A 72,089-nucleotide genomic window follows, 5' to 3' on the forward strand; every position below is an offset into this window, starting at 1 on the left:
TATAGGGACAAATACTCCATACTCCCGTAAAAAGTTATGGAAGTTTTATATAATATCCTTGTTTGCGGGAGCCTATATTTCCTTTATCTATCTAATAAAGTCCTCCCTTATACATTCCTATAGCGCGGTATCGTTGTATTTACTATCTTTATAGTATACTATACGGTATAATAAGAATCCGTTTAGGTCTTATAGTTTAGCGTTTATAAGATTAATGTCTCTATTCTATATCTTTAGGTTAATATCTTTCTTGTACTTCTTTGGGTAGGTTAACGCTATAATAACTAAATCTGCGAAGGTATACGGAGGGTGTTAAGGTAGTTGTCGAAGCGGAACTGCTGATTTATTTATATGTTCTCGTAAGGTGCCGTTAATTAATAGGTAGGTAATTGAGGTAGTTTAACGCGTTTTGGACGTTAACTTAGGACTATAGGTTTAATAATACTTCTAACCTAAAGTACTTAACCAAATCTTTGTAAACGTGGTTATTCTGCGTAATAGACGCAACTTAGTATCTCCTAGTACTTAGTAACACTTCTATTACTAGTTTTCCGCAAGTCTAAGGTAGCACAGTATCGCCGGGATCTATTCCATATAAGCGCATATGGCACCCCTATATAAGACTATCTCTTCTATTTAAAAACCTAGCTGCTCTATAGTTAACTGTGTATTTAACCACTAATTAGTGTTGGTCATATAGGGTGACTTACCAATAATAACTACTCGAGTAGGTTATAGTAATGTTGGTTAATAAAGCTTTTTAATTGGAATGAGGAAGGGCAAGGAGCTTAAAGCTCCTCGCCACGCTAGTGCCGCGGCGACACGTGATGGCAACTTGCCATCACGTGACGGCAGTTTGCCGTACGTGACGGCAAATTGCCTCATTCCCGACAGTAAGTAAGGTTATATGATATATTATATATTAAACGAGAGGAACGAGAGGAACTTATATACCTTACGTATAATACGTATATTATATATAAGAAGGATTTTATAGGAGTACAGTTATATATTTAAGGACCCTTAGTCCCTACCTAGATAGTTCCTTCCTTGTAGTAATTCTTAGAATATAATTAGAGTTAATCTGTTAGGCAACCACTCTACTAGTTATTATTACGTTATTAACTTCCTGCATTACCTACACACCTAGCCTATTAATAAACCCACCGTAGTTCCTGCTATAAGGTTCCGTTATAATTCTAAGAATTGCTAGTATTAAGGGTAATAACTTTATAATATAGAAAAGTATAGATTCTATATAGTGGCCGATTGTTATTTTTGCTATAAAGTAATAGGTAATAAAGCTAGATAGGAGTCCGTTAGCAAGACGGAGTGGTTTTAGAACTAGGAGTCTTTTTATTATAATATTGTGCCTTTTTATAAACAAGTCTTTATCTATAAACGCTGGTGCTATACTACTACTATTAATAAGGCTTATTGTTTTAATAAAAACTTCTAGGAGTAGGTTACATAGTGAGAAAAAGTAGGTCTAAATAAGGATAGTATTTCTATTATTGTTTGCTGTTCTAAGGTTAAGTAGCAGCTGGCTTAAAATAAAGTTTAACTAATCTAGTAGTATAGATCTAATCCTTTTATCCTCCTCCCCGTATAGTTTTAACCCTTAAAGGCGACTTAGTCTAAGGGTTGGCCTTTTAATAACTGGATTATGGGGCTTGGCTAATAGCTATAGTCTTAGCTAGTATATCCTAACGTGTTAGTCTCTAACAGTGTATATATGCTAGGGGGTACTTCTCTAATAATATGGCCGGTCTTACGATTAGTAGTAGTATAGAGCACTTATCCGTAGTTTGTGTACGGGACTATTGGCTAGGGCTATATTGGGGAGGGAAATTATAGGGGTAGGTTTCTGTGTCTAAACCCATGTCCTTATCCGCGGTTACCGCCTTAATTACTATCCCCTCTGCTAAAGAATCCGCTGCGGCTAGAAGGGGGTTAGCGTAGTAGCATTAGAAGGGAATTTAGGTTCTTTTAGGGGCTATAAGCACCTTTTTAGTAGCTAGGTTAGCTATACGCTATATAGAGTCTGTTATCTATACAATGTCTTTAAACGTTATTAGGGAGATTACTACTACCGCCGCCAAACTTAACGGCGTCTAGGTTTATTAGGTCATTCTACAGTAATATAGGTTAATAACCGTCAGCAAAACTGGGCTTAGCGGTATTTAGCTTAGTATAGTAGGTATAGTTCTATAGGTTATAGGCGAATATATCTATCTGCTTACTTTAGCCTTTATAGTTATTATTACCAATTTTATAACTAAGGGTAAGGGCTAGGTCCTTTATTTTAAAGGAAATATTCTTTTTAAGCAAATCCACTTTTTGTTCCTTAGTCTTATTTACTTTAATTATTAACTTATTAAGCTCTGCTTTTTAGGACTAGTAATTACGCTTACCCTAGCTTAAGGTATCTAACTTATTTTTAGCCGCTTAGGTTATATCTATGGTCTTATAGTATCTTCTTATATATATAAACATAGACTTTCGGTTAGAAAAGGTTTATTTACTTAGGTTATTTAGGTATATGCGTAGCATATTAAGGCCATATTTAATATAGTTATAAGCCTTATTCATTAGCATATCTAATATATAGAGGACTTCGTCTATTAGGGGTTTAAAGTACTTTATATCTCTCCAAAAAACGCCCTAGATCTTTATTTCCTATATTTTAAATTTTTTTTACTTTTTAGTTGGTGGTCCCTTGCTATTAAACAGGGCTAAATCTTTTACTTTACGCTTTTTTTTTTAGGGCTTAGTTAGAGGAAGGTAGCTAGTAGCGGTATTCTTATCGGTAATAGTTTAGGTAAGTATAGTAATCTAAAAGCTTAGGTTTTATATAGTCTTAGTATATATTAAAGCTTGCTGTTTATATTGTTTTATATATAGTTTAAGTGTCTTAAGGGAGTTAATTCTATGCTAAGCTTCTTTAAGTTAGAACTTTATAGTTTAGCCTTTATCGTAGACGGTCTAGAGGCCGCTCTTAACGCTAGTTAAGAAGGTTGTATACGTAGAGAGATACTAGAAGGTTCTTGCCGTATTAAGGTCCTTAGGATATTTAGGACTATTCCTAATCGCCTAGGCAATGTTAGTGTGGGAGGTATTAAAGAAGTAAGCGAGCGCTTCGCGGGTGTTTGTTAATAAGGTATTATCTATATTATAGTCGCCCATTCTAAGGGATCTGGGCAAGGTAATTAAAATCTATAAGGCTAACTGTAATACTAAGATTGTTAAATTTATTTAGGACAATACTAAGGTTATCTAGGACTATAGTATAATGTTATTAGTTGCGCCAGGTCGCGATTGCACTAGAAAAATGGAGATAGTGGGCTGGAAAAAGAAAAATAAAGATTATAATGGGGCGTAAGAGGAGATACCACAAACTGTTATAGTGCTATAATAAAGTAGACTAAATAACTACGTTATAGTATAAAGAGGAGAAGAGGCGAAAAGGGGTATTATATATAAATAGTAGGGTCGGCCGCCAAGGCGCTAGTGGTGGGCTAGCTAATAGTAAGAAATAGTATAAAATAGGTCAGTGCCGTAATAAGTATTAAAGTCTCTATAGACAATATCTTACCCTTATAGGTTAGACAATACGGCATAGCTTAATGTAGATATATATAGGTGGAGGGCAATGGAGCTAGATTAGACTATACTAGCTAGGTAGCGGCTACTTACTATTATAAGAAGAATCTAGGGCCGTAGGGATTAATAGAGCAGTTATTATCTACTAAGTAAGTATAGTTATATAATCCGGTAGAGTAATAGGCTTATAAGTTAATGCTGGTCTATATAAGCGCTACTAGGTCCTATAGGTTAATTCTTTAGGCGGTAACCTAGGTAGCTAAAAATTAAAAAGTACTTTTTCCTAGGTCTTTATAAGTTGCGTTATATATAGGAAGATAAAGGTAATTAAGTCAATTTTACTAAGCTTGGCGGATGTATTTTTATTTAAAATAGTATATAGCCATATTGTTACAGGCTAGGAGAGGTAATTGGAATAAGTAAGGCGAGTACGTAAATATATTTAGACTAGTGCTATATATATATCTCGCTGTTCCTATAGCTTAGCTTTTTTTTTTTACGGACTTATATTCTAATTTTCACTAGTTAAACCCTCTACTTTAAACTTGGCGGCAATATATATAAGCACTTTAATCCTGCAATTCTAACCGATATGGCTAGTGGTTTAGCACCTTTAGCTACTTAAAAGAGACGGCGTATACTAACCTAGGCGAAGAAAGGTATATTGTTATAACTCTTGTTATACCGTAACTGCTTTAACTTTTAAAATATAAATAAATCGAGGTAGCATTAATAAAGCCACCACGTTATAACAAAGTTCGCGTATTACATTAGTAGTTAAGAACTTGCTATAATAAAGACGTAAAAGCCTACGCCTTTAAGGTGCTAATCCTATCCAGAGAATGCCCGACTCTGTTTAGTAGGTAAAGACGCCAAAGCGACCTTAAGAAAAAGATAAAGTTTTACCCTCCTGCGCTTTACCTAAGCCTATTTTAAAACGAGTATAAATATCCGTAGCTTTAGTTAGTAAACTAGTTAGGTGGAAGATAATTAGTAAGGCTTAGGTTAAGTACTAGAGGGAGAATAGAACCTAGCCAATAAAAGAATAAGAGAAAACAATAGATTGTTTTCGAGACATTATCCATTATGCGCTCGTAAGAAAGAGATCTTTAGCTTCCCTTCGCCGCAAGCGCTTGGACGCTAGCTTCGCGGAAACGATCCTAACGCTAATAGCGAGCGACCAAAAACCATAAGGAGAGAAAAGTGCTTTATATAAATATCCACGGTATAAAGGCTACCTCTAGGAACGGGGCAGCTTTATAGACAATTACGAAGAAGGCATTACCGCTAAAAGTAAAAAGCTATACTAAAGGCTCCTAAAAGCGCCGCAGTTACTACCTAAAATATACACGTTTCTTAAATAATAAAATATTTGAGAAGACTTGCAAGAGACTTAGGGGCGAGAATGAGGCTAAGGTAATCCGCGACATTGCGTTGCTTATTGTCCCTTTAGCTAAGATACTAGTGGATAACGGGGTAAAACACCTGGAAATTCTTAGAGAAACTACCAACGTGGGCTAGATTAACGCTATCCCTTTCTATAGACCGTGTCCGCAGCCTAACTTTGGTCTTAGATTTAAAAGAGAAGTATTTAGCTGGGAATAGCTATAAAAGCTACAGCCTTTTATCGGCAATAATCTTAAGGACTGCTCTTATATTACGGCCACGTATAATATATACCTTCTATTCTTTACTAGCGAAGTAAAATATGGAGTATTAGCACTTAATATCGCTAATTAGCAGAATGCTTATAGTTAAACTATTATATTACGTGGTTTAATAGAGCTTTTTTAGCTTATAGGTTAAGAGAACGAGCTTTATTAAGAAATTAATAGCTTTTTAATCTCTTATAGTGATGAGTATGTAAGAGTCTAGGGACATTACGCTGTTATTAATGGGAGAGACTTTATGTTCTACCGGTATTTAATTACTAAGTTTAATATTTTAAAGATAGAATAGGGAGATAATCGATAGACGGTATACACTTTTGTCCGAAATGTCTACGATTTATAGCCTTTTAAGCACTTCTTAAGGATTTATTCCGTTATTAATATACTCCCTACTAACTTAAATTTTAAAGTCTTTAAATAATCCGAACTTTAATCTCTAGATTAGGGACTAGTATTTATACATTTAGGACTTTCCTAGCGACTTAAAGTTTATAGCTTAGCCGATAAATAAGTAATACTAAATAGCTAGTAAATCACTCTAGATATAACGATTTAGGCTAAGTCGAATATTACTAAGAGAAAGAAGAAGTAATAAGTTGTATCTCACCATTATTATAGAGCTTGGTATTCTCTCTCACGATAGGTCCATTAGGCCACGCGATATAAAGTAGCGTTAAGTCCTTTATTCTCACTCCAATCCGCAGTAACTACCCAGCATAGCTATATAATAGGTGACGAGCTTCCAAAGCTTAAGACGACGTGCCATTTTCGGACACAGGTGGCGGTGCTGCTGGATCTGCATTCCTTCTATCCATTTCTCCGGATTTGCTGTGATTTTCTAATACAATCGACCAAGACAAAGAAGAAGTGGGACCGTTAAACTCGACGTAGCTGTTACTGTGAGAGTCGATCTGCCTGCAGGCATTGCTACTCGCGTTAGCGAATTTTAAGATATACTTAGGGTTTATAGAGTTGAATAAGTTCTTTATAACCGATATATATTATAAATTGCATTTAGTTTTAAATATATACGTCCTCTAGTGCCCGCCTCTGCCATTCCTACTAAGCATATCTTTAGATTGCTAAGGCTTATTTATTTTAGCAGCCTAGAAGGCGCCGTCTCAGAAGCCTAGCTATAAGGCCACTCCCTCTAGTGCCTATACTGCCTAGTAGAATCTATAAAAACGATCCTATGTGTCTACTAAACCTACTTCTGCTTAATATATTCTTGGCGCAAATAATATTTTATTGCTTAGTAGATCTTCGGCTAAGAAGATCCTACATCGGGAAAATATTGTCCCTTGTAAATGACCTCAGCTGCTAGAAGTTGGCGTCATTGGCGGGCCATTAAGGGCATTGACTAACTCGATAAACCAGCCTATGTCGAGTTTATTTAATACGCAAACTGCGCGTAGCCTACGCGCAACCTGCGCATTTAGTAACCACAATTATATTTAAAGCCATTTACCTCTTTTATACTAATGGTATATTTTAGATAAATAAAGGCTACTTTAAAGCTATTTATAAGGCTAGCAAAAAAATTATATTATTTTAGATAATTTAATGTAATATAGCGATGGTTCTCTTCTATCTATTTACCTATTAACTTACCTACCTGCCTGCCTACCTATTTGCCTGCCTACCTGCCTACCTGCCTACCTGCCTACCTACCTGTCTGTCTGCCTACCTACCTACTTACCTACCTGTGTCAGTGTCTGATTTAATTTAGGGGAGGCCCGATTGATCAATTGATTGAATCGTTCGTAGTATTCGCTGGCTGGTTGTTCGAACGGTCGTCGTCTGGTTCTGGCAGCGGTCGTCTGGTTCTGGCGACGGTCGTCTAGTTCTGGCGACGGTCATCTGGTTCTGGCGACGGTCGTCTAGTTCTGGCGACGGTCATCTGGTTCTGGCGACGGTCTCTGGTTCTGGCGACGGTCCTCTCCTACCTGCCTACCTACCTACCTACCTGCCTGCCTGCCTGCCTGCCTGCCTGCCTATATCAGTATCTAATTCAATTCGGGGGAGGGGTCGGCCCGATTGAAGGCTCTAATTGATTCAGATCGTTCTCTGTGGCCGTTCGCTAGCTGTACATTCGAACGGTGGTCGTCTAAGGTGCCTCCCTAGGAGGCCTTGATTCGATTCGGTAATGGGCCGATGTCGAATTCGATTGATCAATTGAATCGTTCGTAGTATTCGCTGGCTAGTTATTCGAAAGGTCGTCGTCTAGTTCTGGTAACGGTTATCTAGCTCTAGGACGGTCATCTGGTTCTGGCGACGGTCGTCTAGTTCTGGCGACGGTTATCTAGTTCTGGCGACGGTCCTCTGCTAGCTGCCCCGATGCTATTAGATAGTGCATGTATAGCTATTCATTGATAAAATGGGTTGATTGATTGATGTTCTTGTCTGGGGCCCCTAGGGCTTTGAGCTGCGAAGAGATTTTACAGTGCACGTGACCTGTGTACGTGACCCGTGCCTTTTTTTTTATTTTTATTTTATATCCATTGTATTATACTACATACAATACTGCGCATGCAGCCTTGGGCTATGGCGCTATAGTTCTATATACATAAATCCTTTCTAGGCAGCTTAATATATACTAGTAGCTATGTCCTAGTAGTTTATAAACCCCTAAATTAGGAGTTTATAGTTTCCTAGTAAAATACTAAGATACTACAACTACTAGGGAATAAGAAAATGGTAAGAAAAACTATAAGAAATCCTAACCCCTGTCCCTGTCCTTTTGCAATTTATTTCTATCCTTTTGCTCTCTAATATCATTTTAAGAGCCTAGTAGGAGTTGCCTCCTTCTAGAATCCTATCTATTTTTATTCTTCTATAAAATCTTCTTTACGTACTAGTTTAGCAGCTTTAAGAGTCTCGCAGTCTTTACTATTAGCAAAGTATTTTTCTTTACAATTAATGCAAAGAGGGGTGGTATGCTAGCAAGGCTTGCCTATTATTATATAGGTAGAACAGGAATGGTCTTTAGATAAATATACAGCCGCACAGTATCTACAGGCCCTAGTAGAGCACCTGTCTCCTATATGGCCAAATTTTTGGCAGCTCGTACACTACGTAGTAGGAGAGACTTTAAGGTATTTTACTACCTTAGTAGCTATACCTGCAATTAATATCTCTTTTTGCTTAAAGATTTCTTGTCTTTTTTCTTCGTTTTCTATAGTAAAAACTATAGAGCCGAATCTGGTCTGTAGATCGTGTCTTTTTACACTAGATGAGATCNATCTAGGTAGTCCTTATATCCTTATAGGATTAAAGGTCTCAATTTCTTCTTTTAGAAGCTTAGAGCCTCCTTCTTCTAGGAAAGGTAGGGTAGGAACCCCATGGGCTATAATTTAAACCCATGGTTCTAGTTTTTATTCTCTTTAAAAAGTAAAGCAATTATACTAGATTTCCTTATATTTAACTAGGAAATCCGCATTATACTCTTCCGTAGTTATAAGAAGAATATTTTATTTTCCTTTAGTTCTAGCTATAGATGCTAAAACAGGTTTTTCTACTTNCAGTTTTAATNNAAATAGTTAATTNACTTTATTTCGTATAGAGAAGGTATNTANAGGTTNGTCCTTTTNGTCTGTAATAAGGACTAGCTTCCTTTCTTATAGCTNCTTTTTCTTACTTCTAGTAGAAGTAGAAGGGGTAGGAGATGGTNTTNGTAAGGAGGGCAGGGGGGACNAGNAANGGAGGTTCTTCTTTAGTCTCTCTGCGTAGGTTTCCTTAGTAGNAGCTACNTCCTTACGGAGAGCTCTTACTTCTTCAACTAATCCTTATAGGATATCTTTTGCCTTTTCTTTTCCTTTTATAAAGGGATTTTCTCCTGCTAAAATACTCCGTATATAGTCCTCTAGCTATTTAACTTNTTCTTTTTCTTCTTCTTTTTCTTCTTCTTCTAGCCCTTTATAGGCCTGTATTAGGCTTTCTAGGGCCTTTTNTAGGTGTTNTTTAGGAGAAAGGGGAGGGAAAGATATACTAGGTATNCCAGCCGTAAAAGTNATTAATTTTGTTGTCTTTTTTGCAGGTTTTTGGTTTTCTTTTTCAGTAGAAGACTAAGGATGTCCTCTTTTTTCTCCTGTCCCAAATAGGCCAGGAGAAGGAGAAGGGGCAGAAAAAGTGAATGTAGTCGTAGACTCATTATCACTTATTTCTATAGGAGGTTTTTTTTTATGCCTATTAGACTTTGGCATCTTATAGGGGGGTTTCCTAGTTTTTTTTTCTACCCTTATACCTTTCTCCTTACTAATCCTACTAGAAGATTTCTGGGGAGATTAGGCTAAAAGGGAGTAGAAAGACTAGCCCCTATTGGTATTGGTATTGGTNGTAGTAGTAGTGGTTTTNGTGTTCCTGTCCGTGCCTCGCTTATAAGCTAGGACNACCCCTAGAGAAAATTTTCTGTTGGGATAAGGGGGTAAAATGACAAATAAATCCACCTCTAGCTCGCTAGGCGGTAGGAATTAGGTCTTGAAAGTTGGAAAATCAATTGTCTTTGATGGTAAGATGGGTATGCGTAAGTTTTAGAGTATGGCGCTACCTTTTGGTAAGGTTGCATGTGCGGTGAAGGTTGACCCGTGCCTTAGAGAATACAGATTATCTAACAGATGCAGAGCTTCGCGCAGAGCCTCGTGCAGAGCCTCTGTACGTAGAGCTTCGAGCTTCGTGCAGAGCCTCTGTACGCAGAGCTTCGTGCAGAGCTTCGTGCAGAGCTTCGTGTAGAGCCTCATGCAGAGCCTCTAAGTGATAAGACTATATTAGACTATATAAGATTATATAAAATTGTTTTAATATATATTATAAGCTAGCATACTATAGGCTAAGAAAATAGTAAAAATTTATTTACGTAATTAGTATATAACTTTACCTTAATTATATGTTAAGAAATATATAGTTAGCTTTTAAAGTTGTTAAGTTAGCCAATTGCATATTAAGAAATATATAGTTAGCTCTAAAAGTTGTTAAGTTAGTTAACTGCGTATTATTTAAATTTTAAATGTGTTAAGTTGGTCAATTGCATGTCAATTACGCGAAACGCGCTTAATAAAGTTAATTTGAAACCCTGCCTGCGAATATTTTCCCGATGTATTTTACTTATAGGTCTTAGCGGCGGTAGATAAGTTACAGTTAATTAGGACGGTAAGACGCATAAACTCCTAGCACCCACGTTTTACAAACGCGCGTTATTATATAATAATTAGACTAAGTCTATATTAGGGAAGTCTTAGAGTAGCTCTAAGCATCCTATAGGTAGTAACGTGGGTGTAAACAAAGGGATATAGGACTTATATAATCCATAACTTAGTCAGTCGGAACACGTATACTAGTTAGCGTATTACGCTAATAGTTAAGATGCATTTTCTTATCTCTCCGGAGAGTTGGGTATAGATAATTATATATAGCGCTAAGTTTTTTATAAGGCGGATGCTCTTAATTAGGCCGTGCTATATCGCTGTAGATATATCCATTTAGGTTTACCTACAGCAGCGTTAGCGGCCATTAAATTAGTAATAAGTGGTGATACGTCTCCCGACTAAGCGGACGGCCGCCCCGCTTAAGATATAGAAACCTTCCCCTATTAAACTAGTTTTAGTAGGCCTATGGAAACGACCCTATAATTAACCGGCTGCGCTTACGTTATTAAAGAGTGGTAGGGTTATTAAAAAATTGCAAATTAGACTTATAGGGACAATTTCAGTCACTAGCGCATCTTATAAGTTACCTTATCCTATAGTTATTAAAAAGTTTACCCTAATTTGTCTTGCCTGTGCTTTAAGCTAATATATACTAAGATATTGCTATTCTAACGTCTCACTATAACGACTGGAACTGCTATATATACGATTTATAATATAGAAATTGCTACACACGTTCTAACATTCTTATAAACTATCCTATATTCTTCGCGTTTACTAGTCAGCCTATAAGTCGATCTTTAGTGCTATTATAAGCAACGAGGATAAAAGAGCACTTAGTTTAGCCCTTAGCGACAAGCCGACTATAAAGCAACTCTTAAGTTCTAGAAAGGCTGCTTAGGATAAGAGGCGTGAAAATTAGGAGCTAAAAGAAGCTAAGGAGAAGGCTAAGGCTAAGCGAAAGGCTAAGGCTAAGACGGCACAAGAGAAAACCGGTTAAAGGGTTTTAAAATAATTACGGCTTTTTAGTGGACCCCGCCTATCTTAATTACTAGAAGCCCTAAAAATAGTAAGATAAATACTTTAATACCAAGTTGCTCTAATAGAGTAAGCGTAGTAAAAGCGTAGCTAAGCTAGCGGACTATGCCGATATTATAAACTATTAATAGATGCTCTACGGATGTATATTACCTCCTTTACTAATAGCAGTATTATCCCATTTCCTCGGCAGCAGTATTATCCCATTTCCTCAGCAGCAGTATTATCCTTATTACTAGTAGTGTCGTCCTCCATCTTAAGCCTATTAAATTCAGCCATAAATTATTCGCGGAGTGTTCCGGACGCTTTAAGTACAATGTTACGACTACTAGGAGAGGAGTCGGAAGAAGCTAGTTGGTTAATTTAGGCACGGTCTAGAATAGAACCAGTAGAACTATGTGACGAGGAATAGTAACCAAGGTCACATGACATGCTACGTATTAAACGAGAGGAACGAGAGGAACTCACGTACCTTATATATAAGACGTATATTACGTACAAGAAGGATTTTATAGGAGTACGGTTGTATATTTAAGGACCTTTAGTCCCTACCTAGATAGTTCCTTCCTTGTAGTAATTCTCAGAATATAATTAGAGTTAATCTATTAGGCAACTACTCCACCAGTTATTATTACGTTGTCGACTATTATCCTTTATATTTCCTATACACCTAGCCCATTAACGAACCCATCATAGTTCCTACTACAAGGTTCCGTTACACAATTACTACCTAGTTATAGTATTAAATATAGAAGTTAAACAACATACTACTAAAAGCAGCCACTACAACATCATCGACGGCAGCAACTACGTTAAGGTTAGGGGGTAACACTAGTATGGCGGACACTAACTCGCAACAACCTGTAACGGTAAGATAATTATAAAAAATAATTAACTAGTTAATAGAGAACAATACGGCACTTAAATAAAGGATCAACGGGATAGGCGTAGTAAAGGTTAAGTTACCATTAATCAAAAGATTTTTAGGAGAGAGATTAAAGCTTAAAGGATTCCTTACACAAATACACTTTAAAGTTACGCAAGAGGGAGCAAAGCTAGTAATATCTATGGATCAAGTAGCGTATACAGGGCTATTCTTAACAGGAAGAGCACTTAAATAGTTTAAGTTTTACCTTATAGAGATATAAGCAAACGGAATAACAACTATAAACTAGAAGGTACGGTTTATATTTTTAAGCTAAAACGGATTTATAAAACGACTTACACAAATATTTAAAGACCTAGAGGCAATAACTACGGTAGAAAGAAAACTCTAAAACATTATATAGCGAACCTTAGCAATTAAGTACATAACATAGTTTCAAACATTGGCAATATAAGTTAAGTAGAATAATAGGGCGCTTATGGCACAGTATAAGCAGGGACTTAAGGCTAAAGTCTAGGACGTAATTATTCTAATAAAAGATGCGGATACCCTAAGGGAACTAATAGATTAAGCGATAAAGATCGATAATAGGATCTACTAAAGGGAACAGGCTAAGAAGGGCCAAGATAGAGTTCCACAGTTATATAAGATATAGAGTATACAATAACTAAAGCCAAGTTAAAAACCATAGTATGGCGCAAAGCTAATAAACCTAAGCGGTACTAAAGAAGCCCATAAGAGATAGAGTAAGAAACTATAAAAACCCAGAGGTTAAGGATCTAGTAATTACAGAATTAAAGAGTAAAGGCTAAACCAAGAATCTTAGCAGCAGAAGACATTTAGGCGGACTCTATAGCAAAATTAATGGTTTAGAGATAGAGCTTATATAAATTGTGGAAAATAGGGTTACTTTATAAGGGATTATAAAGATAGTTAGAGTTACTATATAATAAAGGGAACCAGACTAATAGTAGTATATGATATATATATATATAGAGGGACAATAGTATACTGCGAGGAACAAAAGAGTGTTTAATTAAAAGTTTTGCGTTTTATTATAACAACGCATGCCGAATTTATAAAGACGCTAAGTATGGTGTAAGCTATTGGCTATAAGAGCTAGAGTTAAGAGGACTTAAAGGAATTAAAGAGTTAAACAAAGAATAAGATCGACTTTATAAGCTAGATTAAGATGTCACAGCAACGTACGGATAAAGATTAGCAATAATGACAATGAAGTCGGAGTACTTATTAATTAATAGCGACAAGGACAAGCAAGGTTTAGTAACAGGTATTATAACACCGTTGAATACGGCATCCATCGCTTTATAAGACGGAAGGAGTAATATCTAAAGACAATTAAGCAAGCAGATAACTGCTAGTGCTAGCTTACTACTTAATAAAGGCAAAATGCCAAAGGCTTAAGATTCTTAGAACGAGATACAAGACGACCAAGATTCTTAAGATGAAATAAGGCATGCTTAAGGACCCACAACGGACAAAAACCGTTAGGAAAGAGCAATAGCTCAGTTCAGCAATATATAAATAAGCTTAGGACGAAGTTTCCTAAGGGTATAAAACTCTTAAGACGAGATAAGTAAGATCTAGGACTCTTAAGACAAGATAAGGATACTAGTAAAGCCTAGTTAGACTAAGGCTAAAGCTAAGCTTAAGAAAGAAGCAAGCTCAGGATTAAAGAATCTAAGGGGTTAAGAATTCGGAGCATAAATAAGGACACCCATAAAAGAGAAGCAAAAAGGCTTACTAGTAGAACATGGCGTTTAAACTAAAGATTAAAAAGTCAATATAGCGATTAAGAAGCGAGAAGACTTTAAGGATCTAGTTATAAGACGTAAATAATAAGAAACCATAGATAAGTTCAGAACAAGAATCCTCGCATAGCAAGAAAAGAAACTAGACACAAGATCTAGCACACTAGGTCGTATAAGGGACAGAGCACCTATACGAAGAATCACTAATAGGCCTAGAGTAGGTATACTAAGAGCTAAGTGGCTTACCAAACTAGAACAAGAAGAGGATTTAGGGATTTCTACTAGGTTCGAAGAATAATATACTAAAGGCTATTATAATATAGTAATAAAAAGACACTTCCTTACAAATAAGCTGTATATACTTAAGCAGCTATACTAAAAGTGGTATAGACAACGATATAATGATAAGTAGGAAGATTTCTACATATAGTTAGACGAAAAAGTTATCTAAGACCACCCGATTATAGAGAAGGCTATAACTTATATTAAGGGAGCCTTAATTATAATATTAAAGGATCTAAAGAAGTAATTAGAGGATTAAAGAAGTAAGAAGCGTATCTTAGTACCTATAAATAAAGTCATAACGCTTAGATCAATATAAGAAAGGTTTAAACTTAAGGACGAGGATAAGCCAAGAGTTGACCTAAAACATTAGGCATATTACACACTATCGTAAATAGTATACGTAGATAATGCGTATAATATACATAGAACACTAAAGGATAAAAATTAGAAGTATCTAATAAGGATATATTAGATGACAGATAAGGTAAAATATTAAAACGCTAAGTATATGCATAGTTAGCACCTAGTAGAAGTTCAAGAATAAAGGGACTTAATACTTTAACCAGGAAGATTTCTTACGGAAGAATGCCTAGATAGATGATAGTAGTGGGAATGCCTAGAGAATACCTATCTATAGTATATTGAAGATAAGAAACGAACTAAGTATTAGCCTAAGTTGGACCAAGTATAAACAGGATCTAGTAGCCAACAGTTGGGAAAAGTGGAGGCCTATGGGACCAAAGGGAGCTAGTAGTAGAGCCTTAGACCCTTAAAGGAATTTAAGGACAATACCTAAATTTATAAGTTAAATAGCAAGATTAACAGTTTAAGGCACTAATAGATAGTAGAGTAATACGAAACTATATCTTACTAACAGCAGTTAAAAGGATGGGGCTACCATATAGGCAAAAAGAGCACCCCTACCTATTAGTAACAATTTTAGGAGATCTAATAGCCTATAGAGGAAGTATTATCAATCTCAAAACAGGACCTATTTAGTTAACTATTAAAGGAAGATAAATTAAGATGTCTTTTAATATATTACTATTAGGGAATAATAAGGCAGTATTAGGAATGCCTTAGTTATAGGAATACAACCTAAAGATCAATTAGATTATAGGTCAGGTTAATATTAGGAATACTTAACGCTATAAGATACGATAATAAGCTAAGTTGGTATAGTACTAAGCAGGAGCGACTTATAAAGAAACGGAAAAAGGGCTAAGCTATATACTAAAGAGATACTATAAGTATAGCAAGAAACTATAGTCACCTAAAAGTAAAAAGCTATTAAAGTATATAGTATAGGACTATAAAATAGAATTGGAACTAGGAATAAGTCTAAGGTTCTTTCCAATCTATAAGCTTACTAAAGAAGAAGGTAGAGTATTAAAAGAGTTTATCTAAAAAAACCTACGAAAGGGATATATTAGACCATTACAGTTATTAGCGGGTTATCCAGTACTGTTTATACCAAAAAAGAATAGCAAATTAAGGCTATATATTAACTATAGATAGTTAAATAGTATTACCAGGAAGAATAGGTATCCTTTACCCTTAATTAGCGAAATCTAAGATAGGATAGGCAATGCGCAAATCTTTACAAAAATAGATCTAAGATAGGCGTACTATTAGATTAGAATTAAGGAAGGCAACGAATAAAAGGCAGCCTTTAGGTTAAAGGAAGGACTATATAAACTATTGGTTATGCAATTCGGGCTTATAAACGCACTAGCAATGTTCTAAAAGCGTATTAATAATGTGTTAAGAGAACACTTAGATAAATTTATTATAGTATACCTTAATAACATTATTATCTACTTAATGACTAAAAAAGAATACGGGAGATATGTTAAGTGGGTCTTAAAGAGACTATAGAAAGAACAGATGCTAGTAGCAATCAAGAAATATAAGTTTTTTTATAAGGAAAACCGATTTTATTAGATTTATTATTAAACTAGGCCAACTTAGTATAGACCTAAAGAAGATTAAGGCTATAGTAAATTAGCAAGAACCAGAAAAATATAACGCAGTTAAGGTCATTTCTAGGGTTCTGTAATTACTGTAGAAGGTTTATAGCTTAATAGTTAAAGGACATCAAGCCACTTACAAGATTAATAAAGAAAGAAGAACTATAGGCATAGGAAGAGGAACAGCGGAAACTCTTTAAGAAGATTAAAGAGTTGTTTACCTAGGGGCTAGTTCTTAAAATCTATTAACTAGGACTAGAGACGGGTGTAGAAATAGATATATTAGACTTTACACTAGGAGCATGTTTTATACAAAAGCATCTAAATAGATGGCATCTAGTAGCATATTATAGTCGGAAGATAACACCACTAGAGTTAAACTATAACATCTATAACAAAGAGTTACTAGGTATAGTTATAGCATTAAAGGAATAGAGAGCATTCTTGTAAGGTATAGAGAAACTATTTATAATTAAAATGGATTATAAGAACCTAACAGGATTCCTAATAATAAAGGAACTTAACTAAAGGTAGGTTAAATGGGCAGAGATGCTTATAGAATACTATTTCGAGATTTAGCATACTAAGGGTATAGAGAATGCACGAGCAGATGCTTTAAGCAGAAAGGCTAAACTATAAGACGATAAAAGGCTATTAGGGGCTTTATTGCAAAGGGATATAGATAGATTAATTAGGTATAATCATCTAAAGATTATAGCAATATAAGAAAAAGAGATCTATGAGTTACTAGAGAGTGATTGAACATAAAAGATTCTAGACGTATAGGTAGAGGATCTAGACTTAGAGTAATACGAAAATCGAAAAGCGATATACGTACCAAGATCTATTGCAAGAGAGTTTGTTAAGACATTTTATAAAGGACTAACTTAAGAATACAACGAAGCTATAAGCTTAGTGTTAAGACTTTAAGAAGAGTATATTATTAATAAAATTTGGGAACTAGCTAGGTAAGTTATAAAGAAATACCTAGATTACTAAAGAAATAAACCGACAAGGCATAAGCTATATAGAGAGCTATAACCTATTAAAATACTAAAGAGACTATAGGAGGTTATATTATAGGACTTTATTATTAAGTTACTAAAGTTAAAAAACCCTATTACTAAACAAGATTATAACGTGATCTTAGTAATAGTAGACAAGCTTATAAAGTAGGGATACTTCATAGCATATTTAAAAAAAATATTAGCGGAAGATGTCGCTAAAATCTATATTAAAGAAGTATTTATAAGATATAAAGCACTAAGTAAAATTATATCAGATAGAGATCTAAGATTCGTAGCAGTATTTTAGAAAGTATTCTTAGCAGAGTAAGGAGTTTAAGTAGCAACTTCTACTGTATATCATCCGCAGACAGATGGCTAAATAGAAAGATTAAACTAGACACTAGAATAGTATCTAAGGCATTATGTTAATTACGCATAGAACAATTGGGTATCGCTATTACCAGTTATATAATTTGTATATAATATAACACCACAAAAAAGAATGGGTATATTACTATTTAAGGCGAATTACGGGTATAAACCAAGAACATCGTTATCGCTATATTAAGTAAAGAAAACGAGTAGTAGAGCTAAGTAAAGAATGGAGACTTTAATAAATCTTTATGCGAACCTTACGGAAACAGCTAAAGTAGTATAGTAAAGAATAAAAAAATACTATAATGCTAAGAGATCTAAGGGACTAGATCTTAAGGAGGGAGATAAAGTATAGCTACTATATAAAAATTTTAAGAGTTAACGACCAAGTAAGAAGTTAGACTATATTAGACTAGGACCTTTTAAAATTATATAAAGGATTTTACCGGTTACGTTTAAGTTAAACCTACCAGCTAAAATGAAGATCTACCCTATATAGCACATCACGATGCTAGAGCTAGCATATAGGAATATTAAGCCACTAAACTATAAAGCAGACACGTATAGAGAATAGGAAGAAGACAAATAGTAAGTTTTAAAGATTATTAGTTACGAGGACATTAATAATAAAACATAGTATAAGGTTAAGTAGATAGGCTACACTAAGACTACCTAGGAGCTACTAGAAAATTTAAAAAATGCTATAAAAAAGGTATAGGAGTATCGGAAGAAAATAGGTTAGGCAATATTAATAAGGAAGGAGTATTAAAGAATAAGTCACCTAAGGGGGACCTAGGAAGAGCGACTGCCGAACTACTTAGAGTTATTCCCTTTACTATAGGAGGAGAGCCGATTCTCTTATTACCTAGTTCCTAAAGACCTTATTTTATAAGTTTCTACTCCTTAAAATAAACCTTCTTACGAACCTTCTTAAGGCGAAGTAATTAAGCAGACGCCGTGATATAAGTATCTAAAGCCTTCTGTTCCGCATTATAAGAACGTTTTAATTTAGCAAGGGCTTAACACAGTTTACTATCTAGCCGCGCAGCAGCAGATTAAATATAAGACCTTAAGACAAATTAATTAGGGAACTAGACAACTATTAAGAGTAATAGGTCGCGTATATTTAGCATTAGAGGTAGAATAAACGTTATAAGACGAACGAATATTTGCCTTAGTGCACTCTAAGTAAGAGGACGGTTGTTGCGAAGAAGGACTCGCCAACGCTATATAAACCAACCCCTCTTTTATACAACGAGAATATAGAGACAGCATAATCTTACTAAGAGATAATATCGCAGTAACAGTGCGGGCACGACGTTGGGCGTATAAAGAAGAAATTGCTTTAGGTATAATAAGTAACAATATTAACCAAATTAATTAGACGGATATTATACCTCTAGTAAATAACTTAGAGATATTTCGAATCTTTAAGGACGAAGATAAAAAGGAGGAAGATAGTGTTACGGACGCTTTAAGTACAATATTACGACTACTAGGAGAGGAGTTAAAAGAAGCTAGTTAGTTAATTTAGGCACGGTCTAGGATGGAACCAGTGGAACTATATAATGAGAAATAGTAACTAAGGTTACATAATATACTACGTATTAAACGAGAGAAACAAAAGGAACTTACGTACCTTATGTATAAGACGTACGTCATGTATAAGAAGGATTTTATAGGAGTACGGTTGTATATTTAAGGACCTTCAGTCCCTACCTAGATAGTTCCTTCCTTGTAGTGATTCTTAGAATACAATTAGAGTTAATCTGTTAGGCAACCACTCCACTAGTTGTTATTACGTTGTCGACTATTGTCCTTTGCATTTCCTACATACTTAGCCTATTAACGAACCCATCGTAGTTCCTACTACAAGGTTCCGTTACACGGAGTCGACTGGAATACGCTTCCTTATCCTTAAGTTTTGTAGTAATAAACTCAGCCCTTTTAGGGCTTTAGTACGCCGACACCGTCTGGTTAAATTTAGGGCTAGAATCTTTAATAGGGGCAAATATCCTCTAAATATGTAACATATAGAGACTATATAGCCCGTTTAGACAATCTAACGTAGAGAAGTACTAGAAATTTCCGATTTCCTAATCTTTATATATAATTTAGGTGTATAGAATATCGTCCTTTCTAAATAACCGCTCTTCCCTTTTAAAGGCTGCTATAAACTCTATATATACGCTTCTAAAAGCTTTAAGTTCTTCTCTAATAAGTCTATTTATTAATGTCCCGGTTAACTAATATGGTAGATATTATATCTCTATTAGTAGAATATATGCCCACTTAAGATCAATTATCGCTGTAATGTGCTAGTCGCTATTGACGAAAATATTACTTTAATGGAGGTCGGTAAGTATTAAAATAAATGGTTTATAGTAAAGATTATAATTAATAAAGTACCGAAGGAGTACTCGCATCATTATTAGAGCTAAGAGCTGCTACTAACCGTCTACCGTATTGTGTATGGAATTTGGCATATACTATATACGGTTATTATAATATGCAAGGAAATCCGACAAGTATGCGTCAGTAATAGTATATATTAGGTTCCTTAGGATATTTATTAGGATGCCGCAGTTCTCTAGCTACTATAGCGTATATATTAGAGGGCGGTTTATAAGGCTTTGAATACTATAATTGTCAATTATTAGAGACCTAATGCGTAGAAAATGTACCTAAGCTAATGAAAGTATAATTTAAAACAGGCCCGTAAAGAGGTTAGCCCTTTAATCCCAGTCATGACGTAGCGAGTCCCAACAGTTAGAGAGCATTTTACCCTCTTTAACGCAGTCCACAATTAGATATCTAGCGTCTATAGAAAGGGGTAATTATCGGCTAATATATTAGGACGGAGCAGGATATCTAAGTAGCCGCAGTGCTGTGCGTCGAAGGAACTATACGATTTATGCAAATAGGGGGGCGTTTTTAGGCGCGGTAAACTAAATAAAGTAAATTATATTAGCTTGCTTTATAGAGGCAGGAATAATACATTTTAGCTAAATATATATACACTCTAACCTTTAGGAAAGCCAAACCCTCTTAGATATAGTATTAGAATATTAGGACAGTTGTTTTTAATCTAGATATAGGTAGCGACTTTATAGCGGAGCTTTTCCTCTATATTACTAGGATACTACGACTCTCTAACCTTATACGGTAGAGGGAATCTAATAAATACCTTCTTAACGCGGAATCTGGCCGTATTGTTAATATAGATAGGTATATAGGTATTAAAGCTGCCGTAAACCCATTCTCGGAAATCTTTTACGGCTTTATAGGTCTCTTAAAAAACTCCTAGGTGGAAAGAGACAAGTTCCTTAATATCTTAACGATACTCTAAAAGGTAGAGGTAAAAGTTTAGTCGCTTTTATGGGTATAATAGCTTATAAAGGACATCGTCGTCTTCTATAAGTGCCTCCTCTAGCGTAATGCGCCTCTTAAGAAGGGGGAGCGAATAGGTCATTTCTAGGGATATATCGTCGATGGGAGACTAGAGGTAGGAAGATGGAGACTAAGACGCGGTTTGAGCGGATGGACGGTCGTAGTAACGCGAGAAGCTAACTAGCACGGATGCATATCTTTATGCTTAAGGCGAAGAGCTTAGCAAACCTAGCTCTGCTAAGATTAATGCCTAAGGTATATACTCCCTAGTATAAGCCTACTAGACCCTAATGCTGTCCCTTATATCCTACCTACAACCCATTCTTTAAACTCGCCTCTTTTACGTTATATACAGCGCCGCTGGGGGTAAGTATTAGTCCGTAATAGACATCCGGAAGTAATCTAAGAAGATAATCTTCCTATTAGAAACCAAATCAAAGTTATAAGCGACGCGTTTAATGCTAGCGGCCTTACCTACCTAGAGCCCTATAATGGGTTTGGACCTATAAAAGAAGGTAAGGAGTAATAATTCTTATATCGCCCTAAACAAGGTTTATAATTTAGCTATAGTTGTTAATGGTATAAGTATTACCTCCCTATTCCTGTATTACTGGCTAGTGTCTCTTAAGAGGATTTTACTTAAATAGTCCTTACCTTACTTATATTAGTAATACTAGTCGCTTTTATAGCTTGCTTAATTTTTGCTCTTACTTGCTTATATCTATCGTCTTCTAGATTATCAAACTTATAGATATTGAGATAATTTGCTTATATAGGCAAGATTTCCCTAACTCTAGGGTAGGAAGTATCTTCCTCTTTAACTATCTACTAACTACCTCCGTTAGTACTAAGCATTAGTTAGGCTTGCGATTCTATATATACTACTTTATATATTATCTTTTTCTTAAAGAAGAAAACAACCGTAATCTTGGCCGAAGTCTAATTCCGCTTACAGATAACGTTTAAAAAACCGAGTCGAAGATCCTTAAGCTCCTTTAAATCCAGTTTAAAATTCTTTAAGGTGTTCTGGTCAGTCTTCTAAACGAGGCTATAGATCCGTTTAACGACCTTCCCCCACCTAGCAATTTTGGAGCCGTAGAATGGCGTGCCAAGAAATATCATTCCCTTAACTATTTGCGCGATCGAATTAATGCTGTCCCCCTTCGCGGCTCTATCGCCGCTATAGACAACTTTAGCGAGAACGAGACCGCCTAGGCTATAGCTTACTATAATAATCGGACAATCAGTCTGTAAGAAAACAGTTAACCTTAGCCGCACTTATAAGTCTACACAGAATGGCTTATAGTATTTGTCTGTTTGCGCTCATTGTTAAGAAGGCTATATAGCCGTTATATATTGTCCGCAAGGCTGCCTTAAGTAACCTCCGCGGTATTAGAATGTATAACCCCGGAGTTATAGCCGTAGCTTAGTATGTAACTCTTTGGGATATCTTTTAATAGCAGTTCTTTTAGCCAAATCACCCCGTCTTTTGTTTAAGTCGACTCTCTCCCTCCCTAAAGGCCGTAGACGAAGACGATGCTATTAGAGTTAACCCGTAACGATAGTATGTACCTGCTATTATAACACTTACTCTACTTCTACCTTTTCTCCGTTATGCCACTTAACTAAACTATATTGCGCCATAGCTAGTTATTCTAGGGTGCTGGGATAATTAAGCTTGCTAAGGCGAAAGCTATATATATATCGCGGCAGAATGGCCGCAATTATATACCTATACTTAGCTCGTAATAGTGGGCGCTCTAGTTATAAGAATCTATTATAAATAGAATTAATTACCTCGGCGCTAGTCACTCCATTATTAACTACTTAGAAATCTATAGCTTGCCTGCCTTACCGGAAGCGATTTACCCAAATAATATAAGCTAGATCTAGCCCCTGCAATTACGTCCCCTTTCGGTTTAGCCTTGTTTAGATAAAGGTTTAATTCGATCCAGCTTCCGCGCTTCTTACTATTCCCAAATCCGTAACGTAGATTAGTGCACTTGGGCCTTGGCAAGGCAGCTTAACCCTATATATATCCTTACCCTTTACCACAATAGCGAGGAAAGGACTGTATCAAACTTGCGTAACAGTCTCTGCGAGAGAAACAGCCTATAATGGCTTGTATTGACAATTAGGCCCCTGTTAACAACTTAGCTGGGAGAAATATTAATATTGGTACGTTGCTTATATATTACACAACCTATACGCCCCTAATATAAGGCTAGCAAACTAGTATAACTATTATGGCGATAAACCTGATTCCCTGCTACAACTAGCTACCGCTCCTTAAGCGGCATTTAATGCTCGCGGAAAGGAGGAGGCCCCTTAGTGCCTTCCTAATACTCGAGTTTAAGTCCTCTAGCAAATACGAACGTGGGCAGATAGAGATAACGGGCGATACATCTTTTGGCTGAGCGGATGGGCAGGGACTAGGAAGTCGACTATAACGTGCACGATAGCCCGCGAATACTACGATAAAGGATGCTTTGTGGCCAGCTTTTTCTTCTCAAGAGGTGGCGGCGACGTGAGACATGCGAGAAAGTTCGTTGGTACTATTGCTTCACAGCTAGCCCAACGACACGCCGTATTTAAATCTTTACTTATCGAGGCTATATTAACGGACGACGGTATTACTAGCAGGACCCTAAAAGACCAATAGAACGCGCTTATTTTATAACCACTCCGCAAACTAGACGCCGACTTATTTCAGGCCCCTTTACTTATCGTAGTCGATGCGCTGGATGAGTGCGAGAAGGGAAGCGATGTAAGATAAGTCCTTCACCTGCTAAGTGAACTTTAGTGCTTAAAGGGACTCTAATACTAGGTGTTTATAACGAGCAGGCCTAATATACCCGTCCGGTATGGATTTTCACTTGTTTTTAACTAGGATTATTAGGATTTCGTACTTTACAACATATTAAGGTCTATTATTAATAATAATATATTTATATACCTCTAGTATACCCTTACAGATATTTAATAAAAACACTCCCTTAAAGAGGGATGGCCGGGGGAGGAAGCTATTAGATATTTGGTTTATAAGGCCGCGGGCTTATTTATCTAGGCAGCTACCACGTCTTAGTTTATTGACGATGGCGGCAACCATCTCGCTTTAGATTGGTTATTAGATATCCTTAAGGAGGATAGCTCTAATATCCAACCTAAAGAAGAGTTAAATAAAATCTATATTATAGTTCTTAATAATTCTATTAGCGCCTATCTAAAGCAGCGTAAAAAAACCAAGGCTTATAATATGTTAAGGGAAGCTCTTAGGTCTATTATTATACTCTCTTTACCTTTTCCCGCCCGCTTCCTAACCCAAATATTAAGGAAGCCTAAAAATAACGTTGGCGCTATACTAGGAGGACTTTACTTAATCTTAAATATCCTAAAGGATTTAACCCAACTAGTCCAACTCTACCATCTCTTATTGCGCGATTTCCTCCTCAGCCTAAAGAGATGCTAGAATGCAAATTTCTGAGCCGATAAAAGGAATGTATATAAGGTATTAGCAAATTACTATATTTAGCTTATATCCTAAAAGCTTAATAAAAAAGACTTATATAACTTAAGGGATCCTAGCGTAAAGATAGCCGAGGTTCTGTTAGATAAAATTTAGCACTGTCTTTTACCAGAGCTTTAGTATACCTATAAATACTAGGTTAATTATTTTTAGCGAAGTAAAGCCTAGGTAGATAAGAGCTGTATATATCGCTTCTTATAAGAGTACTATGTTTAGTACCTCTAATAATATAGTAGGTACCTAAATAACGGAGCCCTGATCTATACGTCCTTTCTAAGTCATTAGCTTTACTAGTTTGGAGCTCTTAGCTTAGTTTAGGGGGTAATTGTTTTCCGGCGGCTTTAGCTAAGTTATTAATACGTCCGTCACTAGCTTCCCTGTCTTAAAGCTCTTAGCTTAGTTTAGGGAACGATTTTATTCTAGCAGCTTTAGCTAAGTAGTTAAAATTTCTAACACGATACCTTGGTCTATACGTCCTTTCTATATTATTAGCTTCCCTTGCTTAGAGCTTTTAGGTTAGGCTAATGGATTACTAAGTTCTAGCATGTTTAGCTAAGTAGGTAATGTTTTAATAATAGTGGTCTAGTATATGTTTTTATACAGCAACACTTACTTTACTGGTTTAAAGTACTAAGTTTAGCTAGGAAATTATCCGAAGGAGTTCGTGCGATCTAGTTATTAGGGGATATAGTAGATGTAAGGTGCCTAAGGCAGCTTAAGAACGGCCGCTAATTGTGCTACCTAGGCTAGGAAAAGTCTAGAGCTTTACGCCTATATCTATAACGCTAAGCGATTCCTCTTATATAACCGATTAATTATTAAGGAAGCACCCCTTTAAACATATTACTGTGCACTAGCATTTGCACCGTAGAAGAGCTAAGTTCGTATACAGTTCGAGAGAGAAATGGCCAATTGGATTAAGACATGTCCGCAAATAGTAGAGTGGAGTGCGCTAGTACAGACGCTCGAGGGCCATACCAGCTCGGTCAGGGCGGTCGTCTTCTCGCCGGACAGCAAGCTGGTCGCATCGGCCTCGCGCGACGGCACGGTACGGTTGTGGGATGCAGCGACAGGCGCCGCGGCTCAGACGCTCAAGGGCCATACCAACTGGGTCAATGCGGTCGTCTTCTCGCCGGACGGCAAACTAGTCGCATCGACCTCGCGCGACCGCACGGTACGGTTGTGGGATGCAGCGACAGGCGCCGCGGTTCAGACGCTCAAGGGCCATACCGCCTGGGTCAATGCGGTCGTCTTCTCGCCGGACGGCAAGCTGGTCGCATCGGCCTCAAACGACGGCACGGTACGGTTGTGGGATGCAGCGATAGGCGCAGCGACACGTATCTTCGAGAATATGTTCACCTCTACCTTGGCATTCTCTAATGACGGTCTGTGTCTTGTCACTGACTATGGGTTCAGTCGAATCGATGCTAATTTAAAGATGACTCAACAGAGTTACAAACCCCTTCTTTTTGTTAAGGACAATTGGATTACGTCTGAAAAAACAAGGCTCCTCTGGCTCCCCCTAGAGTATCGACCATCTTGTTTAGCCTTTCAGGAGAATCTCGTTGTGTTAGCCTTTACTTCCGGTTCTGTGCAAGTCATTGAATTTCCTATGCCCTGAGTAATACTTGCTTCTTACCTACAAGTAATTACTACTATTTTATTCTATATTTCTATTTTAATCTCTATTTCGTGAGGGGTCTAGGGGAAAGCCTCGATATATAGCTAGTTAATTTGCCACTAGGGAAGCTTCTATATATACTGTATATTTGTCAGAGCTAGGCACGAGGCACATATACAAAAGATATGCATGAGGATGAGTCAACTAGTTGAAGAGAATCCTAGGTGCCGAGTGCAAAGGATCCAAGGAAGAGCCTCTCTATATACTGTGTACGCTGGAAGGCAGCAGTAGCTATGGCGTAAGAAGCTAGAGCGAAAGCAGATGGTTACCTAGCAGGCAGCAAGTAGGCTTATGGTGTCGACCTGGTCGTCACAATATTAGTAATACCCTCCCCTCTAACTACCGAACGGCTTGCTAGCGCGCGTCAGTGCGTTTCAATACAAATTGACGCTTTTCTATACAAATTCCATTAGTGTAGTGGCTCGCGCTAGCAATCCGTTTATAGGAGGGGTGTGTAGTTTATAGTCTACTATAGGTCTGCTACAAGTATTATAACGTGAGACCTTGGACGAACACCTCGATCACGCTAGCAGGGAGGACGGCCGGCCCGCTCAGGCCACACCCTTATAAGAGCTTGCCACTGCAGCAGGTATTCATAAAGATGGTTGTTAATTAGTCGTTCCTTCAAAGTTGAGGTTGAAGTTGAGGTCGGATGTAAATTTATGCCGAGCCATGCCTTGTAAGGCCCCGTGTTGCGTGCCCACCGCTTGGGCCACCGGTAGATAATTTCGCCGATGGACGTGATACGTCGGAGAAGTCCCGGCTTGGCACCGCCCTGCGTGTCTTTGTCCTTCCGTCGTCCAACTTCTACTTTCTCTTAATCCTCAAAGCCTCCCTACTCCACTCTCGAACCTTACCTGAAGTAGTCCTTATTCATCTTCATGGATCAATACCGCTCATTCTACAGCCATCGTTTACATCGTTCCTCTAAGCGCGTCGCCCGTCGTCGCCATGACAGATGCATCGCGATCACCGATAATCAAAGCAAAGCCCATTGCACACGGGCTGGATGCGTTTCGCGAGTCGGCTCGGTTACTCTCCCAGGAGCTTAATACTTCCAGTTCCACCACAGTGCTGGATCGAATAGACAATGAAGGTCAGGGTGTCGGACCTACCATGATGCTTTTCTAATAAATACAGGCTTTTGGGATCACGCTCTTGATCTTATATCGGCACTGCAGATCCTTCCTGCCTCTCGTCTGCTGCCATCCAGCAGCGGCGGAAAGAACCTCTTTAGCGATCTTTCCCGACTCAACCTAGCCATCAACGCCGGGGATTTCGACGTAAACGACGCGTCATACCCCTCCTCCGTACAGTTCTCAATGACGAGTCGGGCGCCGTAATCTGGGAGAATGTCTATGGTCTACTTGCAGAATCGACCCTCACGACCAGTGCGACACCATCGATACCTCCCCCGTCGGGTCCTTCACATACCGGGTCCTCTCAGCAGACGCCTTGGACGTTCAATACGGGCAGCTTCGCAGACACATCTGACCTCAGAAGGAACGTGGACCCTATACTCAAGGATGAAGTGGAGGATAATCTCAAGATCGACCACCCGGACGTTTTTGATACGTTCTTTGGGCAGATTCCGAGGCTTCATGAGATGACGTCGGCAGTATTGCAGAGCTGCAAAGAGGCAGAACCGCCGCTCTTTCAAGAAGATGTTGGTTGGGTGGAGTGGCCAGAGAGATGCGAGGAGATAGCGGTACTGCAATTCCTGCGCCGTCATGTCGACCAATTTCTGCGATCTGCGGATAATCACAGCTTCCGTCCTTCGAAGCGTCGTCGCTGCATCACCACCCCGAACAAGCCCATTCCTGGGTCGATTAGCAAGCGAAAGCTGGACGTCTGTCTGGCCTATAATTCAAGCAACGAGCTGGAGGAGAGCAACGGGCAATGCTATAACTGGTCCCACGTCCTCATCCCAGGCGAGCTGAAGAGCAATCCGCGAGAGGACAACCACAGCAGTACCTGGCTCGATCTTATAAGATATGCTCGGGAGATATTCAGCGCACAAGACACACGGCGGTTCATTCTGGGCTTTACCCTATGCGGTTCGATCATGCGGTTATGGGAATTCGACAGGCTTGGGGTGGTTGGGTCTACGCTATTTGACATTAATAAGGAGGGCGAGAGGTTTGTCTCGGTAATCTTAGGATGCTTATGGATGTCAGAGGAAGAGCTGGGTTTCGATTCTAGTGTAGTAGGGGATGCCAGGAGGTACACCAGTATTCGGCGGGATGGCCAGATTGAGCGACTTAGTCTGGAAGATCGCATTAAACGGCAACGTTCGGTCGCTGGCCGAGCAACCNCATGCTGGAAAGGTTTTGCTGAAGATATACCTAATCAGCAGCTTGTGATCAAGGACTCGTGGGAGTATGAGGAGCGGCCTGAAGAAGGCCTTCTGCTGAAGGAGGCGACAGAAGCTGGTGTCAAGAATGTGGCGCGGTATTACCACCATGAGACCGTACGCATAGGTGGGAAGGTGGACGATGTCCTGGGCAATGTGCGGAAGGGACTAAGTGACACCACCGGCCGGAATCCATTACGACGAGCAGCACATACTGAGCCTGTCATGAGCGCAATAACCTCGAATGCTTTAGGTGCAGGAAGAGGGAGGAGCAGGAGCAGCAGTCGAACCATGACGCGGAAGAGATCTTTAAGCAGTGTTCAGGCATTGATGCCGCCTCCCAAACGGTCATGTTTAGACTCTCCGGTCAAGCGAGATATACACCGACGAAGAAACCGCGTTCACCGTCGACTTATCGTGAAGGATGTTGGGAAGAGTATTTACGAAGCGAGTTCTCCACGCGGCATATTAACGGGATTGCTTGGCGGCATAAAAGGTGAGTGCCATACGAAGCTTTCTGGGCCCTAGCTGATTTCTTAGGGCACGAGTCGCTACTGGATGCGAATATCCTCCACCGAGATATATCTATCGGGAATGTCATGCTGAACATAGCAGAGGACGACGGGTTTTTGATCGATCTCGACCTCGCCATTAAGATTGGGCGCGAAAACGCTTCTGGAGCACCGAGTAAAACCAGCACTAAAGTATTTATGGCAATCGGTGCCCTTTACGGTGAAGACCACAACTTTATGCACAATTTGGAGTTGTTCTTTTGGGTGTTATTTTGGGCTTGTGTTTATTGCACTGGTCTAGATAGGCACCGTCGTGTGTTGAAGTTTTAGACGGGGAATTTCGAAAGCACCGAAACCCTTGCGAAGATTAAGAAAGGCTCTGTGGATGAAGAGGATAAGTTTACAAAGGAAGTAGATGAGAACGTCACGACTTACTGCGCACCATTAATCCCCTGCATAAAAGAGCTGCGGAAAGTGGTTTTCCAAGAGGGAAAGCGATGGCTGAGGGAGGATCGACAGCTCTATCCTCGCATGAAGTCTACTCTTTAGCAGGCAAGTGATGGTTTAGATACCCTAGAATAATAGCATTTGATTAGGTTGAGTTGCTCGTCTTCCATCCTAACATCGCAGTGAGCTATTGGTCATTCGGATCAGCAGTACAATACGAATACACTTTCCTTACTTCGGAGTTGTTACCTGCCGAGTGTTGGTTGTGCCTGGCTGGGCCCATTTTTAGTTCCCGCAGTGGGCCTGTTCCGGGCACCTGGTCTGATCTGCTGTGCTCGAAGCGTCTTGGCGCGCGCTAGCCTGGTGGTGGCAACAACCATCACAACCCCATCCTTTATGATTTAGAAAAATTCAACGCCTCTCGCACAAGAGTGTAGCCGGAGCGGGTCGGCCACCCTCCCTGCTAGCGTCACCACGATGTTCGTCCACTTCTGACGAGGCCTAGACGTGGCAAATCCTGATAGGTAGTTCTATCACTAGCCATCTTATCACTGACTGAGACGATTCTCGAAGCTTCGACGTGGCAGATTATCTAAGACTATATATATGCTTATCCCCAGACCTCTCTATGAAGCAGACATAATGGAAATATATAGTATGGGATTATTCATCAATTCCCCCTTTTTAGATGCCCTTAAGTCTCTAAGATTTGTGGGGTTCAAAGATGTATATCCACACCTTTCCAGATCCAACACCAATGCCAATCGTCTTCCCCGACGCAGCTGAGCATAACGGCCGATACTCTGAGGGTAGCCACACCACGTTCTCTAAATCATATGTTATCCAAGCTCCATCCGGACTCAAAGGGGCGCGTTTATATCGAGAATTTTGAGGCTCCGCAACAGTAGTCGTAATATTTGAAACTGGGGATGCACTAATAGCAATAGCGCCAATTTCAGTGTGCAGATATGAGCCAGTGGTGTCAAATGATATGTTGGAAAGTACCTTGCCAATGTGGAGCGTCTGGAGGCACTCGCCACTGCTTGCATCCCAGATCTTGACCGTCCCGTCGAACGACGCCGACGCGAGCCGGGCCGAGTCGTGGGAGAAGGCCACCGAGTTGACCGAATTGCGATGGCCGTAGAGTGTCTGCAGGCACTCAGCACTGCTCACATCCCAGATCTTGACCGTCGCGTCGGCTGACGCCGATGCGAGCCGTGCCGAGTTGTAGGAGAAGGTGGCCGACTTGATCGAACCGCTATGGTCGTTGAGCGTCTGCAGGCACTCGCCACTGCTTGCATCCCAGATCTTGACCGTCCTGTCGTCCGACGCCGATGCAAGCCGTGCCGAGTCGTGGGAGAAGACGACCGAATTGACCGAACCGCTATGGCCGTTGAGTGTCTCCAGACACTCGCCACTGCTTACATCCCAGATCTTGACCGTCCTGTCGGACGACGCCGATGCAAGCCGTGTCGAGTCATGGGAGAAGGCGACCGACTTAACCCAATAGCTATGGCCGTTGAGCGTCTGCAGGCACTCGCCACTACTTGCATCCCAGATCTTGACCGTCCTATCGGACGACGCCGATGCAAGCCGTATTGAGTCGTGGGAGAAGGCGACCGACTTAACCCAATAGCTATGGCCATTGAGTGTCTGCAGGCACTCAGCACTGCTCACATCCCAGATCTTGACCGTCCCGTCGTCCAACGCCGATGCGAGCCGTGCCGAGTTATAGGAGAAGGCGATAGACTTAACCGAACCGCTATGGCCGTTAAGCGTCTGCAGGCACTCGCCACTGCTTGCATCCCAGATCTTAACCGTCTCGTCGTATGACGCCGACGCGAGCCGTGCCGAGTCGTGGGAGAAGGCCACTAAGTTGACCGAACCGCTATGGCCGTTGAGTGTCTCCAGGCACTCGCCACTACTTGCATCCCAGATCTTAACCGTCCCGTCGTCCGACGCCGATGCGAGCCATGCCAAGTCGTGAGAGAAGGCCACCGAGTTGACCGAACTGCTATGGCCCTCAAGCGTCTGCAGGCACTCGCCACTACTTACATCCCAGATCTTGGCCGTCTCGTCGTATAACGCCAATGCAAGCCGTGCCGAGTCGTAGGAGAAGGCCACCGAGTAGACCGAATCGCGATGGCCGTTGAGCGTCTGTAGGCACTCGCCACTGCTCGCATCCTAGATCTTAACCGTTCTGTCGAACAACGCCAATGCAAGCCGTGCCGAGTCGTAGGAGAAGACGACCGAGTTAACCGAACCGCTATAGCCCTCAAGCGTCTGTAGGCAGGCACTCCATTTATCTTCCATAGCCGGCTTTACCGTGATCCGCTTCGGCTCTTCCTCCTTAAAAAGACCCCTTATTAGGCTGCGAGTTGGACTAAATATAAGTGCGGACGCATATGCCTAAAGAGGACTGCTCTCTATTGCCTACTTGTAATATATAATAAATCGACACACATCTTAAACTAGTTTAATTAACGAGGATGCATCTGCTCTTCCCTAGGTTATATTAGCATGTATTTTACATAGATGCTATCGCTAGTCCAAGGATTACCTGGATTAAAACCTCAAGTTTCGCCATTGCGACTACCCCTTCCGATATGCTCTTGCACAGGCTCAGAGCCTCCAGCCAGTAGAGGTACTTCTTTCTTATAAAGCTGTCGACTGCGCCCCCATTCTGTAGGTCGACCTTATAATATGCAGAAGAGTTAGGACTCCAGTCATAGAGGTAATTAATCTAGTACGTATACGAGTAACGTGACGCTGGTAATAGGTCTAGGTCCGGCTGTTTAACTCGCTTAGTAGGATATCCTAACGTATATAAGCTGTATATATCTCGTCGTAGCGTCCTGGACAAGACTTAGAGAGATCTCCAGAAGATTATATAGTGGGCCTCTTCCCTTCCCAATAGAAAGATTTTATTAGATGCTTTTGCGAATAGAAAGTCCTTTGCGGATTAATGCATAAAGTAGATAGTGCCTTCTTAAATAGTGAAGAACGAGCTATAAAGGCTAATAATCTCCCGTATCGAACCTAGATTATTGGCTATGTCCTCGAGGACCTCAACAAGAGAAGCTAGCTCTTTTAGCGTGATAGGTTGGTATACTACCGCGATTAACGCTAGTATCTGCTTGTAGAGATCAGCATTATCAGAATTATATTTGCTGCATTATTCGCTTGTAAAGAGAGTTAAGTCTAGGTGGAGACGCGTTTAGCTTTACGAGGGCCTTTCATCGTGGGATTTCCTTAAGGTTTTGACAGACCAAAGCTACCTAGAGAAAAGTGTCATTCGCATTTAAGAATAGATGACGTAACACGGCGTCCCTCGTTTTATCGTTATACTTCTTTCTTTACGCTAGCTAAAGCACTTTATACCAGATAAAGATACTAATAGCGGTAGAAACAGACTCCGCGTTAAGCTCGAGGTATAGCCTTACCTTATATTCTACCCTCTCTAGGCACTCCTTAATGTTAGGCCAGTTGCGGCTAGAGACGACCTACTTAATACGAGAAGATATAGACGACTTTTGGGTAATAAAGTCTAACAGTTTTGGTAAGTCTACTACATATTCGTTGAGCGCATCAATGATTAAGAACGTGCTGTTTAAGCTTAGGTCTTGCAGAATATTTGTGAAAATCTCGGACAAGGCAATCTAGGCATTTGTATCCTTAAAGAGCGCTTTGCCTACGTAATCGTGCTTCTTCCGAATATGCGAGATGAGTAATGGTTGCTGATTGATGAGCAAGTACACTAGGCCTCATAGCACGGCCGTGGCGTTGTTGATTCGCGAGTCCGTGGCCTAGCAGAAGAAGTAGGAGAGAAGAGCAGTTTTAGCAATCGACTTATTAAGCTCATTAATAATGCCGTAGAGCAGCATCGTCTTACCCTTGCTGGGATCGCCCTTAATCTATAGCAGTCGGCTCTGTTTGCTAGCACGCTATTATTAAAAGTCGGAGTTTTCGAGGATTTAACGATATGAGTCCTCCAGTAGTCCACCCTTAGTTTCCTCAATACGCTTCTTGTTATCCTAGGGATCGGTAAGGCGCAAGTCTTAGATGCATTTTTTCAGCTTATCTATCTCCTTCTAAAGCCGTTTAAACGCGCTCTTCGGCCCCTTACTATAGTTAAGGGGTATATTAACGTCGAAAATGCCTAGTAATGCGTATGCTTTATCTTCTGCGAGTTTGGTTTGGCGGCGTTCCATCTACAAGAATCGCTTATTGTCGCTAAACTAAGATAAAAGGGCTCCTTGGAGCGCTAAATCAGGAATCCCCATAATTTCATGGATTTGTTGCTTTAGCAATCTTTTATCACCAAATCTCTTCCATTTTTAAGAGAAGAATTTGACTAAACTTGGAGCTAAAAGCTCTTGGAGCGTCTAACCCCGAGTAAACCACTTGCTTCTCCGGAAATCTAGTTCCCACTACTGCGGATTAAACTCACCGTTAGGGTTAGAAGGGCTAGAGACATCCGATAAATAGATATAGCATTAAGTTATATTGCGGTACTAACGAAATATAGAGCTAATAGCCCGCGAGAGTTCGGCGTAGTTTACCTTATTAATACAACAGGTGTCAATCTAAAAGTATTACAAATTATCTTGTCTGGCTTGTTTTCTACAGAACCGGATCTTCTTATAGCTAGGCTTATCCTCGCTAGTGCTATTTGTTAGGTCTTTAAAGGTGACCTCCTTAGTGTCCGCTCCCTATGTGTGCGAAAGGATTATATAGGGAGGGATTATATCGTCGCCTACGAACTCCTTCGTAAGGCTAAATTCGCCAGAGTTGCTGGGCAGCAAAAGACGTATTGATTTACGGGGTGTTCTAACGAGTGTATGTAGTAGGAATAGAGCCGGGGAGGCTTAAAAGCGGTAGCCTAGGCGAAGAGATAAGCACTTGCTTGTCTGTTAAATATTAGTCCTAGCTATTAAGGTTAGCGAGTATACAGGAAGATAGGACGCTGGGTTATACTAAAGAATTATATCCGATAGTAAGATAGTATAAGAGTGAGTTGTGCCTAGCATAGCCTTAGTTTTAAGGGAGTTTAAATAAGCCTAGCTTGGGGCAGGGTTGATTGTATAGCTAAAGTGTGGCGCGGTAAGGCTAAGATGTAGGGGTTAAACTGTAGCGGAAGGCGAATTTGTAGACTAAATAACTTAAGCTTATAAATTGAGAAGTGGACGAATATCTTGGTGACGCTAGTAGGGAGGGTGGCTGACCCGCTCCGGCCACACCCTTGTGAGGTGGCGAATTTTGTAAGAGGTAAATTGGTTAACTAGAGGTATAGTAAAGGTTAAGTTAGGTTGTAAGGCTACGGGGCTAAGGCCGGCCCGCTTACTAAGACTTTATACAGCTATAGGTGTTGCAGCTACTAAGTAATATAGAGTATATAGTATATAGCAATAATTATATAGCTGTTTTGCACTAGCTAGGACTAGTAATCGTTTTAGTTAGAGGTACTAATTAGGGTGGTAACCCTATATAAATTTGCGTGCGATAGTAGATATAAGGCTAGTAATAAACCCTAAGTATTATAGTAAGGTTTTAAGGCTTAGAAAATACCGTTATAAGTATTATAGAGTAGTAAGAGCTTAATAGTAGTGCTATAGGGAAGGAATGCTGTTTTGCTAGAGAATAAGGCTCTCTATAAATCTGGCGCGAAGGCGATAATATATAACGTAATTTTTAGATTAAAGGGGTTCTAGATATTTAGGAATAGCCATAGTATATAACTTATAGAGAGTTATTGTAAATATTAACGTGTGCACAGATTTTGAGTTGTTTGAAGTTAAAGTAATATCCCTTTCTATATTGCCGGATACCTGCCGTGCCTAAATGCTGCTAATGGTTTCCAACCTAATAAAGCTAATAATAAGCTAGAAGTATAGATATTCTCGGGATATTAAATTTAAGTCGTAAATTATATAATATTCTTAATATTCTCTAGGAATAGCTTCTGCTTACCGTGTAATACTAAGATTTACTTTAAGCGATAGCTAAAACTGTTACTTAGACAGCCTCTAAAAGACTAGAAAGTTTGTATATTCTATAAAAAAACTGCTAAACTGCTATATTATATATAAAGAGTCTATCTTAAGTAAGTTAATCGGATCTTTGAAGCAAGTGTGCTTTTATAGTGAGTTATTGCTTATTATCTAGGGTTGATGAAATGCGGCTCAATCTCGCTAATCGCCGAAATTAGCCTAGCTGTAACTTAACCCTTTAGCGTTACGGGTCTTGGGCGTAGCCTTGCCCTATAGCGCGGCTAAGCTAGGCTTGCGCTTAAATAGCTGTTTACTGTAATCTAATATAAGTAAACTATCTAGTCTGTTAAGGTATACCTTTGTAGTCTAAAGCACCTTATAAAAGCATTCTTTGCGCTTCCTGTCCGACTAATGTAATTAACACGCTATAATTAAAACTTCTTTGTATCCTATCTACTTTAGAGCCTATATACTTGTTATAATACGCCTTCTAAGACGTAAGCTGGATAGTGACGACTTTAAACTGGTTACCTTTTATACTAATAACATTTCTCTATACGCTATACTCTTTTATACCTAGACTAATAATTAAGAAGTTATATATAATGAGCTAGTGGCTAGTACTAGGAAGAATAAGACTGGCTATGTTAAAATCTGCTTTTGTAGTAAAAGAGCTGCATATAATGGCCTTAAATACTTTTGGGTAGATATATGTTGTATTAATAAGGCCACTTATAAGGAGCTTGCTAGGGCTATTACTTCTATATTTTGTTGGTATTAGTATATAGCAAGATGCTACGTGTTTCTCTCTAATATAGAGTTGCTATATAATGCTCCGGATCTTTAGGCTTATTATATTACTTAGAAGGATGCCTTTTAAAGAAGTTGGTGGTTTACCTAAGGCTAGATACTATAGGAGCTTATTGCCCTATATACCGTTAAATTCTTCTTTAAAGAAGGCAAAGCACTAGGTAATAGGATATCGCTAAAGCTTAATGTTTACGAGGTTACCTAGATTCTAGTCTAGGTATTAAGAGGATTATACCTCTCTAAGTTTAGTGTGGACGAGCGGCTAAGCTAGGTAGCGACATATAAGATAACGATTAGAGAAGACAAGGCCTACTATTTATTGGGTATACTTAGGGTGTTTATACCACTAATATAGGGAGAAGGGGAAAACTATGCACTTTTACGGATGCGAGAGGAGGTAAAGAATGTATAGGAAAAGCGGAGAATAGAGAATTTACGTGACTTACTAGGTGCGTTTTAACTTTAGTAAGGTAGCATTCCTCTATTAGATTTATATGTTTTTAACAATATATAGCTTTCTTATCTTTACCTTTTATAAGTTTAAAAGATTAGGTATTAAAAGAAGATAAAAAAGAATAAGGATAAGAAGAAGGAGGATAAGGAGTGGGAGGAGAGCCTTATTTAAAGAAGTTAAGATCTCTAGACCTCTCGCGACTATTAACTTATAAAAGATTTTAATTATTAATCTTAGCTAAGCTGGTGCTTAATATTTTGATAAAGGAAATTAAACTTATCTTTAAAAGGCTCTAGGAGACCCAATATATTGAAATTACGGAAGTTATAGCTACTAACTGTAAAGTAGCTGTATTTGAATTTTATAGTGCGCATGCGCTCTACCGCACTAAGTTTAGTATAAAAGATAAGCTAAACGATCTAAAATTATTCTAGCTATTAGATGGAAAATTTCTATAAAAGCCAAATAACCTAGATCTAAGATTATAGATTTGTAAGATTTAGTATTTACTTTTAGGCTAACTAATAAATAATCCTAATGGCGTTTCTATAGGAGTAATTTAAGGCTATTTTCAAATATACAGATACGGCTATAGTGGGGCTTTAAATATTTTTAAAATGTTAAAACTGCGGAGGCTATTAAATGTGCTAGAGTGCGAATCTAGTCTCTGCTATGCGATTTCCTAATGCTGGCATTTATACGCTTTAGATTGCGAAGCCTGTCTTAAATCACTCTAGGCTAAGCTCTATCCCTCTAAGATTAACAAAAGCTAAAAACTAAATTTAGATTGTGTAAAAATTGTAGATTTATACCTAAGCCTTTAGTAGGTGGCCTAAAGTATAAGGAGGTAGAATTAATATATAGGTATAACTCTCCTTCTAAGCACTAGCTACTGGGTTATTATATATAACTTCTTCGCTATCGGTCCGGGTATAAGAGAGCGTGGCATACTGTAAAAGCCAATCAAAGTTATTAGTATAAAAGGTCATAACTTTAAAGTCGTTACTGTTTGGTATACGTGTTAGAAGATATATTATAGCGAGAGCGTAGACTCCGAAGTAAAGGGAATAAGGAAGGGCTTTAATCTTAGGGCGTAATGCGTTTTAGTAAAGTAGGATATGTAGAAGATGCTTCTGCGCTGTAATTTAGGCCTTAAATATCTACGCCGATAAGCTGATACTTATATCCTGTTACGATATATACTGTTTTAGTTTAAGTTGTACCTAATGTATAAGAAGGATAATAGTTAATAGAAGTATCTATATGTTAGCGACTTAGTTAATCGAGGCACGAGTACGGTAAGAGGGTCGCGTAAGCCTGTATGATTAGATTGTTTATAAACGAGGATCTAAAGCTAAAGAAAAGGAAAGGGAAAGATAGATAGCGACGCGAGAAGTTATATACAATTCCCTGGTCATGTAAGGGTTATATAAGCTCTGCGTCTACTATAACGTCTACTATAACTGCTGTTTTGCCAGTGCCGTAATATTATTTTCCCCCTTAGTAAAGCCTGCCCTTAGGCTTTATGTGTTTGTATTACACCTATAGGGCGTTCTTATCTTTATGTTCTTCTAGTAGTTTATTATCTTTGCTATACTAGTACTCTATTTACTTGTCTAGGTGCTTTAGGGGTCCTAGTTTATTAGGGTAACGGCTATAGAATTCTTAAAGCTTATGGGGACTACTAATAAAGTTCTATATAGGGTACTAGGTAGGATTTGGGTTATAGCCTTTCCAATTAACGCGGTACTTTAACGTTCTCCTTACTAGCTTATAGGCTAGTATTTCTTTAATTTCCTATTCGTCGTCGCCATTGACTTAAATTAGTAGGGGGGGTTCGTTCTTTTATTTGGGTAGTAGGTCGTTTATAGCTTTTTATAGCTTATTTGGCAAGAAGATAGAGTAGACCTTAATTAAATCCAGGAGCTTTACTTTATATAAGTTGCCTATCTTCTTAAGAACCTTATATAGTTCTACCATCTAATAGTCTAGCTTATGGCTAGGCCGTTCTATCTTTTAGTTCTTTATTATAACCCAGACTATATCGCCTACAGTAAAGTCAGGCTCGCGCCTATGCTTATTTACCTACTATTTTATTAATTTTTAGGCTTTTTTTAGATTTGTATGGGCTACCGTCTAGGCTTCTTTTAAGCGTTTAGCATACTGCTAGGCTTCTTTATGGGATAGTTTTTCGTATACGGTTTGGGGTCCTTTTAGTTTTTCCCAGTTAAAACTTATACGGGGTAAGTAGCCCATTTTTAGTTAAATAGGGGCAAATTTAGTAAAGTTGTGGGGTAGGGTTGCTTAGGCATAATTTATAAGGGGTAGTAGTTTAGCCTAGCTATCCTAGAAGTAGTTAACGAAAGGCCGGAGTTTCTGGTCTAAATATTAATTTATAATCTCTATTTAACCGTCTGTTTAGGGGTAGTAAGCTATAAAAAGCTTTAGCTTAATACCTAGGATTTAGGTAAACTTATTTTAGAAGGCCGATATAAACTGCGGCCTATAATTGGATATAATAGTATCTAGTGGTCCGTAAATTCGGTAGACGTAGTAGATATATAGTTGGGCCGCCTCTTTAGCATTAATATTCTTATAATAGGGGATTAAGAATAGGCGCTTGCTAAAATAATTAATTAGAATTATAACTATATTATATCCGTTACGGTCTATAGGTAGCTTATAAAAGTCTATAAAGATATACTACTAGGGGCGTTCTGGTATTGGGAGTGGTTTTAATAGTCCTAGGGTTTTATCTTAGGGAATTATAGATCTACGGCAGCCGTCGCAGTTCCGTATATAACGGTTAATATTTATAACTATTCTAGGCTAGTAGTAATAGTTACTAATAATCTTACGGGTCTTATTCTTTCTAGGGTAGGCCGTAGAGATCTAGGTATATGCTTTAGTAATAATCTAAGTCTATAAGTTCTGTTCCTTTACTACTACTAGCCGTTTACAGTGCTTAAGTAGTCCGTTTTTGAGGGACTATAGGCTTATAACGTCCTTTGTCTTTTTATAGTACTCCTATAGGGAAGGGGCCGTACGGTTTACCTATAGTAGTTTATTAATAAGGTTAAGTTCTATAGAGTTAATAGGATATATCTTAACGTCTAAAGGGTTTATATTTAGTTCTGCCTATATCTAGGGGTTAAGGTGTTTTGGTTATAGTAGTGTCTAGGTTTATAATAAGATCTTTATGGTTACCTAATTATCTAGGTCCTATCTACGCCTTATAAGAGTGTCCGTACGGTTTATAGCGCCTAGCCTATATATAATTAAGAAGTTGAACTAAAATAGGATGTCCGCCTATCGCGCCTGCTAGGCTGTAAGGGCCTTTATTATTATAAAATATTCTAAGGCCTAGTGATTTAAAACTACCTAGATAGGTTTAGGGGCCCCTTTTAGCCATATACGCCAGTACTAAAAGCTAAAGATAATAGCTAGCATTTCTTTATCGTAGACAGGGTAGTTTAGCTTAGCGTTTATTATGGTTTTTAAATAGTATATAATAGGGTGCTATTCTCCGTCCGGTTGTTTCTGGGAGAAAATATTAGCTATTACGCTATCTAAGGCATTAGTCTCTAGTATTAAGGGCCATTCTAGGTTAAAGTGGGTAAGTAAGGGAGCAGAGACCAGTCGTTTCTTTAGCTTATTAAAGGCCTACCTATATATGGTGTCAAAGTAGAAGGGCTAGTCTTTTTGGGTAAGGCGGTTAAGAGGCCTAGTAATCTTACTATAGTCCTTAATAAAATATTAGTAGAAGTTATAGAAACCTAGGAATAATTATACCCCTTTTACGGTCCGTAGGGGTGCCTATTAGGTAATTGCGGCCGTTTTCTTTAGGTTAGTCTTAATTTTATTTATACTAATAATAAACCCTAGGTATTTTATACGCTTAATACTAAACTCTAACTTCTTAATATTAACCTAGAGGCTAGCCTTATGGAGCCGTTAAAGGACTTTATAGATATACTTCTCGTATTCTAGCTTATTTTTAGAGTAGATTATAATATTATCTAGGTAGGCCGTATAAAAGTCATTAAGGTAGTTAAAGAGTATATCGTTTATATACCGCTGGTACGTAGTTAGTCCGTTAGTTAGTCTAAAAGGGAGTACCTTATATTTATACGTTCTGTAATAGGTCTAAAATATAGTAAGATCCTTAAACCTAGGGTTTATTCTAATTTAATAGAAGGCCTAGCGGATATTAAGCTTTATAAAGACCTTAGCTCTACTTATTTAGGCTAGCATCTTATCTAGTAGGGGTAGTAGATAGCGGTCCTTACGGGTTATATTATTTAGCTTATAATAGTTAATACAGAAATAGAGTCCTCTATTTAGCTTTTTAGTAAAAAAAATAGGTAAGTTAAAAGGGGCTTGGCTAGGCTTAATAAAGCCCTTATTTAGGTTATTAATAAGGTACTGCTTTATAGCCTATAATTTAGTAGTAGACTATTAGTAAAGGGGGTTAAAGCTAAGGGTATTTTCCTTATCTGGCTTAATCTTAATCTTATAGTTATACAGTTAGTAAGGTGGGAGTATATTAGATACTGTCTTAGAGAATATATCCTTAAATTTCTAGTATTAATAGGGTAGTTTTTATTCTACTAGCTCCTTATCTATAAGCTCGTTTTCCTATCTGCTAAGCTTACTTTTCTTTTCCTTAATTATTTGATTAATTTTATATAAGCTAGTTATAAAAGTAACGGTATTAGGTTAGACTAAGTTCTGGTAAAATTATATAGCGCTAATATAGTAGATATTAACTAGTGGGAGGTTTATAGGTTTCTTTACGGACTTTTATTAAGCCGTATTTTGCAGTATAAGGTTCGTAATCTTCCTTAGTTTACGTTTTATTTTCTATAAGTTATCCTTCTAATCTATTAGTTTAGTATAGCGTTTAGTATTCCTAGCCTTCCTTTATAGCTGCGTAGGGCTTAAGTTCTCTAGGGGGAACTTAGGTAGGTTACTATTAACTTCCTAGGTCTTTAGTGCGGGTAGTATAATATAGGTAGTCTGGGGTCGGCGTAGTATACAGATCTGTTATAGATTAAGCTATATATCTTTTTTAAAGGCCTAGTCCCTACGTATAGTATTAGCCTAGTAAATAGTATTAATCTAGGGCCGTATAAGGTTTTCTATTATAATACTAATTTCTTTTATAAAGGAAGTGGTTAGGGGTAGGGTTTTAGGCTAAATTAGCCGTTTACTCCGTATGTTAAGCTATAAGCCTAAATAGGCTAGCTATTTTCTCCTTAAGATTATATTGTGGCTTCTTAGGTCCGTAATAAGAAAGGGGATATTATACTACTTTTGTCCGTTAACACGGAGGTAAATCTATAAAATAGTTGTAATAGGTGGTCCTATTTATCTGTTATACCCATAAATAGGAATTAGTTTGGGTAGTTTTTTAAGGGGTGCATTTAAAAAGTTAGTTAGCTTTACGGTATATTGGGTGTCTATTAAGGCAAAGGTATTTACTCTAGAGTTAGCTAAAGTAGAGGTTAAAACTTAGTATCTATTATAGAATAAAGTATAAGGGATAGTGTAGCTTTTTTTACTAACTAGCTAACCTAGATTAATATATAACATATTAATCCCTTTTAACCCTAAAGAGAAGTCTTTTTCTAGGGTTTCTCTTTTTCTAACTTTATACTGTCCTTTTAGATTAATAAAACCTTATCTACTTTTACCTTTATTAAGTAGTCTTTTATAAAATAGTCTTTTTAGCTATATAAAAAGTAAGCTCCTTAGTTACTAAAAGCCTATTTATAGGGGTCGCTATAGGTAGGCTAAGTAATCGCTAGGCCTACGGTAGGGCTAGCTATACAGCTAGCTACTAGATTAACGACGGGCTATACGGTTAGTGCTGTAGGAGTTATAAATCGTGCTAGGGCACTATAGGCCATTTTTATAGTACTTATAGTCTAGTTAGAAGAGTTTCTGGCTTTATACCGCTTAGCTTATGCCTTAATTTAATAAAGGCCTTAGTTAATAGCTAGACAATAATCTATAAGTACCTTTAGCGTCTATATAGTAGTATAAACTAGTAATACGGCGCGCTATAGGTCTAGGGTAAGCTTATTAAAAAGGTCTAGTAATCGGTCTTTATGGGGAATTTAAGCTTAGCTGGCTAGGTGTAGAAAGCGGGTCTAAAAGGCCGAAAAGGTCTCCATTGTTTTTATATTTAGGCTTTTGTAATTAAGGCGGGTATTTTGTATCTTAAAGGGATCCTTATAAATAGAAGATAGGTAGTTAATTATTTCTTCTTTTAAGACGAAAGGGTTTGCTAAGTCTATAGTATATTGCGGATATAGGTGTGTCTGGGCGTCTTTACTAGTACGGCCAAAGATATAGGCCATCTTAGCTTAAGTAGTAGGGAAGTAGTCCTTATTAACTTTAAGCTTATCTTGTAATTAAAGCTTCTAATTATTAAATATAGGGTTAGTTCCGTTTATAAGTAATAGGGGGTCTACAACCTTTACGGATCGCGATAATACTGTACGTTAGGCTAGGGCCTTAAGGATTGTAGCAAGTCTGTTTAATAAGTTATCGCTAGATGCAGGGGTGTCTTTAGTTTTAAGCAGTTCTCGTAGCCGTTTAATTTTAGTATTAGCTACTGTAAGCTCCACCTAGGGGCTTAAAACATTAATCGTTTCTTTATCTAAGGTATTTGCGGGCCCTATAGCTGCTTTGCCTACTGCTATATTTTATAGCATAGTAGTAGGGGTATTAGATAATTCTAGGTAATTTCTTTAGGGGTTCTAGTCTATGCGTGTCTTGTAGGTCCTTTCCTTAGGGTTCTATCCTTTTTCTTTAAGTCCTGTCCTTGTGGTCCTAGTAATATTCTTAAGGTCCTATTCTGTGTCCTTATAGATATATTTAAGTTCCTTTTTAGGAAGAAAGAGTAGTATAAGCTTTAGATAATGTTAGCGACTTAGTTAATTAAGGCACGAGCACGGTAAGAGGGTCGCGTAAGCCTGTATAATTGGATTGTCTATAAACGAGGATCTAAAGCTAAAGAAAAGGAAAGGGAAAGATAGGTAGCGACGTAAGAAGTTATATATAATCCCCTGGTTACGTGAGGGTCACGTAAGCTCTGCGTTTACTATAACGTCTACTATAACTGCCGTTTTGCCAGTGCTGTAACACTATATGAGTTATACTTAGGCTGAGTACACGCCTTAAGACCTAGCTCTCTAGCTTTAAAATTTAGGCATTAATGTTCCTTGATACTAAATTACAGCTAGACTACTTTTGGCGATATAAGTATAAGCTATATACTGTTAATCCTAGTTGGTAAATATTAAGATATTACAAAAATATAATTACTTTTAGGATTTAGTTAACTTCCTTAGAATAAAGCCTTTACGTACTATATAATATACTAGTAAGTTTTTAGCAGATTGTATAAACTCTTTAGTAATTAAGAGAATACCTAAATAATACTTTTATACGACACTTAGAATAAACTATAGTATTATATAGTAAGTAGGAGCTATACCTTAATAATATTAAGAAGAAAATATAATTTATGATTTTAAGCAGCTTTTTTAAGAATATCTATGCTTCTAGCTTATTATTGGCTTTATTATATTAAAAACAATTAGAGGCGTCTAGGTATGGCAGGTATCCGGCGATATAGGAAGGGATATTACCTCTTATATTTTTTAGCATAGGGGGTTTTTCGCTATGTAGGGAGGGACGTTACTTAATTTATTTACTTATTTATTTATTTTAGGTTAATATTAAGTGCGAATTTTATATAATTGCGGTATGCGGCGTATTTTTATAATAACTTTACCTTTATACAATGTTATCTACTCCTAGTTAAGTAATAGTTAATAGCTAATTATATATTAAGAAAGAAATTTACGTAATCTTTAGAGAAGTATTTTAACGTTATATTATTATTTTGCCATTAACTAAGATTTCTCTATACTTAAACTAAGTAGCTATATTATACTGAATTTTAAGCTCCCTAACCCGCGCCGGGCGCTTTTTCTTACGGAGATAAAGGTATAAAACTAGAAATATCACAATTACTATAATGATAGCAACAGTAATACCTATAATTCCGCCGTGACTGAGAGGTTTTAAATATTTATAGTTTTGTGCTTTACGTCCTTTTAGAAAAGAGTCTCGTCTATTTCCTAGTTAGTGTGGGCTAAAATGGTATACTATAAACATACTCTTAAATAAATGCTATTATTATACGTTTGCCCCTTTATTTCCTTTACTAGCGATAGAGAGTAGTAAGATTGTAATGCGGGGTGTGGAGCAGTTTTAGGTTTATATATTTATCTAAATCTTTAGGCTTTAAATAAAGTAATATCTAAAACTAGTGTTTCCTAATTGGGGACTTAGGAGCTGGTTTTAGGTTTATTACTAGTGCCTAAACTATTACCCTCTTACTATTGTTATAGCATTACGTGTTATCGTCTTATATAATCTAATAACCCTTTTTACAAACCTTACTATATTATTCTATTTTCCTTTTATACGCTATGTCTTGTATCCAGAAATGCTTATAGCATTTTTATACGGTCTATAAGCTCCTCTTAAAGTCTTTTAGCGGGTTACTATGCTAAAATACAAACTTCTGTAGCCGAGATAGAGCTACCTATAGTAATAGCCGCTAAGATATAATTAGCGGGTAATTCTAAATATAACTACTGTACTGGAAATGGAACTACGCATTTAATTTAACCTAGATTAGTAAGTAAAGAGTTTATTCCTAATCTAAGGAGGCCACTTTTAGGAACTGTTTAATATAAATTGCGTTTACTAGTATATGCCCTTTGTCAAATAGATCTGCTATAAAAATGCTAAGAATAGGAATATTGCTAGTGACCTTTATTATTACCGCAGTTTCTATTAGTCTAATAGGGCGAATTCTAGGTAAGAGTAACGCTAAGACTAGCATCCTAACTCTAAGTGTAAGGCTATATCCTTTGCTTCTATGTAAAGAGGTTAGCTAACAGAATTAAAACTATAGTTTAATTCTACTAATATACTCCCAGATAGTCCGTTTCTAAAGTTGCATATAGTTTAAAATCGCGATATTTTCTAAGATATTTAAAGCAAGGTTAATAGTATTAAAGATACAGTTATAACTAGCCTTTTGGGTACTGTTATAACCCCTATTTAAGATATCTAGAGTAAGGTTAATAGTATTAAAGACGTAGTCGCGACTGGCCTCCCTAGTGCTGTTATGGCTCCTATTTAAGAGATTAAGAATTATATTCCTAAGAATTGTTTACTAGGTATAAAAGAGTTTTATATCGGCTATAGATATAATATAACCTATAAAAGGTTGCCACTAAACCTGTTAGATCTAATGCTAGATATTGTTTAGAGCTTGCTAAATCTACTAAATACTCTTAAAAAACCCCTTTAAGATAAAGTAAAAGAGTTTTAGGAAAAGTTTAAAGAAAAGCTTTAGCCTCTAGAGCGCACCCTAATAAAAGTTACCACTCTGTATATCTAAAATTGCTTAGTTATAGGATTAGTCCTTTTAGTAATTATTGCCCTTCTTTTAGCCTACGCAATTTTTAGCGGGTTATTTAGTATTATAAGCATTCTTTAAAGGCTTGTTATTAGATTGAGAGTTATAATAGTCTTAGGTTTAATATATTACGTCCTTTTTTTTATACCTACTATTATTTTAGGGCTCTTCTAGGTAAAGACTAAGGCTTTACTATCTTGGATTAAAGTAGAGAAAGGGGAAGTTAGAGGGTTATGCATCGGTGCTCTCTACGGCGCCGTCATTATACCGTTTTTAACTACTATTACACCAACTATTATTTAAAAGGGTATTAAAAAAATTAATGGCGAATAGAGGTGGTTATAAACCGTATATAGCCTTAGACACGTTAATATATCTATTAAAAGAATTTAAATAATAAGATAATGGTTATTATTCTATTAATTATATTTTTAGCTTAGGCGGAGAGGTAGTGGTTAGTAGAAGAAGAGAGACGGGTTAAGGCGGAGAGGCAGAATAATAAAGGATCCTGTAGAAATTTACTTTTCATTTTACTCTCCAATTGTTAACTATTATTAGTAATAATTTAGATAGGAGGTTAGGGAGCTTAGTAATGTTAGTTTAAAGGAAGCCTTTTCGGTTAAGTGCGGCCGCACTCCCGTTTCCTAAATAGAAGTCTATTACTAATAATATAAGGGTAAAGTATTTAAGATAACCGAAGGTACAATCCCCCTTCCGTTTAGTAGGTTCCGTAGTAGTCCCTAGTTCCGCTTAGATTAAAGCCTTTATACTTAATAATGGGAATAGATACGCCTATAGGGTAATAGTTTAGGGAGGGTTGCTCCTATAGGAGCGGTAGACATGGCAGAAATATAATAAGCTTAATGTAATAACTTGTACTATCTCTAAAACTTTTTTATAAAGTGCTTTACATAGCTAAGGGCATAATATATCATAAATTATAGCGCCTATACATCGCCGTAGCCTTATTTATATAGCTATTTCTACTACTAGGTATTCTATAGGCCCTAAGGCTAACTTATTTATAAGGTAGACTATAAATGCATTAAGCTTTACGCTACACCATGCCGCTCCCCTCTCCTACTAGCAGGATACTAAAGGGCAGTACTTTACTAAGGTCGTTATCTGATTTATAGCTATATAATTAAGTCTTGCTACTATAATTTAATATTTATACCTACTTTATGGAGCTTTTAATAAACTAGGGCGGCGCAGTCTTCGGCTAGATATTAAGTAATATTAACTACTATTATATGCGCACCGCCACCTTTAGTTTAAGATAAGGACTAGCGCCCTAATTAAAGCGTATAAAAAGGACGTTTCTAATAGCGGCTCGCTTATTTATATAAGACAGGGTAGATTAATCGGCGATAATGCTATAGGGGCTAAGTAGAAGGTATAACCCGGCCGCCCTCTAAAGCTAACTACCCTATTCTTTTGGCCAGAAAAGACTATAAAGGTTAGTAGTTCCGCCCGCTAGATTATTAAGCTTAATTTATAATTATATAGCTTTCCTTGCGACTATCCCTTAATATTTTATCTCTAAGCTTCTCCTTTTATCTAGAACTACGCCAAAAATAACTTAAGTTAACCTTTTTCCTTTCGCGACAGTGGACCTATTTAGCCTCCTTAGTATTAACCTATATAAACTACATAGCCTCCCTAATAAGAGAGTCCTTAAAGAACTTTAATAGGGGTATTATAGGGTTATGCTTACTGTTTACCCAGATAAGGATTAATTAGGAAGTATTAAGGCTGCTTAGCAACTAAATGCATTAAAAGATACCCTTTATGGATTTAACGTGGCCTAGGTCTATCTAGATATAGTTACTAGCCTTATAGAAAAGGGCTGCTAAGAATATACGTTAAGAAGAGACTATTAGTCAATATAGAATAACCGAAATTTATAATAAGCCGTATCCTAACCTAGTTCGTTACCTTTAAATCCTATTATCCTTAATCCAGGCCTAATTAGAGTCTTACCTCTATAAAAAGCACTAAGAAAGAGTAGGAAGACGACTAGGTCTAAGAAATATAGCACTTACCAATAATTAGATACTAAAGCCTATTATCCGTCACAAAGTTCTTAGTGGCGTCTTTTACCCTATGCCGATTAGAGTAATATTAAAAGCCTCTTTAAGTAGGATTGGGAAAGTGATAATTAAATCTAAGATAGGAGAATAGGCGGATTAATAACCTAATAAATCTACTTTTCTTTTACTTGCTTATTAGCGGCCTTAGTATATTAAAATAGAATAGAAAAAAAGAAAAAAAAAGAAATGGTAGGTCAATACCGAGGAACCGAGTTTTAGTGTAAGGATTTTGTAAAGTATATAGTTGTCTAAGAATAGTAATGAATTCGATAAAGAGCTATCTACGTGCTTAGATTTTTAACTATAATATCCTATTATCCTCTATTAATTCCAATTCTAAGTAGCGCCGAGTGAAGTATAGTAGCCTTTTTTTACTCTAGATCTGGCTTTATATAAGCGAGAGTATGTTACCCTATACCTTATATCCATCGGCTAGGCCTTAGCCTCTGTATACTTAAGGCGCTTTATTATCTTCTTATTATATAAAGTATAGTTTAACGCCTCTTTTCTTAAGTTAAAGGCGCCGTTACGAAAAGCGATTAAATAAGTGCTAACTTTGTATAGACTCTAGGTACTAGTGTTATAAACACTTTAGCGGCGGTCTATAGGGTGTTTACAAAACAGTTTTACTTAAAAGAAGTCGCTTTAAATTAATAGGAGGTAGAATGAAATAATTGTATAAGGGTAAGATAGGTTAATTAAGGGTTAGCCTAATAAGAACTAGGCTAAATATATTCTAATTAGTAAATTAATCCGATGTGCCTAGCGCTTCCATTTATTAGAGATAATATTCTCCACCACTTAACCTTATACTTTATGTCCTTACAAATGTGTCACCTTTTCCGCCCTATGCCTCTTCTTCTATATATTCTCCATTCGCTTATCAACATATATTATTGTCTTATCTTTTACTCTTTTTAGAGTAATGACTCTATTTTAAATATTGGATAGCTCTTGTTCTAATTTATTAATCTTATACTTAAGTTAGTTAAAATAGTAGTGGGCGACTATAATATATAAGCTTAAATAAACTCTAGCCCTGTAATAAAGTACTTATAAATTAGGCCGGATAGAATTATATTTATAGACTAACTGGGCTGCGGCAATGGTGTCTCGCTATACCCCTTTGGTTAATTTTTAGGAATTGCGCCGTCTTCGTTCTTTACGGATGGTAAGGTTCCCTATATATAAATTAGTTACCTTCTAGCTCAATTAACGAAAATAGTATTGCTTACCCTACTATTATAGAGTTGGCTATTAGGAACCGTATTACTTAACTTATAACCGTCTATTTTTAAAAGGGGCTATTTAAAGCTAATAGTTGAAATTTTATAGGTCTCTATTGGTTTATTAAATAATATACTAGATATAACTCTAACCTAGAATATATTAGCTCTTTATACTCTGCTGTATATTATATAGGCGAGATAGTTACATATAGCCTAATACCCTTATATTCCTAGCCCTAAGTTTAAACGCTATACTACACTGCCTTATTTAGGTATCTTGCTATAATATTACTATTTATTACTCTAGGGCTTCTTATTTCCTAGGCCGCAATTTTACCTCCGTATAGGAGTAGGAGTTATTACTAGTATAGTAAGGTAGCTAATATTAAAACCAAGTCTTCTAAGAATGTGGAGGAGTGTAAAGGCTTAGTTAAAAAAACAGAATCTATTAGTAGCCAGTAAACGAGAATTCTAAGATAAGGACTGGAAGAAGGTTGAGGAAAGGACACGTCTATATATATAGTGCCAAGGCTTGACTCAGCCGAGCCCCTAACTAGGGTCTGTAATAGTGCCGTAATATTACCTCTCCCTTCAGTAAAGCATGCCCTTAGGCTTTGTAGTTGTCCTCCCCGTTAAGAAAGCCTACGTCATTGTTTTTCCTAGTATTAGATCCGTTCCAAATTGTCACTACAGGCGAAGCAGTAAGGGTTAATTGGATAGCTGTAGGCAGAGCAATAAAGGTCGGTTAGATAGCTGCAGGCAAAGTAGCAAGTAGTTAGTAAAAAATAAATAAAAATTAGGCCGTACGGCGCCAGTCCTAATATTAGATGGTTAATATATATATGCAGTTCTGCAGTTCTGCTGCTATATAGCCCGGCCTAGGCTAGTAATACGTATTGCTAGGAGCCTTCCGTTCTTTATCATTCCTCTTAAAACTCTATTATCTCCTAGCTCTCTATCCCCCCCTTTAAAAAGGCTCGTCCTAAGCCGTTAAACACCCCCCCCCTAGGGGCCCCCCTAGGGTCAGTTGGGTCGGTCAGGTTAGGTCGAACTAAGGGTTAGAAAAAAAATTTAGGGTAGATATTATCTCATCAGGTGGTCCGTAGGTATCGTAATAGTAGGTAGCGCTGTTATTGTCTATTTATAGCAGTACGGTGCCAGCGTCAGGTAGTAATAGTAGGTCGAATATTTAGAGCTCGGTCTATCAGTTGGTCGGTAGATTAAAGGCATATCGGCACGATTATTCGGTCGGGTTTGGTTCGGTCAATAGTAGTACGGTGCCAGCATCGGTCTTTCCTTGTCGTTTACCAAAGCTTACACAGCTTAGTATCAATCGGGGTCGTTTATCGCGGCTTGTAGCCCAGTCTTAGCTAAGGTCGTTCTTCGCAGCTTATATAGCTTAGTATTAGTTAAAGGATTGTCCTTTTGTAGGCACGTCGGCACGTTTAGGTAGTACGTAGATAATCACGTAAGATCGGACATAATGTGCTGCACTACGCGTAAGCTGTAGGCGTATCTTTCTATATCTTCATTTTAATTGTCTAGGAATAGCTCCGGTCGGTCGGTCGGTCTATTAATTAGGTCGGTAGATTATAGGCGTATCGGCACGATCGTCGTCAGGTCGTAATAGCAGGCGTATTACGCTATCGTTATCTGGTCCTTAACAGTACGGTGCTAGCGTCAGGGTCGGTCGGTCAGGGTCGGTCGGCTGGGTCAGTTCTTCCAGGCTGCAACGAACGTATTGCCAATTAACTTGCCCCAGCAAGCCTCGGCGCGCTTGTCGCAAGGTAGAATTGTTATTAGTCTTGGAATAATGTAAAGGCTTAGTTAAAAGAACAGAATCTATTGGTAGCCAGTAAACGAGAATTCCAAGACGAGGACTGGAAGAAGGTCGAGGAAAGGACACGTCTATATACATAGTGTTAAGGCTCGACTTGGCCAAGCCCCTGACTAGGGTCTGTAACAGTGCCGTAACAAGGAGGAGGTAGTATAATATATAGCTTTAACACTATAATGGCTGTGGCCGTATTGGCCGCAATTCCGAGTATAACTGCTTAATATAGTATTCCTCCTTTATATACCTTAAAACGGTATAGCTAATATTTATAGGGGATAGGGCTATCTAGAGGCTTATTATGCCCTAGTAGAAGTAAGGCATATATTAAAGTAATATAATTCATTCCTACTTTAGACATCTTTAAAGTAATTAAGGCTCCCCTATATTCTGTTATACGACCTACCCTATCTTTATAGGAATGAGTAAACTTAAAGCTCTAACTAGCATCGTTACTGCCTTATATAGTACGTAGAAGAGCGGACCTAGGCTTACTCCCTAATCTTAGTAAAGGCTACTAGAATTTAGAGTGTTTTAGTTTATGTTATACTAGCTAGATTTAGCCCTTAAGGCCTTACTTAAGCGCTAGTTATTAAGAACTTAAGAGCTGTTTAGCCTATAAGCTGTCCTAATAGGGCTTAGCTAGGAATTTACTGCTACCCTAGCTTTAAGAGATAACTGGCTAGCGTTCTTTACTAGTATTATAGTTAGGAGGATTTACTACCTAAGTATAGCTTATAAGCTGTATATTAGAAGGGGCCGAGCTAAACTTAGTACTTAATGCTGCAGATATTAAAGGACTAAGTTTATTATAAAAGCTTCCCTACCTCTAAGGCTTATTTTTACCGGCTTAGCTTATTACTCTATAGGTATTAACTTAAATAGATCCTTTAAAACGCCGTAGCCTTTAGCTTTTAGTTAGAGTCCGATCTTATACGTAGCTAGTATAGAAATGGTGGATTATATATAAAATAGCCTATAGCTGTGCTCTAGTTACTACTTTAGACCCGTTATGCGTATCTAGGGTATAAATAAAGCCTTCTCCCATTTTACGGCATATATTCTTTTCCGTTCTTCTAGCTCTTTTCTTCCTTTTATTTAGCGCTTTGTATAATACTATCTCTAACGTCAAAATAGCGAAGTAATTACTTTCGCGATTTTACTAATAGAACTGTTTACGCGTTTAGAAAGTCAGAAAAAATAGATCTGGCTATATTTTAAATGTATTAATTAAAAGCTTATTATAAATGGAATAACTAAAGAAGGAGCTAAGCACGAAGAGAAATATCGTGATTATTAGTGGGGCCGGAATTTCTACTAATGTAGGCGGTAAGTTTTAAACCCATTTATTTCCACTAGAAGGGTATCCTAATTTAGCTATAGTAGACGACTTCCGCAGTTTTTTAAAGACTAAAATGTTAAGCTGGAATCTATTCTACTTATCTATATACTATATTCCTAAGCGAGCTATCTAGTTATATAACTAGCTGTTAACTATATTTAAATCTGCTTTAAGCTCTAACTTTATATTACTTAATCGTCTTATAAAAGCATGGGCTTAGTATGGTTGCGTATAACGACATTACACCTAAAATATCGACTGCCGTAGTGATAGGCTTCTATCGCTATCTTAGAAAACAGTAATGCTTTTTTTATTTTTTTTTATTTTTATATATCCATTGTATTATACTACGTACAATACTACGCATACAGCCTTGGGCTATGGCGCTATAGTTCTATATACATAAATCCTTTCTAGGCAGCTTAATATATACNAGTAGCTATGTCCTAGTAGTTTATAAACCCCTAAATTAGGAGTTTATAGTTTCCTAGTAAAATACTAAGATACTACAACTACTAAGGAATGAGAAAATGGTAAGAAAAACTATAAGAAATCCTAACCCCTGTCCCTGTCCTTTTACAATTTATTTCTATCCTTTTGCTCTCTAATATCATTTTAAGAGCCTAGTAGGAGTTGCCTCCTTCTAGAATCCTATCTGTTTTTATTCTTCCATAGAATCTTCTTCGCGTACTAGTTTAGCAGCTTTAAGAGTCTCGCAGTCTTTACTATTAGCAAAGTGTTTTTCTTTACAATTAATGCAAAGAGGGGTGGTATGCTGGCAAGGCTTGCCTGTTATTATACAGGTAGAACAGGAATGGTCTTTAGATAAATATGCAGCCGCACAGTATCTGCAGGCCCTAGTAGAGCACCTATCTCCTATATGGCCAAATTTTTGGCAGCTCGTACACTGCGTAGTAGGAGAGACTTTAAGGTATTTTACTACCTTAGTAGCTGTACCTGCAATTGATATCTCTTTTTACTTAAGGATTTCTTGTCTTTTTTCTTCATTTTCTATAGTAAAAACTATAGAGCCGAATCTGGTCTATAGATCGTGTCTTTTTACACTAGATAAGATCCATCTAGGTAGTCCTTATATCCTTATAGGATTAAAGGTCTCAATTTTCTTCTCTTTTAGAAGCTTAGAGCCTCCTTCTCCTAGGAAAGGTAGGGTAGGAACCCAGGGCTATAATTTAAACCCATAGTTCTAGTTTTTTGTTCTCTTTAAAAAGTAAAGCAATTATACCAGATTTCCTTATATTTAACTAGGAAATCCGCATTATACTCTTCCGTAGTTATAAAAAGAATATTTTATTTTTCTTTAGTTCTAGCTATAGATGCTAAAACAGGTTTTTTTACTTGCAGTTTTAATGTAAATAGTTAATTAACTTTATTTCGTATAGAGAAGGTATTTAGAGGTTAGTCCTTTTGGTCTATAATAAGGACTAGCTTCCTTTCTTATAGCTTCTTTTTCTTACTTCTAGTAGAAGTAGAAGGGGTAGGAGATGGTGTTAGTAAGGAGGGTAGGGGGGACGAGGAAGGGAGGTTCTTCTTTAGTCTCTCTGCGTAGGTTTTCTTAGTAGGAGCTACTTCCTTACAGAGAGCTCTTACTTCTTCAACTAATCCTTATAGGATATCTTTTGCCTTTTCTTTTCCTTTTATAAAGGGATTTTCTCCTACTAGAATACTCCGTATATAGTCCTCTAGCTATTTAACTTATTCTTTTTCTTCTTCTTTTTCTTCTTCTTCTAGCCCTTTATAGGCCTGTATTAGGCTTTCTAGGGCCTTTTATAGGTGTTGTTTAGGAGAAAGGGGAGGGAAAGATATACTAGGTATNCCAGCCGTAAAAGTTATTAATTTTATTGTCTTTTTTGCAGGTTTTTGGTTTTCTTTTTTAGTAGAAGACTAAGAATGTCCTCTTTTTTCTCCTATCCCAAATAGGCTAGGAGAAGGAGAAGGGGCAGAAAAAGTGAATGTAGTCGTAGACTCATTATCACTTATTTCTATAGGAGGTTTTTTTTTATGCCTATTAGACTTTGGCATCTTATAGGGGGGTTTCCTAGTTTTTTTTTCTACCCTTATACCTTTCTCCTTACTAATCCTACTAGAAGATTTCTGGGGAGATTAGGCTAAAAGGGAGTAGAAAGACTAGCCCCTATTAGTATTAGTATTAGTAGTAGTAGTAGTGGTTTTGGTGTTCCTGTCCGTGCCTCGCTTATAAGCTAGGACCACCCCTAAAGAAAATTTTCTGTTAAGATAAGGGGGTAAAATGACAAATAAATCCACCTCTAGCTCGCTAGGCGGTAGGAATTAGGTCTTAAAAGTTGGAAAATCAATTGTCTTTGATGGTAAGATGGGTATGCGTAAGTTTTAGAGTGTGGCGCTACCTTTTGGTAAGGTTGCATGTGCGGTAAAGGTCATAGTAATGCTTTACAATTGGGTCAACACACTTAGATATAGGATTCGTTCCTTATATACTTTTCGTGTTATAGTAGAGTTATTTCCTTAACTAGTAAATAAATACTGCTTAATTTATAAAAAAGAGTAAAGGTAGCGTAAGCTAAAGGGCAAACGACGACGCTCTACTAGTAGCCTTTAACTAAACGTACTGCTTTACAGAGAATATAGTCCTAAGGAGTTAGAGATCTTAATAGCTTTTAATAATAATCTATATTAACCCGTTAATATAGTCATTATAGTAGGGATAAGGTTAGAGATTGGTAATCTAAGGGACTTTATAGAGGAGCTCTATAAAAAGGCAAAGTCGGGCAATAATAAATGTATAACGGTGTAGGTTAACCAGGAGCCTCTAAAACTTAGTAAAGATTTTAAGATGGACTATTAATTTCTTGGTAATTGTAATAAATTTATATTAGTTATCTTAGTATAAGAATAGAATTCCTATTACAAAGTAAGTAAAGCGTATTAATTACATTACATAACCTTTTAGACTCCCTAGTCCTCCGCGCTAGGGATTATAGTAAAGCTAATAAGGCCTAATGTTACTGGTTTGTTAATAAGTGTACGCGTATAGTTTTGATTATAATTATAATAGGTTAGTAGGTTCGTGCCCTAGCCCTTTTTAGATATAAATAAACATCTATATTATAAAACTTTAAAATAAACTAATATAATATAAGATAGTTAATTTAGGTAGAATATATTTAGCTAGGACTAATTTATATCTAGTAGGGACTGATGGAATGTATATATATAGCCCCTTGCTTAGTATAAGAGCCTCTTAAGGGTTATAATAGCGGCACTAAAAGGGATCTTTAGGGAGCTATTTGCGTAAAAGATAAAAGAGCACACGCTCTAATAGACTTTGTTTTACCTAGCTACGGGGAATAGGAAATTTAAGACTATATCTTTTTTTCTTAAAGTTATCGACTAATTTATAGCTAATATATCCGAACTTATGAAGCTTTAAAGATCTACGCTAATCCTTTTAAGTAGTAGCGTTTATATCTATATAAATATGGTATAAGGGTATAAAATTAAGTAGAGGAAGCGGAAGAGATATTTACTTAGCGTGTAAGGTAATAGAGGGCACTTATACACCTTTACGTAGTTTTTAAAATGGGGAAATTGACTAAGAAGCTTTAACCTATAAAATCTATACCTAACTACCTTTAATTTAAACTTAAAATCTACCTATTATAAGATTAGGAGAAAGGGCGTAAATAGGGCCAGGAAAGATTAATCTATTAATTTAGTTTTATAAGGATAAGGGCGATTGCAATAAGAGCTAAATTTTTAGGTAATAGGTCTTTCTAAGTAGGACTTAGTAGGGTGAGTTTATTAGTAATTAATTACTTAGGTAATTAATAAACAGCTTAACTTACTCTTATCCGCTATAAAACCTTTTATTATCGTCTGCCTATTTTAGTGCTACTTTCTAAGGGTCCTAAATATTCTAGAATTAACTACTTTAGTAACGTGACTTCGATTTAAGCGAAATGTTAGCTATTACCTACACTATAAGAATATAGTACTTACCCCTACTTTAAGATCCCACTTAACTAATAGCCTAAAGGGTATTATAAGCTTAGTTCTGTTAGGAAGTGTAAAATTTATTAGTAACCTAAGCAGCGGAAGTAATATTAGTGTATTAGTGCCTAGCCCTATCTAATATAGTAAGCATACTGGGTATAATGGGAATAATAAAAAACTTACCCTCTTTATAGTTGTATAAGAGGGTTTTCCAAAATAATAATAAAGTTAAAGAAGATGAGAAAGTAACTAAGAAAGTAGGCTAGAATTTAAATAAGGAAGTAGATAAGAAAGCGAAGCAGATAGCTAAAAGGGCTATAATTATAACATTATAGAAGATATAAGATAAGATAAAGTAAGTAGAAGCATTACTAAATATATTAAGAAGAGAGTATAGTAAGCGGCCGTGTTCTGGCGGAAGAGGTGTAGAAGAGCTTAATAGGGGAATTAAATGGCCTGGGATTTGCTTAAGATATAAAGCTCCTTTATATCTTTCTTTTCGGCTTAGCTAATAAGAGATAAGGTAGACCTTAACACCCTCGGCGTTATAGTGCGTTATATTACGGACGCTTTAAGTACAATATTACGACTACTTAGGGAAGAGTTAGAAGAAGCTAGTTGGTTAATATAGGCACGGTTTAAAATAGATCCGGTAGAACTATATAACGAGGAATAGTAAGTAGAGTTATATAATGTAATCTATATAATCTATATAATTTATAAGATCTATTATAGAGTAAACAAAGTAGGTAGAGTGGATAGAGTAATAATTTTCTTAGAAGTACGGATGTGTATTTAAAGGACTACAGTCCCTACCTAGATAGTTCCTTCTTTATAGTAATTCTTAGAATATAATTAGAGTTAATTTATTAGGCAACTACTCTACTAGTTATTATTACGTTATTAACTTTCTGCATTACCTATACACCTAACCTATTAACGAGTCTACCGTAGTTCTTACTATAAGGCTTTATTATATAATTACTACCTAGTTACGGTCTTAGAAGTTAAATAATATACTACTAAAAGCAGCTATAACGACGCTATTAACGGCAGCAACGACCTTAGGGTTAGGTAATAACACTAGTATAGCGGATACTAACTTACAACTAGTTATAGTTAAACAGTTATAGGTAATAGTCGATTAGTTAATAGATAATAATACGGTACTTAAAAATAGGGTTAACGGAATAGGAGTAGCTAAGGTTAAGTTACCTTTAATTAAATAATTTTTAGGAGAGAGATTAAAGCTTAAAGGATTCCTTATATAAATGCACTTTAAAGTCATATAGAAAGGAGTAAAGTTGGCAATACCTATGGATTAAGTAGCGTATATAGGTTTATTCCTAACAGAAAGGGCACTTAAATAGTTTAAACCCTACCTTACGGAAATATAGGATAATGGTATAATAATTACTAATTAGGAGGTACGATATATATTTATAAGCTAGACTAAATTCGCGGAATAATTAATATAAATATTCGGGGACCTGGAAGTAATAATAATAGTAAAGAGAAAGCTTTAGGACCTAATATAGCGAATTTTAGCAATTAAGTATATAACGCAGTTTTAGATATTGGCTATATAAGTTAAATAAAATAATAGGGCGCTTATAGCACAGTATAAACAGGGACTTAAGGTAAAAGTTTAGAATATAATTATTCTAATAGAAGATATAGACACCCTTAGGGAATTAATAGATTAAGCGATTAAGATTAATAATAGAATCTTCTAAAGGGAATAGGCTAAAAGAGGCTAAGATAGAGTTCTATAGTTATATAAGGCGTAAAGTATATAACAACTAAAGTTAAATTAGAAACTATAGTATAGCGTAGAGCTAATAGACCTAAGCGGTACTAAAGAAAACTATAAGAGATAGAGAAAATAATTATAGAAATCTAGAAGTTAAGGATTAAGTAATTATAGGACTAAGGAGTATAGGCTAAACTAAGGATCTTAATAGCAGAAGACGTTTAAGCGGACTCTATAGTAAAAGTAATGGTTTAAAAATAGAGCTTATATAAATTATAGAAAATAGGGTTATTTTACTAGAGATTATAAAAGTGGTTAGAGTTATTACGTAGTAAAGGGAACTAGATTAATAGTATGTAATATATATATATAAAGGGATAATAGTATACTACAAGGAATAAAAGAGTATTTAATTAAAAGTTTTACGTTTTATTATCTTCGTTATACTAAGTTTAGGTTAAACCTAAGACTCCAATTAGTTAAAAATTGGTTTAGGTCACCTAATAAGGGACGTGCTACCTTACGTACTACCCCATTAAATTTGCGACCTTATAACCTCTTCCTACCCCTTACTGCTTAAATATCTTCTATCTATTACTACCCTACCTACTACTCCCTATCTACTACCTAAATGCCTTCCGATTATATATTTTGCAATACCTATAAGTAGTATTACCCTTCCGCTAACTTTATACCAAACCGCTAAAGAGCTCTATATAAGACCTATAAATCTTATAGAGTTAGTTATTTTTTACTCTTTTTACTTACTTTTTTTACCTACTACCTTTCTAACACTATATAGGATAAAAGAAAGGGACGGTTTTAATAATTAGCGGACCTTCTGTAGCAAGTAAACCAAACTATAACTACCGCTACTACCGCCGCTGCTTTTCCCTCTACTTCCCGCCTCCTTATACCGCCCGTATTAATCTAGCCGCAACCGCCTATATTAATCTAGCCGCGACCGCAACCACCCGTATTAATTTAGCTACGGCCTACTACGGTCCGCCCTATTGCGGAGCAGCTGGATTATAGTCTAATTACTACTATCCGCCATATTACGGAGCAGCTAGATCTTAGTCCTATAGACATTACCTACAACTTTTATATAGCCCTATATTAAATTAATAAATATATTAGTATATTACCCGCTAGCAATTTATAGTTTAAAGCCTACTATAAATACGGCAATATAAACCTCCCTTTATTTTAGCCTCCGCCGGAATATCTATATAATCTTTTAAAGTCCCGTAGTACTTCTACTAGGTAATTTAGGGAGTGGCTTTGCTTATATAATATAGCATTAGCTTTTACGTTTGTAAACTATACTATTACTAACCGTGGTATAGCCTAGAGCGGCTTAAATTGCTTCCAGATATATGGTAAGCTTTACTATTTATAGGGCCCGCTAGAGCCTCCTACTAATATTGCTCCACGGTATGCCTAGCAATACTTTTATAACCCTAGTTATGCTATAGATACCCGGCTATAGGCCTATCCTAATACCTAGCTAGATATAACTATTTTACAGTACCTTACTACTATGCTATCTAAGATATAGAACCCTTTTATCGCCCTCTATTAAACCATAAGGGAACGGCTTTAGGCTTAGCCTATAACGGCCCTATCATAGGTTATCTTAAACCTATAAATGCGGCTTATTTTAGAGGCTGGTGCTAATTAGCACTATAAGAACCTCCTAATAAGTAATAAGGTCACTGTTATTATACCAGATAAGTACGGCAATACTAGCTTCCGCAATATTATACTTATAGAGCGTTATACGCCTAATAAGCAGCTATAATACTGCTGTATTAACTTAACGTATACCGTATATATACCGCTCTACTATATACTACTCTTCCCCCGCGGTAATACTGGCTAGTACTAGGGTCTCTAGCTACATAACTTTAATTAAGCCCGCTAGCAAGACTATTTAATATAGCGGGCGTACTTTCGGTTCTACCTATACGTCTATAACAACTCTAAGTTAGTCCCTTTTACCTACTACCGGCTATTTTAGTAGTATATTATAGATGTATAGGCGCTATATAATTAGAATAAGCTTAGCTAGGTCCGCTCTAATTAAACAACCCTCCGCGCGGAGCTATATAATAGCGTTATAGATACTCTTACCCGCGATAATCTAAACCCTAAGTTATTAGGCCGCCGTATAGTCCTTCTATTAAGTTTCCTTAGCGAAGATTGCTTTATTAGGCAGTGCTATTAGGATTTAATAACTATTATCCGTAAATATAGCCGTCTAAGTATATTTCTTATATTTACTGCTAACCTTAGGTGGGATAAAATTACCTGCGAGCTACTACCTAGATAAACCGCTACAGATAGACCCAATCTAGTTGTGCGCGTCTTCTATATAAAACTTATCTACCTCTTTTACGACCTAAAACGGAAGTAGATCTTCGGCTGGTACCGCGGCTCCGTCTAGACCATTAAGTACCAGAAACGGGGCCTGCCCTATATACACCTACTACTCTTCCTACATCTATATAACCGCGATAGGCTACTAGACCTAGCCGTTATCAACCGTTTTATATCCGCGGAGCTTCCGCAGCCAGAGGACGATCCTACTAGTCGTCTTACTAAGATTATAAAGTTAATAATAGTTTACGGCCCTTACGGCTCCTAGAATCTGCGAGCTCCCTATATAGTTTTGCTAGGGCTAGGCCTTCCATTAACCTACTTAAAGCGGTACCCTAAGCCTTTTAACCCTACTACTATTATATATAAAGATGGCTATCTAGAATACCGCCGTTATAATAATAGGCGGATATAGTCTATCCGCTTACTAGGGCCTTTTAAAGCTACGTTTAAAATAAATAACTACTAGATTATTCTGTATAATCTATATCTAACTATAAAGTACTATACCTATATAAATGTTAAGATTTACACCTCCGTAAAGTCTATTAAGTATATCTATAAGTATATATACAAGGGGAACGACCGCACTACTTTATAACTTACAGACGGCGATAAGGTAAGCTAGTATTTACAGGGCCGTTATATTAGCCCCTCCAAGGCTATCTAGCGGCTATTTAAGTTTCCTATTTATAAGGAGTTTCCCCCTATAATTTAGCTTACGGTACACCTTCCAGGCAAGCAGCCCGTATACTTTTAGCCAGACTAGTCTATAGAGGAAATTCAGCAGCGCCTTAAGCTCTCCTACTCTACACTAACGGCCTTCTTTAAGTATAACGCGGAGTATAAGGATAGCCGTAACTGCCTATATTAAGACTTCCCTAAGCGGTATATCTTTTATTTAAAGTAACGGGAGTAGCGTCTATGCTAGCGAGGCCTTATAATAGGCCGTATATATTACTATAGCCCTACTACAGGCAAGAGGTTCTATTTATAGCTGCTGCTAACGTCTGTTCCTAGCCCTACCTCCTTTAAAAACCTCTATACTATTACTAGTATAGTCTATCCAACCTTCTAGGCCGCCTACGTGGCTCTAGGGCTACTAGAGGATAATTATAAGTGGATTAATTACTTTATAAAGGCCGCCGTTTTTGCTACTAGCGCCTAGCTACGCTTCTTATTTATAACCGCTTTAGTTTACAGCCCTATTACGGAGCTAGTTACTTTATAGGACCGCTTTAAACAGTCTATCTGCAATAATCTGCCTCGCTTTCTAGCCCGGCAGCCTAATACTCCTATAGTTAGTAAGGATAACAACGCCTATCTTAATTACGGCCTATACCTTATCTATTAGATGCTTGCGGATCACTAGAAAACACTTACAGACTATAGCCTACCCTAGTTTCAGCACTAGTAGGCCGTTATTACCAAGGGAAATAACCCGCTTCTTATAGCTAAGCTATAGCAATATAACCCTATAGAGGAAGAACGCCAGTTTACTAAGCTACGCTAACAGCTAAATACCAATCAGGCAGCGTGCTTTAATACTATTATTACCGCTATAGATACGGATCCACAGATAGCCCGCTTCTTCCTCTAGGGCCCTATAGGCACTAATAAAACATTTCTCTATTACTACCTCTACTACTACTACCGCTCACGCGGTAAGATTATTCTTTACATAGCTTCTTCTAGCATTACGGCCCTTTTACTACCCAGCGGCCGTACTACCTACTCCCGTTTTTGGATACCTCTTAATCTATATAAAGAGTCTACTTATAATATCTCTAAAAGCTTAAATCTAGCTAAGCTTTTACGCCGTACTTCTCTGCTTATCTAAGATAAGGTGCTAATATAGCACCGCTACTACTATAAAGCTATACACCGTATACTTACGGACGTCCGTTTTAATAACTCTACCTTTAACGGACTCCCTACTATCTTAAGCAGCGACTTTACTTAGATACTGCCTGTCGTCCTATAGGGGAACCGCGCAGCCATTATAGGTGCCTGCCTATAGCGGTTATTCCTCTAGCCTACCCTCTATATACTAGCCCTATAGTTAAATATACGTGTCCGCCAGGGTAAGATAAATTAGCGGTTTACAGCTTAGGTATAAAGCTTATCCTACAATCTAGCCCTAGCTAGTAGTATTAGTATCCTGCCTAATATAGCCCTATTACGGTCCTAGGAACCCTTTTATGTGCATATATACCCTCCATAACTACTTACTTAGGCATATACTAACCCTAATACCTTCCGCGATCGCGCTATCCTAACTATTTATAACGATACTATAGCTAAGATTAATAACGCTATTCTTCCGCGGCTCTACGGCTCCCTAAGCACCTTTTATTCTATAGACTCTATAGAGTAAAATAGAGAAGACAATTATATAGAACTGCCGCCAGCGGAGCTCCTATAGATATTTAACTATAATAGCCTACCTCCGTTAAAGCTTTCCCTAAAGGTAGGCGCGCCCGTAATCCTTTTATGGAACCTCTACCCTAATAAAGGGCTCTATAACAGCACCCATATAGTTATTACGCGCGTAGGCCGCCGCTGTATTAAAACTCGGATACTTAGCGGTAGCTTTTATAACTAGCTATAGCTAATCCCTTATATTAAGCTTACCTCTACAGAAGGAGAACTGCCGTTTATTGTCAGTAGAAGGCAGTTTCTAATTTAGCTATACTTTACTATAACCGTAAATAAGTCATAGGGGCAGTCTTTTAACTTTATTAGCGTTAATTTACATATACCGGTCTTTACCCATAGGCAGCTATATATTACGCTATTAAGAGTAATAGATATAGGTGGGCTTTTGCTATTACTACCGTAGGACGGGGATGCTATAATAACTAATATTATATATCCGGAGGTATTATTATAGTCTTAGTATATTACTAGCCGTTACGGGCTAAGATATAGAGGGATAGTATAGTAGTAGTGGTAGTAATAGCAGCAGGGTAGTAGGGTAGTAGGGTAGTAATAGAACAGCACTTAGTTTCGGGCTAATATTATATCTAGAGGTATTACTTTTATAATAAGGTATATTATTTTATTAAACAACTACTTCTATAACTGCCCTATAGGGCCAGTAAAACCTTTATAAATACCCTATAGGGTCTAATAAATACTCCCCTTTTCCTCCCTTCCCCCCCCTCCCCTACTCCTTATCCTTATCCCCTTCCTACTACTTAACTATATCCGCCAAATGGCAGAGCAGCCCTATAACCTACTGGCGCCGTATAGGGCGGGGACGGCCACGGGCAGGTAGGGCCTCCTTCTCTTTATCGTTGTTATCGTCGTCGTTATTATTGTCATTATTATTATTGTTAGTGGCGGTAGTGGCGGTAGCGGGAGGGACTAAGGCGCGGGAGAAGGCGCGGCCGCGGCGGACCAGTAGGGTGGTAGTAGTAGCTACGGCGGGGGCAGACGCTATTATCTCTATTAGTTATACTTTTTACCATTTATATTACTAACTTATAGGCCTAAAAGGAGCAGCGCGCCCCTTTACTACTATAATAGTAGTTAGCATAGCTGCTATATAGCTAGCCGGCGACTAATATACACTCCATAAATAGGCTACTACCCTACGTGTATAATGTATAAGCCTGCAGGGCTATTATACCCCGGCTTTACGCTAGGGCTACCTTTGTATTTAGGGCCCTGGCCTTAAGGTGGACCCCCTAGTAGACCCTAGGAGCTCTACTTAGGCTAAAAGCCTATTATAAAGATATATCCCAAACGCGCGGCAGGGGATATAGCGCCCGCATTATAGCCGTGTTGGTAGTAGCGGCTTTGGCGGCAGCGGTAAGCGCGGTAGGTAAGGGATTCTAGGGTAGGAGGGCGGCGGGCAATAGGAGGGCGGCAGGTGGCGGGAGGGCAGCGGGCTAATTAATGGCCGTAAAGCTGGCTAGGGGGGGAGCGACGGGAGTAGCGGCGGTAGTAGTAGCGGTAGTAGTGGGAGCAGGTAGGGGCCTAGCGGCAGCTATAGCTGCAGTAGCTATTTACATATCAGTATCTTCTTAAATTCTTAAATTCTTAAATTCTTAAATTCTTTTATAGTACTAATACTTACTAGCACGCTTATCTTCTAGGACCGAAGTCCTACGCGCATACACTTTAGCCTAGGACGGCGGCGGCACGGATAGCGGCACGGATAAGAAGCGGCAGCTAGGCGCGGACATGGCGGCGGCAGCGGCGGTAGTGGTAATAGTAGTAGTAGTAGTGGTGGCGGCAGTGGTAGTAGTAGTAGTAGTAGGAGCAGAAGCAGAAGATGCAGCAGCAGCAGCAGCGGCAGTGGTAATAGTAATAGTAATGGTGCTGTTACTTAAGGAAAAAGACGATAATAACGACGACGATATAAATAGCTATTATTAATATACGTTACGTAATTAATTATATAAATCTATATCACGCAATTATTACGTAAAGTCAGCCTTACGTTACCACTATAACAGTAGGGCAGTAGCAGGGCAGTATTAGGGCAGTAGTAGGGTAGCAGGGCAGTAGTAGGGCAGTAGTAGTTCCTAAAAGGACTTCGTCCCAAAGGACAAAAGCCCGCCGCAGGCGCGAGAAATATGTAATTTTCCAAGGAACTGCAAATTGCCGGCCGTAGGTCGGCAATTTCAGAATTTTCCTTGGAAAATTGCTTATTTCTCGTCTTATATATACTGAATTAATTTTGAGCGAGACTTTGAATTAGTGAGAAAATTGGTCCGGTCACCTAATGAGGAACGTGCTTCTTATATGCTACCCCATCAAATCGCGACCCATACTTGCACTTACGATGCACCCCCTAATAGTAGGTAAATAAAATAAAATTTTATATATATTATAGACCTTGCAAAGCGCTTTAAAATGACACTATTTTTGTCTATATATCTTAAGGCTAAGTAATACTATACCGATGTAAAGCTTAGAGCTCTGCGGAAAAAATTTCGCGGGGGGTGCACGGAGCTCTACACGGAGCTCTACACGGAGCTCTACACGAAGCTCCGTGAAAACTCTGCACGATACTCCGTAAAAGCTCTGCATAAAGCGCTACGTTAAGCCTATCTAGAGCTCTAAAGCTCTACTAACATGCAGCACTAATACTAGGAAATTTTTATCTCTACGAATAGCTCTACAACGGCTCTACGACGGCTCTATGACGGCTTTACGACGGCTCTACCATTGCCCATACAGTCGCACTACAATCGTCCGTACGGACGGCTCTGCATCGTCTCTACCGACGGCTCTGTATCGTCTCTACGAACGGCTCTACGAACGGCCCTACGACGGCCCCGCAACGGCTCTACAACGGCTCTACGAACGACCCTACGAACGGCTCTGCAACGGCTCTACGACGGCTCTACGAACGACTCCACGAACGGCTCTACGAACGGCTCTACAGCTGCTCTACAAACGGCTCTACGACGGCCCTGTAACGGCTCTACGAACAGCTCTACGAATAACTCTACGAACGGCTCTACCACTGCCTATACAGTCGCCCATACAGTCGCCCATACAATCGTCCGTGCGAACGGCTCTGCATTGTCTCTACGACGGCTCTGCGTCTCTACGAACGCCCGCATCGTCTCTACGAACGGCCCTGCATCGTCTCTACGAACGACTACGAACGGCTCTACAGCTGCTCCACGAACGACTCTACGACGGCCCTGTAACGGCTCTGCAACGGCTCTATAAACAGCTCTACGAACAACTCTACGAACGGCTCTACTATGGCCCATACAGTCGCCCATACAATCGTCCGTATGAACGGCTCTGCATCGTCTGTACGAACGGCTCTGCATCGTCTGTATGAACGGCTCTGCATCGTCTCTACGAACGGCTCTACGACGGCTCTGCATGAGAGCAGCAGATGAGCAGCAAACGAGCAGCAGACGAGCAGCAGACAAGCAGTAGATAAGCAGTAGATAAGCGGCAGACGAGCGGCAGACGAGCAGCTATAGGAGCGGTAGACGAGCAGCAGTAAGAGTAGTAGTACGAGCAGTAGTACGAGCAGTAGTACGAGCATCAGTACGAGCAGTACACGATTAGTAGACGAGCAGTAGTAGGAGTAGTAGATGATAAGTAGTATAAGTAGTAAACGAGTAGTAGACGGAGTAGTAGTAAGAGTAGTAGATAGAGTAGTAGGCAGTAAATAGGGCAGTAAATAGTATATAAAGTAGTATTAATCTAAATCGGATTCCCTTATTATAATTATATTACTATCTATTAACCTAAATTATATTTATATACTTTATTTTAATTACCTTTTAACTTATAACTAATTACCCTCTTTTTATTACCTATTTAATATATAATAAGGCTCTAAAGCCTTTTATAATAAAATAGAGTTCTTATACTTAATTATTTATTTAATAAGTAGTAAATAGTAAAAAAAAAAAAAAAAAATTTTTAATAATAGTAAATAAGTACCCTCTATAGTAGTCTTATAGATAGCCTTTATAGTATATATAAGTAATCTTTATAGTAATAGAGTAAAGTAAATATAAAGATAGTAAAAATAAAAATTATATTAAAAGTAAAAGTAGAAATAGAAGTAGATATAAAAATAATAATAGAAGTAAAAGTCAAAGTAATAAAAGTAGTAATTTAAGGTAGTAGTTAATATAGTATATAAAAGATAAAAATAGTAATAAGGGTAAATATAGTAGTAAAAAAAGAATTAATAAAGGAGTAGCTAATATTATAGTAAAAGTAGTAGTAGTAAAAGTAATAATAAAAGTAATAAAGTAGTAAAAAGAATAGTAGAAGAAATAATAATAGTAGTCCTTAAGTTATAATAAAAGTAATAAAAAAAATTAATAGTATATAAATATTAATAGCGTTTATAATAAGTTTATTAATAGTCTTTATAGTAGGGTCTTTAGTATATATAAGTATTTTATATAAAGTTTTAAAAAAAGAATTTAATTTTAAATATAAAATGTATTCTCTAATATAAAGTACTCTTTATAATAGTAAAATTAGTACTATATAAATAAATAAAAAGTAAAAAAAAGTTATAGCTATAGCTATAGCTAAAGTAGTAAAGTTAATAAATTAAAAAAGAATAAAAATAGTAATAGTACTGTAAATAGAAATAAAGGTAAGAATAAAGATAATAATAGAAATAAAAATAGTTATAATATAGTATTAAAATTAATAAACTAATATAATAATTAATATAAAAGATAAATAGATAATAATTATAATAAGGTAAAAATAGTAGAATAGTAAAATAGTATAACGGTAGTAGTAAGCAGTAGTAGGCAGTAGTAGGGTAGTAGCAGGGCAGTAGTAGGGCAGTAGGGCAGTAGCAGGGTAGCAGTAGGGCAGACTGAGTTTAGAAAGCCAAAAGCCCGCCGCAGGCGCGAGAATTCCGTTAAATTTATCCAAGGAACCAAATTGCTGGCTATAAGTCAGCAATTTGGAAATTTTCCTTGGAAAATTTAACGGAATTCTCGTCTTATATATACTGAATTAATTTTAAGCGAGAGTGTAGATTGGTAAGAAAATTGGTCCGGTCACCTGATGAGGAACGTGCTTCTTATATACTACCCCATTAAATCGCGACCCGTACTTACACTTACGATGCACCCCCTAATACTAGGTAAATAAAATTCCTACTTATATAGATTACAGAGCTTGCAAAGCGCTTTAAAATAACACTACTTTCGTCTATATATCTTAATGCTAAGTAATATTATACTAATGTAAAGTTTTGGAGCTCTGGGGTGTACGGAGCTCCGTAGGCTCCGTAAATTCGCGACCTTGCGACCTTGCGACCTTGCGACCTTACAACCTCTTTCTACCCCTTACTGCTCTCTACCTTCTACCCCAGTTACTACTCTACCTGCCGCCTAAATGCCTTCCGATTATACATTCTGTACTACCTATAAGGGGTATCATCCTTCTACTAACTTTATACTAAATAACCGCTAAAGAGCTCTATATAAGACCTATAAATCTTATAGGGTTAATTCTTTATTTACTCTTTTTAAACCTACTACCTTTCTAACTCTATATATAGGAGAAAAGAAAGGGACGGTCCCGTTAACGGCCTTTAGCGGACCTTCCGCAGCCTATAAACTAACCCACAGCCGCTACTGCTTCCGCCGCTGCTTCCGCCGCTGCTTTTTCCCTTATACCGCCCGTATCAATCCAGCCGCAACCTACTACAGTCCACCCTATTACGGGCCAGTTAGATACTGGGCCTATTACTACGGTCCGCCCTATCGCGGAGCAGCTAGATTGTGGTCCTACTACCGTCCGCCTTACGGAGTAGCTAGATCTCGGTCCTATAAACGTCGCCTATAACTTCTACGCGGCCCTATATTAGATTAATAAACGTATTAGTATATTAAAGCCCAGCAATCTACGGTTTAAAGCCTACTATAAGCACAGCGACGTAAACCTCCCTCTATTCTAGCCTCCGCTAGAATATCTACGCGGCCTTTTAGAGTCCCGTAATACTTCTGCTAGGCAGTTTAGGGAGCGGCTCCGCGCATATAATACAGCATTAGCTTTTACGTCCGTAAACTGTACCGTTACTAACCATAGTATAGCCCACGGCGGCCCAAATTGCTTCTAAATATATAGTGAGCTTTACCATCTATAGGGCCCACTAGAGCCTCCTACTAACGTTACTCCGCGGTATACCTAGCTATACTTTTATAACCCTAGCTATACCACAGATATCCGGCTACGGGCCCGTCCTAATACCTAGCTAGATGCGACTATTCTGCGGTGCCTTATTACTATGCTATCTAAGGTACAGAACCCTTTTATCGCCCTCTATTAAACCATAAGGGAACGGCTTTAGGATTAGCCTACAACGACCCTATTGCGGATTATCTTAAACCTATAGATGCGGCTTATCTTAGAGGCTGGTACTAATCGGCGCCGCGAGAACCTACTAATAAGTAATAAGGTAGCCGTTATTATACTAGACGAGTATAGTAATGCCAGCTTCCGCGATATTATACTTGCGGAGCGTTATACGCCTAATAAGCAGCCACAATACTGCCGTATTAACTTAACGCATGCCGCATATATGCCGCTCCACTACGTACTACTCTTCCCTCGCGGTAATACTGGCTGGCACTAGGGTCTCTAGCTACGTAACTCCAATTAAGCCCGCCAGCGAGCCCGCCAGTAAGACCGTTTAACATAGTAGGCGTACTTTTAGTTCTACCTATATATTTGTAACAACTCTAAGTTAGTCCCTTTTGCCTACTACCAGCTATTTCAGTAGTATATCGTAGATGTATAGGCGCTATACGATTAAAATAAGCTTAACTAGATCCGCTCCCACTAATTAAACCTCCACGTAGAGCTGTATAATAGCGTTACGGATGCTCTTACCCGCTATAATCTGGACCCTTAATTATTAGGCCGCCGCGTAGTTCTTCCATTAAGTTTCCTTAGCGGAGCTTGCTTTATCGGCCAGTGCTATTAGGATTTAATAGCTATTGTCTATAAATACGGCCGTCTAAGCATATTTATTATGTTTACTACTAACCCTAGGTAGGAAGAGATTACCCGCGAGCTACTACCTAGCTAGACCGCTATAGATAGGCCTAATCTAGTTATGCGTGTCTTCCGCGTAAAAGTTGCCTACCTCCTATACAACCTAAAACGGAAGTAGATCTTTAGCCAGTACTACGGCTCTATCTAGACTATTAAGTACCAGAAACAGGGCCTACCCTATTAGCACCTATTACTCTTCCTATATCCGCATAACCGCAATAGGCTGCTAGACCTAGCCGTTATTAACCGTTTTATATCCGCCGAGCTTCCGCAGCCGGAGGACAATTCTACTGGTCGTCTTACTAAGATTATAAAGTTAATAATAGTTCACGGCCCTTACGGCTCCTAGAATCTATAAGCCCCCTATATAGTTGCCCTAGGGCCAGGCCTTCCGCTAACCTACTTAAAGTAGTACCCTAAGCGTTTTAACCCTACTACCGTTATATATAAGGACGGCTATCCAGAATACTGCCGTCGTAATAATCTGCGGTTGTGGTCTATCCGCTTACTAGGGGGAGCTACGTTTAAAATAAATAACCGCTAGATTATTCCGTACTCCCTATATCTAACCGCAAAGTACTATATATATATAAATGTTAAGATCTACGCCTCCGTAAAGTCCATTAAGTATATATATAAGTATATATATAAGGGGAGCGACCGTACCACTTTGCGGCTTACGGACGGCGATAAGGTAAGCTAGTATTTACAGGGCCGTTACATCGGCCCGTCTAAGGCTATCTAGCGGCTATTTAAGTTTCCCGTTTATAAGGAGTACCCCCCTATAATCTAGCTTGCGGTGCACCTTCCAGGCAAGTAGCCCGTATACTTTTAGCCCGATTAGTCTACTAAGGAGATTTAGTAGCGCCTTAAGCTCTCTCGCTCTACACTAACGGCCTTTTTTAAGTATAATGCGGAGCATAAGGATGGCCGTAACTACCTATATTAAGACTTCCCTAAGCGGTATACCTTTATTTTAAAGTAACAGGAGTAGCGTCTACGCTAGCGAGGCTCCGTAATAGGCCGTATATATTACTATAGTCCCATTATAGGTAAGAGGTTCTACTTACGGCTACTACTAATATCCGTTCCCGGCCCTACCTCCTTTAAGGACCTCCGTACTATTACTAGTATAGTTTATCTAACCTTTTAGGCCGCCTGCGTGGCCCTAGGGCTACTAAAGGATAATTATAAGTGGATTAATTGCTTAACGGAGGCCGCTGTTTTTGCCGTTGGCGCCTAGCTACGCTCCTTATTTATAACCGCTTTACTTTACAGCCCTATTACGGAGCTAGTTACTTTATAGGACCGCTTTAAACAGTCTATTTATAATAATCTGCCTCGCTTTCTAGCCTACTAGCCTAATACTTCTCCTATAGTCGGCAAGGATAATAACGCCTATCTTAATTACGGCCTATACCTTATCTATTAGATACTTGCCGATTACCAGAAGACGCTTACGGACTATAGCCTGCCCCAGTTCTAGTACTAGTAGGGTATTATTACGGAGGGAAGTAACC

The 72,089-nt window shown here is 37.8% G+C and overlaps 6 protein-coding genes across 6 annotated transcripts; 3 read left to right on the forward strand and 3 right to left on the reverse strand.

Annotated features, from left to right (window-relative positions):
• Positions 1-22,175: 22,175 nt before the first annotated feature.
• K441DRAFT_542499 (uncharacterized protein) lies at positions 22,176-22,376 on the reverse strand (the record flags this gene model as incomplete). Its single annotated transcript, XM_067642696.1, has 1 exon — positions 22,176-22,376. A coding segment is annotated over one exon (201 nt), but the record flags the coding sequence as incomplete, so codon positions are not given.
• Positions 22,377-25,624: 3,248 nt separating this feature from the next.
• K441DRAFT_423538 (WD40 repeat-like protein) lies at positions 25,625-26,272 on the forward strand (the record flags this gene model as incomplete). The annotated part of the gene is made up of 1 exon (XM_067641563.1): positions 25,625-26,272. A coding segment is annotated over one exon (648 nt), but the record flags the coding sequence as incomplete, so codon positions are not given.
• A 905-nt stretch (positions 26,273-27,177) lies between these two features.
• On the forward strand, positions 27,178-27,524 carry K441DRAFT_653761 (uncharacterized protein). The gene has a single exon (XM_067647579.1). The coding sequence runs from the start codon at positions 27,296-27,298 to the stop codon at positions 27,473-27,475; it is 180 nt and encodes a 59-aa protein (XP_067508029.1). The 5' UTR covers positions 27,178-27,295; the 3' UTR covers positions 27,476-27,524.
• A 2,714-nt stretch (positions 27,525-30,238) lies between these two features.
• K441DRAFT_703167 (YVTN repeat-like/Quino protein amine dehydrogenase) lies at positions 30,239-31,969 on the reverse strand (the record flags this gene model as incomplete). The annotated part of the gene is made up of 2 exons (XM_067653455.1): positions 30,239-31,829; positions 31,866-31,969. 2 exons carry the CDS (start codon positions 31,967-31,969, stop codon positions 30,359-30,361), a joined length of 1,575 nt encoding a protein of 524 aa, XP_067508030.1. The 3' UTR covers positions 30,239-30,358.
• Positions 31,970-36,238: 4,269 nt separating this feature from the next.
• Positions 36,239-36,427, forward strand: K441DRAFT_542027 (uncharacterized protein; the record flags this gene model as incomplete). The annotated part of the gene is made up of 1 exon (XM_067642676.1): positions 36,239-36,427. A coding segment is annotated over one exon (189 nt), but the record flags the coding sequence as incomplete, so codon positions are not given.
• Positions 36,428-53,508: 17,081 nt separating this feature from the next.
• K441DRAFT_736065 (uncharacterized protein) lies at positions 53,509-53,889 on the reverse strand (the record flags this gene model as incomplete). Its single annotated transcript, XM_067654307.1, has 1 exon — positions 53,509-53,889. A coding segment is annotated over one exon (309 nt), but the record flags the coding sequence as incomplete, so codon positions are not given.
• Between the last annotated feature and the right edge of the window lie 18,200 nt (positions 53,890-72,089).

The sequence above is a fragment of the Cenococcum geophilum genome (genome assembly GCF_001692895.1).
Source record: "Cenococcum geophilum 1.58 unplaced genomic scaffold K441scaffold_6, whole genome shotgun sequence".
Lineage (NCBI taxonomy): Eukaryota > Fungi > Ascomycota > Dothideomycetes > Gloniales > Gloniaceae > Cenococcum > Cenococcum geophilum.

Excerpts from the sequence above, each read along its gene's own strand:
- K441DRAFT_653761 (XM_067647579.1), top strand. The coding sequence starts at position 27,296 with ATGACAGATGCATCGCGATCACCGATAATCAAAGCAAAGCCCATTGCA.